This window comes from Kogia breviceps, chromosome 10 (genome assembly GCF_026419965.1).
Source record: "Kogia breviceps isolate mKogBre1 chromosome 10, mKogBre1 haplotype 1, whole genome shotgun sequence".
In the NCBI taxonomy this organism is placed as follows: Eukaryota; Metazoa; Chordata; class Mammalia; order Artiodactyla; family Physeteridae; genus Kogia; species Kogia breviceps.
In genome coordinates, this window is record NC_081319.1 from 82,158,900 (window position 1) to 82,229,820 (window position 70,921).

At 38.9% G+C, this 70,921-nt stretch overlaps 1 pseudogene; it reads right to left on the reverse strand.

Moving 5' to 3' along the window:
* Positions 1-41,474: 41,474 nt before the first annotated feature.
* On the reverse strand, positions 41,475-59,884 carry LOC131764198 (patatin-like phospholipase domain-containing protein 4 pseudogene; annotated as a pseudogene).
* Between the last annotated feature and the right edge of the window lie 11,037 nt (positions 59,885-70,921).

Here is a 70,921-nt window from a genome sequence, read left to right on the forward strand (position 1 = left end):
ATATGCTTGAGATACCATATGGGCAGGCCAGAGCTGACATTCCATTATAAAAATTTAAAGCATATCTTATCCTTGTCCCGATGGAAGGCTGTCCTCTATCTGTAGGAAGGTTCACCCAAAACTTCTTTTTTTCTTAAACAATGAGCTTAGACTGATCTATGGTAGAAAGCAGGCAACTATTCACACGAAAACCGCATTTCTTGGTCATAAAGTATAGAAGACATAACAGGTCCCTTCCCTACCACTGTAATGTAGTAATCTCAACACGATTCCTAACACTGCTTCTAAAGGATAGGTAAAGAATGTTGTAAAGTGTTTAAATCACGAAAGAATCATTATGCACTTGACTATAAATTACTTTTATTTTCGTAATCTTACTGCTTATATAAAAGGTCAAGCACAAATATTTTTAGACCCGTGTCACAATTAAGTGGTCACTTTCAATGTAGTCTAGATGTTGATGTCAAGAAAGGGAAAAAAGGCCAAAACAGTCATTCTAATTCTTGATTAGAGGCACAAGTGAAATTGTCCCGTACTTATTTCATAGGTTGATCTTTACCCTTATTTGATTCTGCTATGGAAGAGACCACTAAAAGTTGCTTTCTTCACTGGATCATTCAGAGATTTGGGGAAGCAATAATCCAATTCAGATTTTCTATGGAAGAAACTCTACTATATTTATTCTTAATCCTGGCTCTTACATATTTTATAAAACTGTTAGCTCATGAATGCCTAGTGTTGACAAATTAGTTCTAACATCTAAAGGAGTCAGAGACTGAAAGCTAGACCAGAATAAAAGTATATATGAGTTTGTATAGGTGACAGGTATCTTAGAAACTGACCTACTGGGTTTAGTGCAGGCTAGTCCGCCCTGATTTCTTTCAAGTTTGTTTTGCCAGGCGATTGGTTGGGAAAGGATTTAAAATTAGGACAAAATGAGGTATCTTGAAAACAGATACTCTTAAAGTTAAGAATACTAGGGCACCACTCTCCTTTGTTCTGTTATATTCTCAGCAGAGGGTCTTACAGTGTAGGCGGGGATTCTTTGTTTCTGTCATTCAGAAATGTTCAAAAAGTCCTTATGATCATAAAAAATGTAGTAACTTGCCTTTCTAGAACTATTTTGTGTTTAATCTATTTCAGGAATATGTAGCTACATCTAGGTAAGCCAGACTCCAAAATGGATTTTTACTTTACATCCATTTTGCCTGTTTATATCAATGAAACGAAACACTTAAGTGCTATATATCTCCTTCACATGATACTGAATATAAGCATTTCAAAAAATAATTTTGGACTAGACTGTATCTTACATTCTCTCTAAGCCCAGAGATATAAGAGCACACACACACACACACACACACACACGCACAAATGCATGCACACATGCACATACGCACTCACAGATACATACTTGGTAGTTTTGTTTTAGCTTCATCATAGAAAAATAGCTGGGTATGCAAAGACATGCGCCCAGTTAGCATGCCATTAAGACAGGCAAATAGAAATAGAAATGGGCAATGGAGATTAAATCACACGAATAACTTCTTGGAAGTTGTTTTTCCTTGCAATTAGCAGCACACACCTCATGACTTCTTGAGGGGTCATGGTAGGCCTGAAGAGTAAATATTCCTTGGCAGTCGCTTTATATTTTCCCCCAGATGAGTTGTTTTTAATGGTAAAAGCAGTAGGGTGCAGCCGATATATAGAAAAAGTGACAGGTGCCAGTTTTGTTATTAAATCCCAGCCTTGGAGCCTCTGAATTTCAAATGAGGCCTCTTATTGGCTGCGTGTGTGAGGGGTCAGGGATGGGAAAGCGTGACCGGCGCAGAATGGGTTTCACTTCACTGAGCCACTCCAAAGTCTTCATTAAAGATGAACATAACATTTGCACTTGTTTTGTTTGTTCTAGACAGTTTGGATAATTACCCTCTGAAATGGTGTGCACCCATGTAGATTTGTGTATTTATCAAGGGGAGGGGGTATTGGGGCATGGGGAGAGGAGGACGAAGGTTCATTGCACTATTTATTTTAATCCTTCAGTGATGATTGCATTTCTCAACCTCCATACTGAACCTTATCAGTTGCCCCTTAAAACTGCTAGTTCAGGTCATTCAATTGAAATTGTATTTTATTCTAAGGGTGGCTTTTCACAGTTCTCATTTCTTTTTCTCCTCCCCCTCCTGGAGGGTCTGAGGACCCCCATTGACTTGGGAAAGAACTCTGCCCTCTACCAGAAAAGACTAAAGGAGAGAACTCAACCTTAAAAAGAAAAGACAACCAGCCTATGAACTGCCTCCCCTCAAAATAAAAGAGGTCAGACAGAGATGGGAGGCAGGGAGCAGGGTCCTTTGTCATTACCTTGTCATTCTCCTTAGAATAGTGTATTGAGAAGGTCAGCAATTCCGAGAAAGCCATTGTTTAGTGGTCTGTACACAGGATTCATGATCAAGCACATCTAGGCAATACGTCTTCGCCTTTCTTCATGAATTTTGCAGGGAATTTAGTTTTTTGTTAGTTAGTTGTTGGTTAACTGTATCTTTCAGTTGATTAGCAGGCCATTTGCTCCCTCCTTACCTGAAAAAGTAGATAATCTCAATATTTCTTTGTAGTGAGGGGAGAAAACGGAGGCAGCCAGTCCTTTAATGCCACCTAACAAAAACCCTAGTCACCATAACTGAGGATGGGAGACATTATTTCTGCAGACAACTATGGCATAAGAGAACATCCAATCATAGCATCTTACTTTTCATTCTCTCATGTACATCATCAGAGGTAGGTATAGGCAACATTATTAAGAGCTTATTATGTGGAAGACACCATCCTGAGTGTTTAATTCTCATAACAACCTATTTAATTCTCATAACAACCTCATGAGGAAAGTATTATTTTTGTTGTTATTATTGTAATTATTTTTTAAATGATGATTCTTTTTTTTTTTTGACCACACCGCACAGCATGCGGGATCTTAGTTCCCTGAACAGAGATAGATCCCGTGCCCCCTGCAGTGGACGTGCGGAGTCTTAACCACTGGACCTCCAGGGAAGTCCTGATCATTCTAAGGCGTTGAGAAATTGAATAACTTGCCTAAGCCAGAAAGGTACTAATAAGTACCTGAGCTGGGATTTGAGCTCACATAGCATTTGGCCCCAGAGTGTGTGATCTTAACCACCATGCCTCTCATGAACGGGAGGCAGAGCAGGCATTAGATACAGTGAGAGACCAAGAACATAGAGACACTTTGAGACACTCTTTATAGTCCAAAGTATTAGAGCTGGACAAAGAGCCAAGTGTCCCTACATCTTTGTCTAGATTTCCCCTACTGACGCCATCTAAGGAGTGTATATCTCTAGAAATGGCACCCGAAGAGCCAGTCCTCCTAGGTTACGGGGTACAGAGAAAAAAATCTCTTTCATGGAGTTGCCATCCTTGGGATGTGAAGGGTGGAAGGCACCAGAGCCTATGTGTACCTCATGCTCTACTAGATACTGTGTGCAATTAAACCAAAAAACAGTTTTGAACTTAGGAATCTCACAGTCTAGTAGGAAGCCAAGACATGGAACTAATGGGACCCGGAAGTTAATAGAGTTTTCCTTATTTCAGGATGTGCCTACCCGATGACTGAAAAATAAAAAAGATCAATCAACTGATTATTTCGTCTAACAATTTGTTGCCACTTTTCATCCTTAAAAAAGGAATGAACGAACCTCACTGTTGAAAATTTCAGAGTGAAGGGGAGTCCATGTGGATCAACAGTAGTTTTTGAGAACATGCTTGCAGCTCAGCCGTGACGGACACTTTCAGATACGGACTCTTGGAGGCAGAATAGTTAGCAGGCGGTGAGCACACACGGTCCCTCAGAGTGTGCATTGAGCCTGTGCCCTCAGCGTCCAGTTGCATGAGAGTATTGTTCAAAGGAGGTGACAGACTCCATCCACAAATAAATATGGGCACAACTAGTAGTAAAAAAAAATACCATATACGAAAGTTTCATAGACATTAGAAGAGAGAGACAAAGCTATTATTTACAAGGACCTTGTACTTGCATTGGAAATAATATGATGTAAACTTATTTTTAAAAACCTAGAGAAAAATATAAGACCATACACCCAGGTACCATGGGAGTATACTTGTGTAGGAGTGAAACTAATAAAAGGAAAAGCTAAATAGTTTTAATGTTAGTTTATGTCAGCATTTGTATTGTCTTCTCTTAAGATTTTTTTTTAAAGCCTATTTAGAGTGAGAGTGATGAACGTATAATTTGTTAGTTTATGGCTTCAGATGTGATCTTCTCTACAATAAGCTTGCCTGACGTGCTCAGTTTTAGGTGTGTTAGGTAGGAATGGGCATATTTACTTGCACAGTGTGTGCTGGAAACCCCAGCTGGTCTGCCCACCTTTCTTCTGGGACCTTGATTTTCCAAGTATGTTGAACACTTGGGACCATTTGCTGCCTGGTGCTTCCCACAATGCCTTAGGGTATGTGAGACCAGGAACTGTGGCCGACCTTTAGCAGCATGGGGGAGCCTTGCTGTTCAGGGAGTCTTGGATGATTAGCGCCTGCAGGAAAATACAGGTAGTGGTGAGGCTACCCAGGTTACTTTTGCATACGACTGTGTATGCAAAAAACTATATACTGCTGAAAAAAGAGGTTACGTACCTGATTTCAATACAAGGAAATGTTCTGGGTTTTAGCACTACAAGAACCTTGGAAGACATCAGATTCAAATCTTTTCCAGGACAGAGATTCCTTCCCACAACATTCTAAACCCTTATCTGCTTAAAATTGCAGTAATGAGAAATTTACCAACTTTCGAGGCACCGTATTCCTTAAGTTGAAGCATGCCTTTCGGCATCTTTCCCTGGCTCTTCTTTATAAAGCTGCACAAAATAAATTGTTCTTTCTAAATCTTCAATAAACCAAAGTAAACCCAGACCACTGACCAGACCTCATATGGGCAATCTTTAATCTTCTGAGTTACTCTGCTTTTGAAGTTTTCTGTTTCATTTGCACATCTTAAAATGTGCAACTCAAAATTAAACATCACAGGTGTCCTCAGACAAGAGCTCAGGTGGTAAGACGCATCTCCATTGAGCAGGACACCATGTCTTTTTAAATAAAACCCAAGATGATGTTAACTTGTTAGAAGCTCTGTATCCCCTTGACTGGTGGTGGTCAACTGGGTGATTTTGCCCCCAGAGGACATTTGGCATTGTCTGGAGACATTTTTGGTTGTCATACCTGGTAGGGTACTAGAAGCATCTAGTGTAGTGGGTAAAGACAGGGAATGCTGCTAAAAATCCTCCAAAGCACACCCACAACAAAGAATGATCTGGTCCTGAATGTCAATAGATCTGTGGTTGAGAAATCCCCATCTTGATTACAAACATCCTGAAGACAAGCTTCACATGAACGCCAAAGCTAGAACTGAAAGGAATAAGGGAGTCAGAAATGCACTGAATTTACGGTAAGGAGGAAGTCTAAGTGTGCAGAAGGGTGTGAGCCTCAGACTGATACCCCTCCTGCAGCATTAGCCAGAAGGAAAGCTTTGGACATTATTAGGAGGAAGAGACTGGAGGAAAGCTCAGTTTATCACAAGGGCATCAGATTGGTATGGCAAGTCTCCCCAGAAGGCAAGCCAGAATGTAAAACTGCCTGTACACCAGAAAGGAAGCAATAGTAATCATGTTTGCAAATTAAACGCTTAGCAGAAAACAAAGGTCTTGGTATAATTAGCAGTTTAAACATTCTTTGGTGGGAGGATCATCCTTGGGAACTGATTCAAATCTAAAGTCTCTAGGACTGAGGAGAGTGAGGTGACATCAGAAGAGGTCACCTTTGTTATGAATCATTTAGTAAGCAGTAAGAGAGTTAAACACAGGAGATTTATTGATTTTCTTTAATAATTCAGAAAATGCAATTTAAAATGACATAACCCTGACAAAAATGAAAATAATACCCATTTTGCCTAGAATGTGGATAAATAGGCATTTCCATAGTGGTTATGGGAGTAGAAATTGATATACTTTTCTAAAAAATAAGTTAGAAAATCAGTAAGGAAAGCCCTAAAAATGCACAACCCCATGACTTGTCTCTCGGAGATTGTCGTAAAGGATAATTACATTTAAGGAAAAATAGTTAACAATAAGAAATGCTTATTTCTATACTGTTTTAGGGACCAGACTAAATATTTTTAAATGGGGATAGGTTAAATAAATCATGACATATCACAGAATAGAATATTATGCCATCATTAAAATTATATGAGAATATATTTATTGACATGAAAATATGGCATGCCCATAAAATTGTATTAAATGAAAAAAGAAAATGCACATATTTTTGTATGTAGACATTAAGTGGGCATTGCGGGGAAAGACCTGGATTAAAAATTTTGGTCTGCATGTTTGTACTTTCTCATTTTTGATACTAAGTGCTGCTTTTATAAAACAAAAAATAGAAGTAATTTTTAAATATAAGAGTAATCTTAGAAAAAAGAAAGCCCATAAAACTGCCAAAAGAAATTTATACCGCTTTAATAAGTAATTAACAAGAGGTATGTATAATAGACTGATGAAAAAAGCATTTTAAAAGTCTGAGGAAACAGTAAAATTAGGCCAGGTAATAATAATGAATGTCTTTGATTGCCCAGACTTAGGCAGGATATTATGAGTTGGAGATGAGATTTTCACAAAGAACAAAGGATTGTTTCCTAGAACAGGCAGTTCACAAGCAAAAGAAATGCACTCCTATGACTGTTGCATTGAAGAGCTGATTCAGAAGATAATGGTAAATGAGTCCGAAACCAATTAGAAAGAATCTTTACTGAAAGGGAAGGAGCAAATCTGATCATTGTTAGGACTTCTAAGTATGTAAATAGTACTGAGATGAGAATTTAAAACAGGGATTAAAAAAACGAACAGCAATATAGGACCCACTGAAGGATCCTCTGTCTAGAATCCTACAGTGAATTGCATACACATCTCTCTATAGCAAAGTGGGCCATCCAAAGGTTGGCAGCCAAAAGGAACAGTTCAAACAAAATGTGAAACATCCTTTTCCCTTTGCCTAACTGTATAAGGAGGTCTCTGCATCTGGGACTTCCTGTGCGGTCCAGGTGTCAGAGCCTCCAGAGAGGCCTGTTGAAGTTAGAGAAAATCCAAAGAAAGGCTGCAAAGTAGACTTTGCAAGGAGTAAGCAGTAAGGAGAGGTAGGGAAGGAGAAAAAAAGAGGCAAATTGGATGTAATGAATGTTAGTTTTCCTTCCAGGTAACAGAAACTGTGCTGGGCCTTTGCACAAGATACCTTATTTATTCCTCGAAGTTCACTTAACTGGCAAGACAAACTTGATATACCAATCCAATTTTTATTATTCTCAATTCATTTCAAGAACATGGTGTATCTCAGCCCCTCACTTTCTGGCTGTGTGACTTCAGGGAGTGATTTAACTTCCCTGTGTCTAGTTTGTATAATAAGTCTGAAAATCAGCATTCAAGAAGTGGTTGAACTCTGTGGTCTTGTTCACTCAAATCTGGGCGCTCTAGAATGAGGTGCTCTTGAAGTTTGAGTTCTGGCCAAGCTGTTCTCCCTCCCTTAACTTCACGTGGCGGGTAATGAGCTTAGGATGGCCTTCAGGTGGATGTGACATGCGTGAGGCTGCTACGTACAGCTGGCCTGACTTAGTCATATCCCTGTGTTTCTACATGTGAGACAATCTGCTAGACTCATGGAAAAAAAAAGCATTCCTCCCTTTGAGCCCCGAGCTGACACAAAGGCAAAGACTGAGCTAAATTGCTCCCATCAGCATTTGTTTTTAAATTAAAGGAACGAGGATTTGAAGGGAGTGGCTAACCCAGAGACCCCTTGGCTGAGGGCACTTAGAGGCTTATCTTTGCAGGCTCAAAAATGTAATTTTATTAAGGGAGAATAGCAGCCTAATGTCTCCAAATGTTTTAATTATTTATCCACCGCTGTTTCAACTTGTCCTCTGATGTTGGCTGTGAGTCAGATGCAGATTTAAGCAGTGTTTTAGCAATTATTATACCAGCATTAACTTTTCTTCTGTATTAGAAATCAAATCAAAGGACTTTTTCCCCTTGTTGTTAATTCATATTTTTACAACAGGGATGAAAAAATTAACATCTCAGGAGGGAAAATAAAATTGTAAAATAGTTCAGAAGGTCATAAGCATCCCTGTCAACAGAGTTCCAGGAAAAAAAAAAAAAAACACAACAAAACCAACAACAACATATATATGCACCTCCAAAACATAAGCTTCCTGGACCAAATGTATTTTGGAAAGAAGCAAAAGCCTCAACAGCCAAAGGGGGTGAGTCCCTGCCTCCAAGACCGACCCTACCTGAGTTACTAAAGCTACTCTGTGTGTTAGTTTTCTTATGAGAAATAAGGTATGTGAAAATCCTGCTGCACCTTACATCATCTATTTAATTTGATTTAGGTGACTATGTTTTGAGGCATCAAGGTATGGTTGGCACTTTGATGGAGCTGCACTAATCTATAATAATGTTTTAAAGTACCAGACAAAATTACCTGCCGAATAGGAGCAAATTAAATCTTTTGCCTTCCTGAGTGTGAAGTATTAAATAGGGACACATCCTCTTCTGTCTTTAATTCCATACCTTGCTTGAGAAAGCAAAGAGAGGAAAAGTGGCTGTCTTACTCCATATGCGGAACAGGAGGCTCTAGCTTTTGGGAGAGAGAATTGTAGACTCTGAAGGTTGGAAGAGGCGTTAGAGGCGAGGCAGTGCACCCATGAGGTCCTCCGTTTAAATGAAGTGAAACTGACCACAGTTCTAGGGAGGAGGGCCAAGTTGGCCTACCCTGCATCTTTCACAATCTTCAGATCAAATAGTCTTCAAAAGCTGTTTTTAAAAGAGCCCTTATTTAAATGATCATCTACTGTTGCATAAGTTGTAGCCTTTTAGCCATAAACTCATTTATAAGCTAAATTAGGTCAATGGTGACAAAAACCACGGGGAAAAGTTTTGTTGTACTTTAAATTTCACTTAATCTAGATGTAGAGAAATATACTAAGAAATAAGTAATTCAAGATAGAAAGGGATGAAAGACACTCACCATGGTGCTAAATCAATAAAATGTATATTAAATGCCTGCTGGGTCAAGGCATGGTGTAGTCAGCCCTCTGTATTGATTGGTTCCACATCCTGGGATTCATTTGGAAAAAAATTGAAAAAAAATTTCTAGAAAGTTCCAGAAAAGCAAAACTTGAATTTGCAGTGCACTGACAACTATTTACATAGCATTTACATTGTATTAGGTATTATAGGTAATCTAGAGGTGATTTTAAGTATCTGGGAAGATGTGCATAGGTTATATGTAAATACTACGTCATTGCCTATGAGACTTGAGCATCGGCAGATCTTGGTATCTGTAGGTGTGCTGGAGCCAATTCCCTCATGGATGCCAAGGGATGACTATACTGGTGCTTCAGAGAAACAGACAAAGTACGATGTATGCTTTGACTCCAGGAAGACTTTCCCAGTCATGTTTCAGTGTTTTCGGAGACCAAGGCCTTTTTGCAGAATATGGAGGAGTCACCACTGGGGCCAAGGGAAGTTCAAGAAAGCACTGCAAGTCCAGGACCCCTGTTAACTGCTTCACTCCAAGCAACTTTTGGGGGGAGAGCGCTTCCTCTCACTATTTCATTTGAAAAAGATTCTACTACTTTAAATTAAACTTTGAAGATCAGCTAATGCCTTTATTTTGGAGATGATAAAATATATAAGCAAATAGTATTATCCTATATACACATTTTTTGTACTTCCTTTCATTGTTCCCCTTTTCTGTAAGGTCATCATAAATTCCTCAGAAGGAAAAAATTTTGTTTGCTTAACAGAATTTTTAAAAGCCACAAGTTATGGCCATTGTTTTCCCTGTGGGTTGCTTGATGAAGAAATCATATACGTTTCTGTTGCTGCCTCTATTTTTGGATTTATTTTGCATTGCAAGTCCAATAAATTTTAAGTTCTCTTTGCTAATTAAAATTCGATTTTTTTCAACTGAAAAGAATTGACTAAATCCCTAATATAGATTAAGAAGAGAAGTTCATACCAAGAGCAGGTAAGGGAAGGTGTTGATATAAAATAAGTTTAAAACATGACCCTGCCCGTGAGGATGTTATAGTCTTGCTGGATAGACAAGAGGAAAACCCAAAAAGTCACAATAAATAAGAGGAAGTTTCTTTATGGAAAAATTTCCTTTCTCCAGCTAACCTTCATGAGGTGAAGAGGATCAAATAGAAAGAGTAGACTGGGTAAGCAATGGGAGGAAGAGGTCATGTGAAAGAGAAATAAAAATGCCATCTCTTAAGAGTTTTTCCAACATCACAAAATATTAACTAAGGAGAAAAACTAGTACCTTTGGAAGACGTTGCTGCCAAGGGGCTTGGCATTTCCATAATGGTGGGGAAGGAGAGACATCTCTGATTTCCATAGTATTTTGTAATTAATTTGGTGCTCTTATGGAAAATTAATTGGTTTTTGGATAATGAAATAGAAAGAAATATTCAGACTCTGGCATATTAAAAGAAATTCTCTTTAATAGACGCAATGTCAGCCTGATAATGTGGTTTTGCTCCCCCAGGTGCTCAGATGCAGTTTCAGAGTAGCCCGAGAGAGCCTCAGCGGCTCAACAGTTAAGCAAGCTTCTCCCTTGCAACTAAAGCTAAGCAGATTAATTAAAACTTAAAAGCATTATGATTTAGTTATGAATAACAGTTTGCAGGTGACAGAGCTCCCTGTCTATAATTCACCATAACAAAATGACACTTGGGCTCGCTGCTGCTATAATTAGCTTTTGATATACTATTTCTTGGAAATTTCTCGCCAGCCACAGCCTGTGTGTTTCCAGATGTCCTGCACATACTTAAAAACGGTAAACATTAATTTGTAGGGATGACAGCTGTGGGTCAAGTTTGAGGTTGATTGATAATTCCTTATTCAAACGTGTGCCTATGCGCCTTCATTTGTCATCTGCTAGCGAAACAGAAAGCCATTCTACCACATTCCTAGTTAATATTTCATTTTTTTCATAAATTATCTGTAAAAGCAAAAGCAATAGAACTTAGACCTTTCTTCACCATATGGCATGACATATTAATGGAGTGGAGGGTTTTAAACAATTATTTTGCAGCCAGAAGTGTTGTGATTTGTTAGCCCGATACTTTGGTATTTGCGCAGTGATAAGCACACAGTGGGCACACAATAAATGTGGCCTAGTGACCGCAAGGGAGCTCAGAACGCTTTCTCGAAGACAGGCCGTAATTTCTCCGAGCTGCCGTCCCATTTTATAAATTAAGGAATAGCAGAGCTGTGAAGTTTTCCTAAGAGGTGATAAAGTGATTCGTCTCTAGGTCAAGTTCAACTTGAGGGTAGAGAAAATGACCCGTGCTCACAGAAAAGGTCTTCTCTCTGAATTATTTATTGGGTTAGATTCAAAATGCACACCTGACCGAGCCTTCTTTCTCTTTGACTCCTTGCATGAAGGCAAAAGAGATCCCTGAAACATAAAGAAAAATTCAGTCATTTGGCTAATTGTCTTATCTATAAGGCACCAGGTTGGTTGACTGAACTTTCCACCAAACTGGCAGACTTGTTTTTCAGTTTTGAAATGACAGTTTTTTCAGGATTTTGGTACTTTGGTACATAGTCAGAATGTACCGAACGGCATAGTCAGAATTCAGATTCAGGCATAGTCAGAATGCCTGAATCCCCACTATGAAATTATAGGCTGCAATTACATGACAACAAAAGATCTCATCAGTGCAATAAAGTATGCAGTGGAACAAGTTTTAGCGCTGTATATCCAGCTACCTTATTACCATAACCTTATTCATACAAACAACGGACTAGATACTCTTATTGAGGCACTAGAAACAAATTGAGATTCAGAAAGATACTAGGCTTCCTGGAAACAGGGCAGATTTGTCATCTATGTTTCATAGTCACTGAATAATCATGAACAGATTATTCTACAAAGTATCCCTGTAAACCAGAAAATGTTATTTCAGTTTAAAGTTATTATAAAATATTGCCTATATTTTCCTGTGCTGTACAATATATCCTTGTTGCTTACTTATTTTATAAGTAGCAGTTTGTCCCTCTTAATCCCCGACTCCTATCTTGCCCCTCCCCACTTCCCTCTCCTCACAGGTAACCACTAGTTTGTTCTCTATATCTGTGAGACTGTTTCTGTTTTGTTATATTCATTCCTTTGTTTTATTTTTTAGTTTCCACATATAAATGATAACATATAATATTTGTCTTTCTCTGTCTTACTTATTTCACTAAGCATAATACCCTCTAGGTCTATCCATACTGTTGCAAACGGCAGAATTTCATTTTTTTATGACTAATATTACACTGTATATATATATATATTAATTCCATATCTTGGCTATTGTAAGTAATGCTGCTATGAACATTGGGGTGCATATATCTTTTTGAATTAGGTTTTCAGCTTTTTTGGATACATACCCAGGAGTGGATTGCTGGATCATATGGTAGTTCTATTTTCAGTCTTCTGAGAATCCTCCATACTGTTTCACATAGTGGCTGTACCAATTTTACATTTCCACCAACAGAGTACTAGGGTTCCCTTTTCTACATTCCTCCCCAACATTTGTTATTTATAGATTCTTTGATGATAGCCATTCTGACAGGAGTGAGATGATATCTTATTGTACTTTTGATTTACATTTTCCTGATGATTGATGACGTTGAGCATATTTTCATGGACCTGTTGGCCATCTGTATGTCTTCCTTGGAATAATGTCTGTTCATACCTTCTGCCCATTTTTAAATTGGAATGTTTGGGTTTTTGCTATTGAGTTGTATGAGTTCTTTATATATTTTGGATATTAGCTTCTTATCAAATATATCATTTGCAATTATTTTCTCCCATTCAGTAGAATATCTTTTCATTTTGTTGATGGTATCCTCTGCTGTGCAGAAGCCTTTTAGTTTGTTTATTTTCGCTTTTGTTTCTTTTGCTTTTGGTGTCAGATTCAAAAAATCATCTCCAAGTCTGATGCCGAAGAACTAATGCTTATGTTTTCTTCTAGGAGTTTAATGGTTTCAGGTGTCACATTCAAATCTTTAATCCCTTTTGAATTAATTTTTGTGTTCGGTGTAAGATAGTGGCCCAGTTTCATTCTTTTGCATCTGGCTGTGCAGTTTTCCCAAGACCATTTATTGAAGAGACTGTTCTTTCCCATTGTATATTCCTGGTTCCCTTGTTGTAAATTAATTGACCATATATGCATTTATTTCTGGGGTCTCTATTCTGGTCCATTGGTCTATGTGTCTATTTTTATGCTGATACCAAGCTACTTGCATACTATAGCTTTGTAATATAGTTTGAAATCAGGGAGTGTGATGCCTCCAGCTTTTTTCTTTCTCAAAATTTCCTTGGCTATATGGGGTATTTTGTGATTACATACAAATTTTAGGATTGTTTGTTTTATTTTTGTGAAAAATACCATTGGAATTTTGATAGGAATTGCACTGAATCTGTATATTGCTTTGGGGGTATGGACATTTTAAAAATATTAATTCAATATACAGGACAGGACTTTCATCTCTTTAGTTAAATCTATTCCTAGGTATTGATATTTTATTCTTTTTGATGTGATTGTAAATAGGATTGATTTCTTAATTTCTCTTTCTGATAGTCTGTTATTACTATAAAGAAACACCACAGATTTTTTTTTTTTCTTTTTTTTTTTTTTTTTTTTTTGCGGTATGCGGGCCTCTCACTGTTGTGGTCTCTCCCGTTGCGGAGCACAGGCTCCAGACGCGCAGGCCTAGCGGCCATGGCTCACGGGCTTAGTTGCTCCGCGGCATGTGGGATCTTCCCGGACCAGGGCACGAACCCGTGTCTTCTGCATCGGCAGGCGGATTCTCAACCACTGCGCCACCAGGGAAGCCCAACACCACAGATTTTTATGGATTGGTTTTCATATCAAGCAGCTTTACTGAATTTGTTTATTATTTCAGAAAAATTTCTGATAGAGTTTTTAGGATTTTCTATATATAATATCATGTCATCTGCAAATAGTGACAGTTTTACTTCTTCCTTTCCAATTTAGACACATTATATTTCTTTTTCTTACCTAATTGCTCTGGCTAGAACTTCCAATACTATGTTGAATAAAGGTGGCAAGAGTGGGCATCCTTGTCTTGCTCTTGATCTTAAAGGAAAAGCCTTAAGCTTTTCACCATTGAGTATGTTAACTGTGGGTTTGTCATATATGCCTTTATTATGTTGAGGTACATTCCCTCTCTACCTGCTTTGTTGAGATTTTTTATTGTAAGTGGATTATTTATTTGTTTATTTATTTATGACTGTGTCGGGTCTCAGTTTCTGTGCGCGGGCTTTCTCCAGTTGCGGCAAGTGGGGGCCACTCTTCATTGCGGTGCGTGGGCCTCTCACTATCATGGCCCCTCCCGTTGCGGAGCACAGGCTCCAGACGCACAGGCTCAGCAATTGTGGCTCACGGACCCAGTTGCTCTGCGGCATGTGGGATCCTCCCAGACCAGGGCTCAAACCCACGTCCCCTGCATTGGCAGGCAGATTCCCAACTGCTGCGCCACCAGAGAAGCCCGGAGTTTTTATTATAAACATTTATCAAATGCTTTTTATGCATATATTGAAATGATCATGTGATTTTTATCCTTCATTTTGTTAATCTGGTGTAGCACATTTGTGAATGTTGAACCATGCTTGCATTCCTGGAATAAATTTCACTTGATCATGATATATGATCCTTTTAATGTATTACTGAATTCAGTTTGCTAATATTCTGTTGAGGATTTTTGCATCTTTGTTCATCCAGGATATTGACCTGTAATTTTCTTCTTTGCATGTCATCCTTGTCTGGTTTTAATATCAAGGTAATACTGGCCTTATAAAGTGTGTTTGGAAGAGTCCCCCCCACTTCTGTTTTATTGGAAGAGTTTTGAGAAAATTTGGTATTAATTCTTCTTTGAATGTTTGATGTAATTCACCAGTGAAGCCTCCTGGCCTTGGACTTTTGTATATTGGGAGGTTTTTGATTACTGATTCACTCTACTTGCTAGTAATTGAACTGTTCAGATTTTTAAAATTTCATCATGATTCAGTCTTGGTTGGTTGCGTGTTCCTAGGAATTTTCCTAATTCTTCTAGGTTGTCCAATTTGTTGGCATATAATTGTTCATAGTGATCTCTTATGATTCTTTGTGTTTCTGCAGTATCAGTTGTAATATCTCCTCTTTCATTCCTAATTTTATTTATTTGAGTTCCCTCTCTTTTTGTCTTGGTGAGCCTAGCTAAAAGTTTGTCAATTTTGTTTATCTTTTCAGAGAACCAGCTCTCAGTTTTTTTGATCTTTCTTATTGTCTTTTTTGTCTCTAGTTCATTTATTTCTGCTTTAATCTTTGCTATTTTCTTCCTTCTGCTAACTTTGGACTTAATTTGGACTTCTTTTTCTAGTTCCTGAGGTGTAAAGTTAGGTTGTTAATTTGACACTTTTGTTTCCTAAGGTAGGCATTCATTGCTGTGACCTTCCCTTTAGAACTGTTTTTGCTGCATCCCATAAATTTTGGTGTGTTACATTTCCATTTTTGTTTGTGTCAAGGTATTTATTGATTTCTCTTTTGATTTCTTCTTTGACCTGTTGGTTGTTCAGTAGCATGTTGTTTAATCTCCACATACTTGTGAATTTTCCAGTTTCTTTGTGTAATTAATTGCTAGTTGCATACCATTGTGGTCAAAAAAGAAATTTTATACAATTTCAGTCCTCTTAAATTTATTAAGACTTGTTTTGTGGCCTAACATATGATCTGTCTTGGAAAATGTTCCATGTGCATGTGGGAAAAATGTGTATTCTGTTGCTTTTGGTTGGAATGTTCTGTAAGTATCTGTTAAGTTCATCTGTTCTAACATGTTGTTTAAGGCTGATGTTTCCTTATTGATTTTCTATCTGGATGATCTATTCATTGATGTAAGTGGTGCATTAAAGTCCTTTCCTATTATTGTATTTCTGTCTATTTCTTCTTTTAGGTCTGTCAATATTTGCTTTGTATATTTAGGTGCTCCTATGTTGGGTGTATAAATATTTACAAATGTTATATCCTCTTGTTGGATTGACCCCTTTATCATTATGTAACACCCTTCTTTGACTCTTTCTACAGTCTTTGTTTTAAAGTTTATTTTATCTGGTATGAGTATAGCTACTCCAGCTTTCTTCTGGTTTCCATTTGTATGGAATATCTTTTTCATCCCTTCACTTTCAATCTGTGTGTGTCCTTACATCTAAAGTATGTCTCTGTAAGCAGCACATAAATGATTATTGTCTTTTTATCTGTTTAGCCACTGTATGTCTTGACTGGAGACTTTAGTCCATTTACAGTTAAAGTAATTATTGATAGATATGTGCTTATTGCCATATTGTTAAATTTTTCTAGCTGTTTTTATACTTCTTTGTTCCTTTCTTCTTCTCTTGCTCTCTTCCTTTGTGGTTTGATGACTTTCTTTAGTTATATGCTTAAATTCCTTTCTCTTTATGTTTTGTGTATTTACTATAGGTTTTTACTTTGTGGCTACCATGAGGCTTACATGTTATACACACACATGCACATACACACACACACACACACACACAGACACACACATACACAGAAAGGGAGAGAGAGAGAGAGAGAATGAGAGAGAGAAATCTTACCAGGTACATGATTCAGATTTCAGAGTTTTCAGTACCTGTTTAACCATATTACATTAACAAAACCTCTGGCATTGCACACAAAATGCACTCTGGCAGGTGATTGGATATTGTGGAGAATACTGTCTACTACTCCACACAACATCCACTTCTTGTGATCTCAAGAAGAATGTTCTCTCCAACTTAACATTTGGAGAAGTTGAGCTGCTTCTTAGTAATTGCTGAAATGTTGCCAATATTTTGGAAACTTTGAGTTGTGCTTCTTTTGTCTTTGGACACTAGGGAACTCAGGAACCATTTGCCATCCATACTTATATACGGAAGTTTGTGTACACTTAGTATACTAATTTTATCCCATTTCAATTTACTCGTCTACCCTAAATTTCTCTTTATTTTTGGCATTTTCTCCTATGATACTATGTGCACTTTTTAGAGGTCACAATTTTTTTTGAAAAACAAAGCAAAAATAGGGTAAAAGATGATAAAGAACTAAAGGGCAGAAGGAGGAAAATTAGGAGAAGAAGAGGGAAGAAAGAAAAAAAAGAAAATCTAAAATGGGTTGAAAAATTGTACAGTTAATTTGGGCCACATAAATAGCTAAGGGAATGATTTACACACCACCACTACATTCTTAGCAAATCAAATCTTGGAATGCTTTTTCAATGTTCTTTTCTGCCAAACTTCTTTTTTTTGTTGATGTTGTTCTTTGTTTGTTTGTTTGTTTTTGGAGTTGCTTAACTTCCTGTGAACTTACTCTGGTAAGAGTTCCCATTGAGTAAGTACCACATCTCATTCATCTTAGCATTTCCCCAGCCTAGCACTTTGTCTAGAACATAATAGAAGCTTAGTAAGTAGGCACTAATTGAAAAACATCATACAGTACTCAGATTTTTAGGATGGTATGAAATATTTTGGTACTTATTTAATGTTGGTTCTTTTAATTATTTCACCAGAAGCACAATAATAAGGTGAAAAAGAAACAGCTAGTGCTTATGGTGGGGGTGGAAGAGGGTTCTGTCAGTGATTTTTCTTCTTCATGAAAAGGACACAGCTCTTTCAAATTCAGCAGCTGAGTGGATCCATATGCCTTCCAGGCAGAGTGTAGCCAGGGTAATGCTACAGATAATGTAATTAATTAACCCTTTTGTAGTCTCAGAATTTCAAACTTCTAGGTAATGGCATTTGTATAGTAATTTTCCTTGGTTCTATGTAAGATCTTTAACAGAATCACAAGATTTGCATTTAAATGTAAATGGTGGAAGGAAGGCAATGGAAGTTATTAAAATGAACACTTGATAAATTTGGATAAAAGTGGCTTAGTACGATAAACTGTATCTTACATGGTTATTTGTATTCAGGAAATCATTGGTGAATGCCCACAGTTGTGAGCCCCCCATATTTGAAAAATAAAACAAAAAATTCATGTGTTCAATTTCCCTAATTTTCTAATTTTCTCTGCTTCTCTCCCCATCTCCTCCTGCTCCTCCTTCTTTCCCGTTCATTCATGTCTTGAAATTTGAGCAGAACATTATCTAAACAATGAACAATTCTTCTGCTTTATGATTATAATTGTACACATTCTGAAGAAGTTTTTTTCTCCTATCCCTTACAAAAGGATGTTTTACCCCAACTCTTCTCTTTCCAGTTGTGGAAATCAGTAGTATTAATGTGTCCAGTATTCATTTGTATTGATGAAGGTATAAATATAGCTATTGAATTGTGAGTTTTCAAACAGACATACTTAAAAAATCTTCAATATAATCTTACCCAAATGTTATTTCAATGCCAATTAAATCCAAAGACTGAAGATGATAGTAAAAATATAACCCTCTTATTTCTCTTCTGGGACTGTACTCTCTGGCCAGCCTGCAGTCTTTTGCAGAAAATGATATTGGTTGCCACAGTTTAGTTTTAGAAAATAATTTATAACAAAAGTAGCTTATGATAGTCATATTAGTAAATAAGGATAGAGAGGATTTAATGAGTGGGAGTGCCTGGAAAACACTAAAATGGCACAAAGGCAGAGGGTGTGTAGGCAGAAGAGGAGGGATGTTCTGTCAAAAGATACAGTAAATGTTTCATTCTAGGGAAATTTAATATATGAAGCAAGTAGACTTAATTTTAGGTGAGTATCAAACATATTCTCAGATGTAAGTTAATTTTCCTATATCAATGAGGCTTCAAGTTTGGCAATAGAATATGATTGTGAGTTTCTGAATTGACAGAAACTATTGTCAGGGAATTGACAATTGAAGGCACGATTGTTAAGATATCCAGAATTTGGAAATTGAGGACTTGTTAAAATATGGCCCAAATCCAGACCTTGTGAGATAATTGTCTACCTGAGCTGGCATTTGTAATCAGTTGTGACTGTGTGCCATCCTTACATCCTGTAAGTTTAAGGTTTTGGATAGCTAGGGGTAAGCTGTTTATAAACAGAAAAGAAAATAGTTTTATAACATAAAGTTTCCCATGGATTTATTTGCCTTGGGTCACATTCTGTCATTCGTGATGTAACGCATATGCTATTTATATTATAATCATATCATTAAAGCTATAGATATCTCTGCAGATATGGATAGAAATGAAACATTTCTATTCCTTTTGTTTTGTTCTTTCCATTGGGTATCCTGTTGTACTTCGGTCTCTGTCAGATTGGAAACTCTGAAAGCACGTGTTTCAAGTAGGAGGTGTCTCTTTGCTCTCCTCTGCAGGTGTCTGGTATCAAGCCACAAGCCCAGGGGACCTCCAATAAATAGACATTTACCGCTACAACTGCAACTACCAGATATAAAGATCAATAGAATAAAAAACTGAGTCCTACTCCAGGCTCCATGGTAATTTTGTTTTGACGAAACCCCAGGGCCAGTAAGGAGGGACCTATGGGAGGGAAAGATTGGAGAAGAAGGAAATTTTACCTGGTTTCTTATAATGACAAAACACATAAACTTGTTGAACACAGAAACGCTCTTCTGAGCATCTTCTGTGGACTAAGCGGGAAGGAAAGAGAAAGAGATAGATTGCATTTCTCTTCAAATACACAGGTTTGTCAAACTCCTTCCTCCCATAATATCTAAGAAAATGAATGCAGTGTACTGCTTTACCCTGAACGTGGTCCATTCCATCATCGTCATTTCAGTAGAAATGCATTTCCACCCAGAGGATGATTTAAATAAAAGATTCCCCACTTGTAATCCAAGCTCCTTGGCCTCTGTGTTCCATTTCCTTTTCCTTTACCTTTTCTTAATTTTTAAAAATTTTATCTTTGAACTATTTAGTTCAATTTGTGTTTAGAAAAAAGAGGCCTCTTTTATCAAAGGGAATAGAGATATGGTGGTTGGCTATTTCATTCACAATCTCCATCTAAATGTAATTTCAACACCTTTTTGTTTTGCATTTTAACAAATATAGATATTTGTACAGAGGAATTTAGCTAATTTACATCAGTATCAGAAAAAAATACTCTTTGGGGTTTTTAAACTACTAATTCTGCAAGGAAAGCTTAATAGTGGTTTTAGGGTAGGATTTTAAAAAAAGAAGAAAAGTGGGGTCATCAATGAAAGATCTGCCCTGCTCTTCTGACTTTAAGGCCATGCCTAGTTTTCAGGTCTATAAACTTCTAATATTCTCTAGACCCTCCTTCAATATGTACAGAATTCCAGCATTTGAGCTACTGATATGGTAGCTTGCAGATCTGTCCTAAGGAATTTTTTCTTAATACATAAAAGGTTCTGTGAGACATCAGACTTTCTCTAGTCAATACTTTTTTATATATTTAAAATAGATAATCAACAAAGACCTACTGTATACCACAGGGGAACTCTGCTCAATATTCTGTAATAACCTAAACAGGAAAAGAATTTGATAAAGAATAGGATACATGTATATGTATAACTGATTCACTTTGCTGTACACCTGAAAATAACATATTGTTAATCAACTATACTCCAGTATAAAATTTAAAAAAAATTTTAAATACTTTTTTAAATGACAAATTTCTCAAACTCTAGGGCCTTGAAAAGGAGGCCTCCATGCTGCATTTTTCTAAAGTTTCCATTTCCTTCATTCTTCACTGTAACAATATTGTGTTTTCCTTTGACTTTCTTTCCTTGCTGCTGGGTAAATTGATCCTTCTTCATATTTGTTTCCCCAAACTTCCTCAACTTCATGTATCTCTTGGCACAGGGCTACCTATAAGCACCTTAGAAAATAGAGAAAAACAAAATATTCAGCTATGTGGCTAATGAGGTAGTATAGTATTCATAATAGCAACATCATAATTTAATTAAACAATTGCATTATACCCCAAAATGCTATTTTACTGCTATTAAAATTATGATTGTAAATAATTTACAATGATATAAGAAAATATTTATTATATAAGTTATTATAGCAACTACAAAACTATGGATAATATAATCTCAACTGCATTCAAAAGTGTATACATAGAAAAAAGGCTGGAGTGTAGTACACCAAAATATACAATGATTATCTTTGATTGTTCGGCTCATTTTACAAATATTCTGCCTTGAGCATGTATTTCCAGCACAAAGTACTGACAACCAATTTACTCAGAACCTACTGGATGTTTGGTACTGCGCTAGGTGCGTGCAGCTATTATCATATTTAATGCTTGGCACACACTGTAAAGTAGTTATGAATTTCATTTTGCATAGAAGATACCCTTATCTCAGAAATGTTGTATAAGTCATATTAGGTCACACAGCTAGTAATAATAATTATCATCCCCATTTTACAGGTGAAAACACCAAGGCTCAAAGAGGTTAATTAACTTGCTTAAGGTCATCTTGCAAATAAGTAGCAGTATGGATTTGAACCCAGATCTTTCCAAGTGCAAGTGTTGAAGTATTTCCAACATATCTCACTGTCTCTCTAAAAACAAATAAACAATGACAATGGCAACAAAAAAAGTACATTAAAAAGTGTGATAAAGAAAGAAGGATATCCAGTAGGAAACAGAGGAATATTTTGTCTCTGCATCATTATCTCAGCTGGTTAGCTGTTCTTGCTAAGCCCCCTGATCATTGTCCTTGTTTGTAGATCTGTGTATTATGTATGAAACACACAACACCTTTTTCATAGTGTCTGTCTTCTGAGAATTTCAGAATTCACATAATAAATATTTCCTGGTGTCTTAGTAAATGTTTTTTGTTGTTTTATCTAGTAATAATCCTTGTTTAACACAAATTAAACTTCAGAGAGTTGAAAAGTTTGTATCCATTCCTAGTCTGCAAATGATGCATGCTCTGAGATTATATTCATAGTGTTTTTTCTTGACTGATGGTTTCTTGTTATTGGGCTCAGAAAATGCATATAAAAAGTACAAACATTACCGGCATAAATATGGTATGTCACCAAAAACTGCTGTGGAAACTCAAAGATAGATAAGAAATAATGAGGTTTATAGATTCATTAGCATTTGAATGATGAAACATGTATATGTGTTACTTCTTTGATCAATACTGCCCTGGAGGGAAAGTACTGTATTTAATTGTCTTGCACAGACCTTCCACTGTGGACATCTGGTTGTTATGCAGTCCTGAAGCAGGACATTTCATTGCCTCAGTGTTGTAGAATTCAAGTTCCTATTTTATTACCAGCGATGGTATATGTTATGAGAAAAACGTATGAAAAGCCTGGTCAAAATGCTAGAAACACAGCCAGGAGGGTGCCTCTATTCTCTCTGCATTGCCTGGACTTGACTAGGAGGTATGCTATAGGTAAACATGTCATATCATTCTAGGTAGTTTTCAAATTTGAGTGATTTTATTATATATGTTGTTTTAGTTATCTACATCTGTGAGCTATTTCATTAGATGAGTTCCATTGCATTATGAATGCTTCCTTTTTGTAGACGCCTTTCATTTTGAAATCTCACAAATTTGTGAACTTTGCATATGCATAAAAGGCCAAGACAATGTCTAATTGTGGGGAAAAAATCAAGTGCATTAGAGGCAGAGAGACCTGGCATCACGTGGTGACATCACTGTTTTCCAGCTATGTGATTTTTCAGGAAATTATTCAATCCATGAGTGCATTAGTTTCCTAATCTGTGAAATGGGGACATTAGTACCTATCTCATGGAATCTTGAACAAGTAGCACAAATAAAAAAGCCTGACTCATTGAGTAAATTATTTTCTTTCTCCCTTTTACCTCTTCTCAGTTATCTGTACTGACAAAGTATTCAGAGTGAGCTAGTGTACGTAGTTATAATCTAAAACAAAATTTAGTAAAAGTTTATTTTTTTTAACTAGAAATGTATTAGATGATGTTTATGGGGGAGGGACAGAGGTTTGCCTAGCTGAAGCTTGTATTAAAATTAGGGACCTCGGTGCTGGCCAGTTAACATGGAGGAATGTGCTGCAGAAGCAAATACACGGCTGATGGGAGCTAGCAGCCAGTGTGAAATGTCAAATATACCCTGAATAATCTGTAAGTGGATAACAGAGAATTTCTTATATTTAGTTTCTATGCTTATGACCTGGTGGCACACATGAGGGGTGGGGTAATCCAGGAGTTAATGGAGGGCAAATTCTAAAATGCCCTGAAACTTATCTTGCTATAGAGAAGGATGCAGGTGCCTACCAGGTTTCTGCTTGTTAATTTCTGTGGTTGATGCTACTGGGGAAATTGTCCTCATTTGCATTGTCTTTCAGTGACCTACCTGGAGGCAAACACCTGCAGACACTTTATGTTCACAGAAGTATCACTTGGGACAGAGACCCACATCCATTCAGTGCAAACAACTATGTTAAAATAACATTATGGGCAAATATTTCAAAGCTTAACATTTCAAATGGTCGCTTCACATACTATTTTACCCTCTCTTATTGCTCTTGAGTAATATATATCGCTGCCAACATAACTTCTTGGCCACTCCTTTGCCCTGTGTTTTTAACTTTTCAGATGGAATTCTTACAGAGTTTTAATTGTAGGAGTTCAGTAACTGCATTCACTTTTTTTAAGAGAAAAGGAAAAGACCCTGGTGAAAGAATGACTTGATTTCAGTGGGAAAAAAAAAGAATAAAAAAATAAAGCGGAAATACATTTGGAAATGCGATATGTTACTTACAAATTATGCATGTGTGCGTGATTACATATTAAAGAGAATCTGTTATAAAAATGATCATTTGCATATTGTACCATATATAAATTTGTTTATTCTAAATATAAGTATATATGTATGTATAATGAAAAATATATACTGTCCACATAATTATAATTTATAAATTATACATTTTAAGAAAAATGGTCTGTACAGGAAAATTCTGAATGTGTATTAGCATTTTTTAAGAAATATAACTTTTTTTAAAAAAAATTATGTCCTTTGACATAGAATTCAGAATTCTCCAAAACAATGGTTTGGAATTGAAATGTTTCCTTTATTGAATTAATGTTCAAAGTCTCGTTTTATTTAATTAATTTATTTTTATTTGTATGTATGTGTGTATGTGTTTAATAGTTATAGCAAAATAGATTCAGCTGGTTTGGGGTTACATGAGTTTTTTTTTTTTAAGTACTTCTTCCTTCTGTAATGTCAAGATACTGTTTACACTGAAGCTATAAACTTTATGTTGGCTTAGTTACAGAGCTCACTGAAGGAGGAAACGAGTCATATTTAAAGAAAAATAGGTTAACAATTTTCAAAGTGATCATGACAAATTAATATGTTTAGCACAAATGCATTTTAATTTTTTTGCGGTACGCGAGCCTCTCACTGTTGTGGCCTCTCCCGTTGCGGAGCACAGGCTCCGGAGGCGCAGGCTCAGCGGCCATGGCTCATGGGCCCAGCCGCTCCGCGGCATGTGGGATCTTCCCGGACCGGGGCACGAACCCGCGTCCTCTGTATCGGCAGGCGGACTCTCAACCACTGTGCCACCCGGGAAGCCCGCATTTTAATTTTAATACAAGCTTCAAGTAGACAAACCTCTGCCCCTCCCCCATAAACATCATCTAATACATTTCTAGTTAAAAAAGATAAACTTTTACTAAATTTTGTTTTAGATTATTACGGCATACACTAGCTCACTCTGAATACTTTGTCAGTTATTATTTTTTTTAATGGCTGAAATAACTAAAAAGTCTGCCTTAAAGGCTTCTTTCCCTTAGGCAGCCATACTTAAAGTTCTGGTGTTTAGGTTTTAGCTTTTCATTTAGCGCCTTCTTAACCAAGGAAATAAAGAATAAAATTTGGAGTATTTTATATACGTGACATTCACCAATTAATCTTTTTACTGGTATCGAGAAGCATCAGGTAAATCCTCTAACGACTACTGGTGGTAGATTGGGTTCATGTGTATTTTGAAGACGAGGAAACTGAGAGGCAGGAAGGAAATATTATGTTGCATACACATGCAGAGACGGGATGTGGCCATAAATATATTCTACTTAGTGATCCTAGGACTCACATTATGAGAGCAAACAGTAGATGAACTCCCATTTCCAGTAAGGCTACAAAGCCCCTGGCCAACACACCTTCATGCCTTCATTGCCATGCAATAGTATCATCCTGCTAGCACCTGTGACTTTTCTCCTCAACTAGACTGCAGCTTATGAGGATTTATACTTTCTTATTACCGTCCTAGTCCACTCTGTCCAACATTCTACTTTCCGTAGGGGTCAAGTTTTATTAGATATTTGGTTGAAAAAAATTCCTGTAAGTACTGTAGTGCACATAGAATGATTTACTTTATAGAGTTAAAATATTTAAAGAAATGAAAGGAATACAGTGGATGCTAAAATAAGTGAGGCTTTTTAGAAATTACTATTATTTTTTAAACCCTTTTTATTTTATATTGGAGTATAGCCAATTAACAATGTTGTGATAGTTTCAGGTGCATAGCAATGATATCTATTGATGTGATCCATACATCTCAGAACTAAGTTCAGTATCACCTATTATTGCTTTTAATAATGGTTACTTTCTATTTTCTTCTAGGAAACCATCAGGTGTCTCCTGGGTCCATAACAGAATCTTCCTGCTCTTCCTGGGCTATAGCCCCTACGTGGGGAAGCTGAGGCATTTCTACTCCTCAGATCAGGTAAAATAAATCCTAGCTTCAAGAGAAGAGGAGCTTGATTTTGTTTGGATCTGAATTCTCCATAACGGAGAATTGTAATAATCACATGTTGAATATATTTGCTGCTATTTTCATTTCCCTTGTATAGAATAATCCAGCCAGGGAGAGTTTGGGGGAAGAAACTGGAAATGTATAGAACTGCTAGGAAGAGATGCTCCAGCCCCTCGTTAGAATTTGAGACCAGCTCAGCTGATTAGTGGATAGACATGATCCCTCCCTCTGATGGAATTCATGTTAATTTTGAAAATCTAAAACCAAAGACTCATTACCCCCAAGAGGATGTGTTCTAAGTCAGGGTGCAGAAGAGGCCAATGGATGTGCCCGGCATATCCCTCCCACAGCCCATGGGTGTATAGTAGAATCAGAAGTTGCCAGGATAAATTTCTCCCCAAGCAATCTCTTTTCCTAGTTTTTCCATGAAGAAACCTGACACCGATCTGAAAATACTAATTTCTAATTACCAGCGTCTTCATTTGCAAGTCCTGTTCGTTTTTCCTTCTCCTGCTCCCAGCCCACCTGCTCTTACCCCTGGTACATTTCAGCGAGGGGAAGAGAATCCAGGAGGGGAGACTGTGAACTTAGCCACAAAATAAGTCAAGGGAGAAATGAAGTACTAATTAAGAAAGCCGGGGTGTTATGCAAATGCTCCTGCACCAAAGGCAGCCTAATGAATGTGCCCGGAGTGGCTGGGCGTCTTTGCCGCGCCGACAGCTGGCTCCCAGGAAGGTCAGGCGCAGGCGGGCGCGAGGGAGCATAATCCTTCAGATTGGCAGCTCTGCCCCCTGGTCACCGTTTGATTATCTCCCAAATTGCTGTATTTCACAGAGATAATGATTTTTTATGGTCACAGATTTGAAGACAACTGCTGTATCCTCAGGGTTGTCGTTCTGCAAGGAGCCGTGGCTGCTTCCTTCAGAGGACAGAGAGGGGAGAGAGAGTTTCTTCTCCTTTTCTCTCCCTTGCAACTTCCTGGAATGTTTTCTTATCATCATGGAAGCAATATCTATTATTAAGGGAACCACCCCAGTTCTGTTTAGTCCCAACCCTTTTCCTGTTCCTTATCCAGTGCTTGGGTCTGGAAGTCTCTTACTCTGCTCTTCCAAGTGTTCCAGAACTTTCTCATACTCAGGAGAAGGATGCTGTTCTCTCTGCAAACCTCATATTGTCTGTACGTAAAATGAGAAGAGGAAGGTTCACCTGGTGCCTCTTACGGATCATGTGTATGAGTGTAAGAGTGAATGTGGATGTGTGTGTGGGGGGGTAATTCATCTGCACCATTACTTGGGGCCCATCTGGGAGCTCAGGACAGAGCAGGTCACCTCTGCTGAACCCAAGTGGAGCTTGCCCAAGGTGGGGAATGAGGCTGTGAGTTCTTTTTTAAAAATGTTCATTGAAATGCAGTTGATTTACAATGCTGTGTAAGTTTCAGATGTACATCAAAGTGATTCAATTATATATATATATATATGTATGTAAGTATACATATATATATTCTTTTTTAGATTGTTTTCCATTATAGGTCATTACAAGATATTGAGTATAGTATGCTGTGCTATACAGTAGGTCCTTGTTGGTCGACCAATATCATTTGAGTTCTTTTAAAAATCCTTCAAGGTGGAAACTTTTTGGGCTGGGGTTCCCAAGTAGGATTTTCATTTAATCCTGATGTAAAAGCAATCAGGAAAAAAAAATGTTTAACCATATGACTACTCCCCTTGAAGACTGGTTTATTTAACATTAGTTAAATGATTACTTGTAAGCTCAGGACTAACAAGAGCATACTTATTTTTCTTTAAGAGAGTGACCACCGAAGTTGCGAAGTTCCAGTATGAACTTGATTGTCTATTGATACTGGGACGTGACTGAACCCAATTTCTGCAAGGATGCTCTTCTGACCTGGTAAGGGAACATCAGGGTTTTACCACTGGAAGTGCTGCAACTTGGAAACCATCATGTTTCAGTTCAGCCTTAATTATTTCAACATTGCTGACATTTTAATATTTATGAAGAAAAGGATTGCCTGGAATTCATATTTTAAATCAATTCTCTCATCTTAATTGAAGGAAAGGTAAACAGTTGTAAATGAAACCCACTTGGCTTGAGGTCTTGCTGATGTGAACCTAGAAAACACAAATTCAAAGGTGGCTTGATTTTATCGTGTTTCCTATCAAATATTAATTTCCTAATATTTTTTACTATTTCTATTGTATTTAGTTAATATGCATTTATTTTATTTTAAAGTATGAAAGTTATTTATATGTGGGGGTCTATGTGTTGATCGACAGAGCTGTCTTCAGAATTTAAAAAAGGGAATATACTATCATTTATCTTCCCATATCTGCAACTAAAAAAAATGCAAAACTGAGTGCATCAGCAGGTCTAGCCATTTTTTTTTTTTTAACCTGAAAGGCCTGTCTCTACTCCCAGGTAAGTTTACACTGAGAAATATGTCACCAGTCTCACTAGAGAGATAAGATGCTTCCTTGGCATTTTGGTGCACATTCATATTATGAGTAACAAAGCCTGATTTTTTTTTTAGACATTATAATCGACCCTCTGTATTCTCAGAGGATTGATTTCAGGATCCTTGCAGATACCAAAATCCATGGATACCTTTTACAAAACGTTGTAGTACAGTTGGCCCTCGGTGTACATGGGTTCCAGATCCGTGGTTGGTTGAATCCAACCACGGAACCTGCGACGGAACCTGGACGGAACCTGCGTATAGTGAGGGCTGCCTATAAATTATTTTTCAACAGTTTCAATGATTCTTACCAGGTATTTCTCTAGAAGTAAAGGAAAAAAAAAATTAGCATGGTTAGGAGGGCAAGGTGAAGGGATTGGGATTGCTGTTCTAGATGGGCTCTTGAGCAGCTGGTATTGAGCTGAGACTTGGAAAGCCATGTGCATATCAAGGAGAAGAGTGTCCAGACAGAAGAAACAGGGGAGGTCATGCATGGCTTGTTTGAGAAATAGCAAGGAGAGCATTGTGTCTGGAATGGAGTATATACAAGGGAAAGGGTGGGAGACGAGAATTGGACATGGCTTGGAACCAGGTCATAGATGTTTTATAGATGATGGGGGAGCGTGGATTCTGTTCTAAGTGTAATGGACAGCTTTAAACAGCCTTCTGCAGATGGATGTTGAGGATTTCCACTGTTCACAATGATGAAAACACTGAAGTGGACATCCTTGCGTATAAACCTTTGTATGTGTACATTCATTCATCCATTAAATAAATGTTATTGAGGGCCACTCTGTGCCGCTGCTGTGCTAGGCACTGGGGATCCAGTTGTGAAGAGAGCAGACATAGTCTTTCCAACACAGAGCTCATAGTATATGAGGTATATGAGCTCCTATATTTATCTTCAGTGTATATTTTAATTCTTTTTAAGGGACCAGTCTTAGAAATAAAATTACTCCATCAAAATGGATGCTCGGGCTTCCCTGGTGGCACAGTGGTTGGGAGTCCGCCTGCCGATGCAGGGGACACGGGTTCGTGCCCCGGTCCGGGAGGATCCCACATGCCGCGGAGCAGCTGGGCCCGTGAGCCATGGCCGCTGAGCCTGAGCGTCTGGAGCCTGTGCTCCGCAATGGGAGAGGCTGCAACAATGAGAGGCCCGCGTACCAACCCCTCCAAAAAAAAGGATGCTTATTTCAAATCATACATACATGGATTATATATTTAAAAGTAAATATCCATGCTGTTCCCAAGAAGAGTTGTACCACTGCATATACAGCCATATAGTGTCATTTCTAAATATTTAAAATATGCAAATGTTATAATGTTATAAGGACTAACTTTCCATGTTGATCACCGTGGAAATATTAAGTGTATCTGCAGCATAAATTTCTGAGTGGAATTGCTGGGTCACATGGTATGTTCATTTAGAACTTTGGGATAGTGCCAAACTTAGGTCCACAGAAGTTGTACTAAGCAGTGTATGCAAGTGTTGTTTCACATAAACTACCTGCCTCCTTGATAGGTGCAAAATGGTATCTGCAGTTTCAATTTGTATTTCCCTGATTACGAATGAGTTTGAGCATAGTTTAATATGTTTTGGAGCCATTTATTTGTATTTCTATTGTTGGTGAGTTTTCTGTTAATGCATTTTGCCCATTTTTTTTTGTTGGTATATTTATTATTTATTTATATAAGCTCCTTGTGTTTTAAAGAAGTATTTGTTACACATATGTTCCCCAGTTAGTAATCTTTTTTGTTTTGGTTTTACTTATGGAAGTTTTTGCCACACACAGATTTTTTTTTTTATATATAGAATTGAATTATTTTATCTTTTTTTTTTTTTTTTGGCGGTACGCGGGCCTCTCACTGTTGTGGCCTCTCCCATTGCGGAGCACAGGCTCCAGATGCGCAGGCTCAGCAGCCATGGCTCACGGGCCCAGCCGCTCCGCGACCTGTGGGATCTTCCTGGACAGGGGCACGAACCCGTGTCCGCTGCATCGGCAGGTGGACTCTCAACCACTGCGCCACCCTATTTTATCTTTTCTTTTAGGGGTTTAATGTTTTATCTTCTAGGGGAAGGTTTAAATGAGTTGTAAATTCTATAAATTCATAAGATTCTGGTTTGAGTTTATAATTATGTCTGCCTTTCTCTCTTCTTTTGAATTTAAGTTGTTTGAGGGCAGAATTTGTGTGGATTAACCTGTATAAGTGGCTTTATATGAACGAATCCATTTAATCCCCATAATATCCCAAAGAACTTGGTATAATTATTATTGTCATTTTACGAGGAGTAACCTGAGGCTCAGAGAGGTTGAGTCACTTGCTTAGTATCACGCAGCTACCAAGTTAAGGTGTCAGGATTCCAGATCATGTATTAGGATGCGTGGGAGGCATAGTCAGTGAAACTTAATGGATTTTTTCTGTAGAACAGAATCAACTGTTGCAATCTGTGACCATAGGATACCAAGTGTCACCATAATCACCCTCTCCCAGAACCCGACTCCCCACCAACATAGATGAACCCATCCTGAGACAGCTGTGCAAAAAGTATATTTTTCCAAAATCATATGTAAAAGAGTCTAAAGCTGAACTTATTGAACAATGTTTCTCTTTCTCATATAGAGACATTTAAAAATGGGAATTCCTTCCCTGCCCCTCCTTATACCAAGAGAGGTTTACATACCAAGATTTCTAGACTTATCTGTGGGGTTGAGCTTAAGCCATCAGCCAAGCAGAAACCTAATGATGACCTAGAACTGGACAGCAGTGGATTTAGGCATGGGCAACACCTAGAGGTATCCGTCATGTAAGTGTTTAAGCTCTAATGTGCTACCCATTTGGAATTGCACAACACCTGGGTGCTGCATTTGATTTGCAGCATCTGTATGGGCAGGGAAACTTACAAGGAGTCTTCAAAGAGACAACATGCTGGAATTGCCCTCTTGAATGGGGTTTCTGGTTAACAAATTGATCAACTGGACAATGTCATTCCATCCGAATACCCATACTAAACAAAACTAAAAAGGCTACCTTTGCACATTTTCAGGCAATAAATATATCTTAGAAGTTTGTCTTTGTGGCAACCTCTGGGTTCCTATTGAAGGAACATCATTAATCACTTCATTCAATGTTGGTAATGTGTATCAATTTTTCACCCCAGAAGCATTTTTCATTATTTTTAAGTGAGTAATGCTAACTATAAGCATTAAAATAAAATCACTTTGCCTCCTTTTAACTCTAGACTTGACTTTTCTGTATCTAAGTATCCAGTCTCCTATGCACAGCACCACTGATAAAAATGTAGGAAATTGACCCCAGTTTATTCAATGTATGTTTAGTGTGAACCTGCTACTTGCCAGGAAATCTGAACCCCTGAATTCCAGGACTCAGAGAGCTTTGGCAGGGCATCATGCAGAACTATTATAGCTTATTATCATTATGACATGTTAGGAAGATATAGAAGAGCAACTGAAAAGTGTAAGGTAGATATTGGAATTATGCTTAATATAATCATGCTGGAGACTTAAAATGTAGAGTTGCACTGAAGATTGATCTTTCACATAGAAATACAATTTTATTATTCTAAGTGCTTATGATGAGTCAGCTGATATGCTTTTAAAAATAGCTTTATTGAGAAATGATTCACATGCATACAATTCATCCATGTAAAGTATAAAATTCAGTGGATTTTAGTGTATTCACAGATATGTGCAACCATTACCATTGAATTTTAGAGCATTTTAACACTCTCAAAGTAAATCTCATACACTTTTAGCTCTCACGCCCTATTCTCCCAACCACCTCCTCCTAGCTGTAGGCAACTACTACCTACTTTCTGTCAACATAGCTTTCCCCATTCTGGACATTTCATATGAGTGGAATATATTTGTTATCTTTTGTGACTAGCTTCTTTCACTTACCCTTGTGTTTTCAAGGTTCATCCATGTTGTAGCATGTATCAGTACTTCCTTTCTTTTATACGGCCAAGTAATATTCCACTGTATGGATATACCATAATTGTTTCTCTTTTCATCAGTAATTGACACCTGGGTTGTTTCCACCTTTGGGGTATTGTGAATAAGGGAGCTATAAACATTTGTGTTTAAGTTTCTGTGTGGACATATGTCTTAATTTCTCTTACATATATATCCAGGAGTAGAATTCTGAATCATATGGTGACTCTGTGTTTAATCTTTGAGGAACTGCCAGACTTTTACAAACTTGCTTCACCATTTTATATTGTCTCCAGCAGTGTATGAGGATTCCAACTTTTCTATATCCTCACAAATAGTTGATATTAGTTGTTAGTAATTTTGATTATACCAAATTAGTGGCCATGAAGTGGCACGTCTTTATAGTTTTAGTTTGTTATTCCCTGATGGCTAATGATTTCCAGCATCATTTTGGGTGCTTAGTGGCCATTTGTATATCTTCCTTGGAGAAATGTCTATTCATATCCTTTGCGTACTTTGTAAATGGGTTGCCTTTTTACTATTGAGTTGTAAGGGTTCTTTATGTATTATGGATAAAAGTACCTTATCACATATATGACTTGCAAATATTTTCTTCCATTCTGTGGATTGTTTTTTCACTTTCTTTATGGTATCCTTTGAAAAATGAAAGTTTTTAATTTTGATGAAGTCAAATTTACCTATTATTTTTCTTTTGATGCTTGTGCTTTTGGTGTCATGTCTAAGAATATTTTGCCCAAACCAAGGTCATGAAGGTTTACCCCTCTATTTTTTTTCTAAGGGTATGTAGTTTTAACTCTTAAGTCTTTGATATATTTTGAATTTGTTTTTAAATATGGTATGAGGTAAGGCTCCAAATTAATTCTTCTGCATGGGGCTACCCAGTTGTCCCAGCACCATTTGTTGAAAGGCTACTGTGTCCCCATTGCATCATCTTGGAAATTTTGTCTAAAAACAGTTGACCATAGATGTTTGGATTTATTTATAGACTTTCAGTTCCATTCCATTGATCTGAATGTCTGTCCTTGTTCTGGTACCACACTGTCTTGATTACAGTTGCTTTGTAGTGAGTTTTGAAATAAGGAAATATGAACCCTCCTACTTTGTTCTTTCTCAAGATTGCTTTAGCTACTCTGGGTCCCTTACAAATTCAGATGAATAGTAAAATCAGCTTGTCAATTTATATGTAGAAATCAGATGGGATTCTGATAGGGATTTTGTTGAGACTGCAGATCAGCCAGGGAATATTACCATTTTAACAATGTTAAGTCTTCTGATTCATGAGCAATGTATGTGGGATCTACATGTCAGGTCTGCTTCTACTCAGAGTCTTTGCATTTTTTTCTTTTGATGCTCGGCCCTGAATGTTCCCTGACCTTCAGATGTTTCCTCAAATGCACCTTCTCAGTGAGGCCCTCTAGGCCAACACTTTATCCCTCACATGCACCTCTTTTCTACATTATCTTATTTCTTAACAATTATCATTATTTATTATATTTTATATTTTTCTAAGCCCTAAGAATACAACAATGAACAAAATGAACAAAAATCCTTGCTGTCGTGGGGTTTACATTCTAGCAGGAATACAGATAATTTTAAAAAAGAAAAATATGTAAAATGTGCAGAATGATAATAATACATCCTGTGTGAAAACTAAAGTTGAGAGAAAGAAAAACCATGCTGGGATTGCAATGATGAATAAATACAGTCTTAGACAAGGTGGCCAGAGGCCAAGGACAAGCCAGGGAGGCAGGTGGGTATCTAGGGAAAGAGTATATGGCAGAGGGAACTGTATGTGCAAAGGCCTAGAGGTGGGAACAGACTTGGACTTTCAGAGAGCAGTTGGGAAACCAGAGTGGCTACAGCACAGTCAGACTGAACTAGGGAAGTGGTAAGAGGTAAGGGGTGAGCCAGCCATTTAGGGCCTTGTAGGTCATTTTGAATAGAATTCAATGTTCAAGGAGATTAGGGATTTTGTCTAAAGGGACATACTCTGTATGCGGATTGTGCTCCCAAGTGTTTATGATAAGAATAAAGGAGGAGAAAGCAGAAGTGAAGTAATAACATTGTCTGATCTCTAACACCATAGCAGTGTTTTATAAACTATCTGGATATTTTAATTAACTGCATGATTGCCTCAGCTATCAACTGTGCCGAAATGGATACTAGTTATCTCATTTATTAACATAGAATATTTTAACATGCTAGCTTCCTTCCTCCTTCTTTGGGCCTGGAGTACTTTAGTTGGTTTACCTCTCAGGTCTGCTGTAAAACCCACTGTTGGTATGTTTAGTGAAGAATACTTCAGATATCTTTGGGCCATAATAATATAATTTAATGCTAGCAATTTTGATCACTGGGTTGTGCGTGGAGAACTCAATGAGAGAGGCACGTTTTTTGAGTATAGTAGATAGATAGATAGATAGATAGATAGATAGATAGATAGATAGATAGAATCACTAATAGAAGCATGTGCATTTTTGATTGATTAGTATCCCTGTTTAGCCTGAAGTTCCTCTGATCTGGTGATTAGTGTTTGTTTTGAATAATTCCATGGCACTTTTTACAAATTTAAATGTCCCTAGGACAAGGACAATTCAAACAATTGTGTATAAACAGTAAAGAATGGCAGGGCCTGTGGCTAAACTGGAGAATATATGCCCTGCCTACAGGCAATCAAATTCAAATTTAAAAAGAATTCAACTCCGTCTAAACAAAAATTGTCAGCTCTTGATTACTACACAAGGCTGGCACTCTGCTAAAATCATTATGTGAATTACCTCATTAAGTCCTCCTAATAAATTATATGAGGCTGGTGCCCCCATTACCCCCATTTTCCTGCTGTGAAAACTAAGATTCAGCAAAGATAAGTAGGTAACTATGAAGATGTAGAGTCAGAATGTAGAGACAAGCACTCTGGTTTCATAATCTATGTTCTTAATCACTGTAATAGGCAAACTATAACTGGCAGATAATCAACCAGTTATTTCCCCCCCCCCATGGATTATGAAGAAGGTAGGATTTGGAAATATGTACAGGAACATTATCCTATAGATATAAATGCAAGCCACATATGTAATTTAAAATTTTCTTGTAGCCTCATTTAAAAGAATAAAAAAACCATGAAATTAATCTCAATAATATGTATTTTTAATCCAATGTATTCAAAATATTACTATAATATATAATCAATGTAAAAAGTATTGATGAGTTAGTTTGTATTCTTTCTAATATGAAGTCTTGGGAATTGGTGTCTGTTTTACACAGCTCAAATAAGAGTAGCCACATTCCCAGGGCTCTGTAGCTATAGTGGGATTATGGCTACCATAGTGGATAGTAAAGATTCAGATGATTGGCTACATTTTTCACATTTAATTTTTCCTTCTAGATGATTTAATTAATCATCTAGAGCTGTAATTTAATTAAACTCCATTTTCTTAGAGGTAAAGTGGGAACTCCACCAGTATAATAATTACAGGGGAGGAGGTGCCAGCAGGTGCTGTCTTCTGATCTCATTAATAAGTTTGTATGAACTCTCAGCACAAAGAGTTTGAGATCCTGTAAATTTATGGCCTAAGTTATATGGGGTTTACACATTTGTACTGATGTTACCTAAACTATCCCTTCCTATAACATTCTTTTTATGAACCAGTTCAGTGGATGGAATATTTATATGCTTTTACTATGAAGATAGCATTATAAAGTAACTATGCTAGTGCAGAGAGTGCAGAGAGGATCTGAATGCATTTTAACTGCCAAGCGAGTTACAAGTATGAAGCACAAAGACCCTGCTGGACACTGTCCAGAAGGGCTCAGGACCTCCATCCTACGGGACCCACTGTGAGCCAAGCTTAGTGCCCTAATGGAGTGAAGCTTTGGCTCCTGGTCATGTCGAGAATTACCTCAATACAGTTTTATTTGTGTCTCAAGATTTTATCTTTAAAAGAAAATAACAATGAGACGTTTGTCTTTTACTGAATGAGATGCTTCCAAGAGAAAGTATTGAAGTACTCAGAGGTGTGTATGAGTTTACCAGGTGACTGAAGTTTAGGAGAGAGAAACAGAGAAGGGAGAAAGTAGGAGGAAATGGAGAAAAACTCAATTTATATGGATAGCTTTGTTTTTCCACTAGCAAATATTATATATCATCTCACCACCTTTAAGATGGTTTCCTGTGAATAACTTTAATATTTCTTTTATTCTTTGGTAATTATGATAATGTAAACTTTAATAATTTATTCTTTTTATTTAAACTCATGCTAGATCCAGAAACCCCTCCATCTACTGGTTGCTCTAACTCTTATAAATCATCTTGAATTGGCATAAGTTAATTGAAGTCTCATGGGAAAAGCCTATTATATGAAAGTAATGGAGTCCAGTACCTTCTCTTTCTGATAACCTACCTTTGCAGTCTTCATTTTCATCCTGTGAACTTTTTGTGCTATTCTCCTGTCGCCTTGTACTATAAGTTCTCCCCTCTCATATATTCACATGCTTAACACTTTCCTCCTTCTTCCCTTTGTTTATCTGTTCTTTTACCTCCCTCCCTGCCTTTGAGTGTTCTCATTTACCTTTGGGTTCTTGCTGGACAAAAGCTCTTTATCCTCCAGGCAAGCTTAGCATTTAGTGGTAGTGAGAACAGGCATTGGTCCTTGCCAAGGCATGTTCAACTTTTAAGATACTTAATGGTTTCTGCATTATTTTATACTTAATTGTATTTTTTGCTTCTCCCAGCTCTCATTAGATTGTGCATGTGTGGATGATTCATCTTTGCATCTGCCAGAATTCCTAGACTATATTTCATGCTCCGTTATTGTCTGGTGGATGAATATAGGAATGAATGAATGCACAAATAATGAATGTATGAATTTTACTTGTTTCCAAGGGACCCACCCTGACATATCCCTGGAGATATTGTCCATGGATGCCAGGCCAGCTTTTCAGCCCTCCCATAAAGAAGCCAAGGGGCATCACAGCCCTTTTCAGTTTGGTTGGTTTTAGAACTGCTTTAAAAAGTAATCCACTTTCATTTTTCATGAAATCCAGGGAAATCCTGTATCATTGAAACAATCCAAATGAAAGTAAATCAAATTGAATTTAAAGTATTATTGCAGATATAAACTCACAAAAAAGTTATTTGTCATTTTCCCACAAATTGGTCTAGAACCTAGATAGCATCTTGTATTTTCTGAGAGCTGACATTGACTAAGGTTTCTTTGATCAATGCATATAAGAAAGGAACTAGAAAAACCACACTTGGTGAAGACAAAGGTCTATATGGGCATTGTTTATTTCACAGTAGAACACAGCACAACTGCCAAACAGTGAAGCAGGTAACTAGTAGTTCTACCAACTCATCTTTAGGTAACTCTGCCTTATATATTACATAAAAACATAAATTTGTGTTCTCTCATTAATTACATTTTATCATAACTATGTCATCATGCATATAAGCCTGTAAAATTATTGTATTCCGAAAGTGATTTTTTAAAATTAATTTATTTTTTATTTATTTACTTTTAGCTTCGTTGGGTCTTCATTGCTGCACATAGGTGTTCTCTAGTTGTGGCGAGCAGGGGCTACTCTTCGTTGCAGCGTGCGGGCTTCTCATTGCAGTGGCTTCTCTTGTTGCAGAGCACAGGCTCTAGGTGCGCGGGCTTCAGTAGTTGTGGCACATGGGCTCAGTAGTTGTGGCTCACGGGCTCTAGAGCACAGGCTCAATAGTTGTGGCACATGGGCTTAGTTGCTCCACGGCATGTGGGATCTTTCCAGACTAGGGATCGAACCTGTGTCCCCTGCATTGGCAGGAGGATTCTTAACCACTGCGCCACCGGGGAAGTCCCTCCAAAAGTGATTTAATAGCACATTTCATGCCACTTATAAGCACAGACTCTTAATCATCTCAGTAAAAGAGATGTTAACATTTCCTCTTATTATGGATTTCCTACTCTCTCATAGCAGACTGCCATCTCTTTGACTCCAATGTTCCATGCACCTCAAAATCTATTCATGGAATAGAAGGTAGACTTTGGGAGAAACTGTGGAATGTATAGATTGCTATGGATTTTCCTTAACCCATAATAGACTTTACTTTTTCAATCTCAATTTTAAGTTGTAAATATATAAAATATTCTGCTATTAAAGTACCAAAATTAGTACTTGTCCTTAGAAGATATCGCAAACATAGAGCAATTCAATGTTCTGCAAAATATTAGGCTTTCTTTTTCATGTAAATGCCACAGGCAGCACAGGATTCTGTGCCTGCTCCTACCTCTGTGTATTTCCTGAATAAACATCTAGAGTTTGATAATCTATCACCCGCGTGCAGCTCATCACCTTAAAGGCATGATTAAACTAGGGAATCACAAAAACCATTGGTACAAAACAGGTATATAAGCACAACAAAGGGAAATTTTCTGTCAAAGTAGTGCCACATTAATTTGCCCCTCCATATTTAATCATGCACGATAGGTTTTATTGCTGCTTCTGTAATCTTACTTTTATTAAGACTGCTATCAACCTCAGAATTCAAGGATTTTATTACCTCAGGTGCCTAACAAATAAAGAACAAAACAGGTTTTTGCATAGGAATTTAAAGTCGTAGCTAATGAATTCATTTTTATTTTTACCTTCAAAGTTAGTCTATGTATGTAGAAAATTCTTATGGTGAATATCTTAATTTCTTTACAATGGAAATATAATTAATATTGGTAGGTATGTTCATACTCCTTCTCTTTAAAGAAGGATGCCCCCAAACCCCATTTGGCATAATTTCCTGAGAACTACCTGTGTGAAGACACAAAGACACATGGTACATACACCTGAAATGACAATAATTAGAAAGTTTAAATGACTATAACTGAAGCTAAACAGCAGATACTCAAAACAGAATACTTCTTAATTTTCTCCTGATGTTTATAAATACCTATATATTTAGTGTTTGCCTCTTTTGCTAAGAGTGTAAGTTCCAGAAAGGGAGAGATTTTGTCTTACATATTTATGTATCCTCAGTGTCTAGAACATTGTCTGGCATAGACAGTGTTCAATAAATATTGACTGAATGAATAATATCCAAAGTCACTCTGTAGCTAAGTGTAGAATGAGCAGTGCTAACCCACACATAGTCCCTGTGTACTTGGAATTGCCAGAGATGACCTCAAGAAAGAAGTTATACTTAAAGTTGGGTGGGAAGGATGGGCAGGTAACCTTTCACTTCTCGATTTACTTCTGCCAACAGATTAATACGCTGAAGTCATCAGTCATTACTGGGATGATAAATCCTTGGGCATATCAAAGATTCCTCTTTTATTTATTTATTTTTGCGATACGCGGGCGTCTCACTGTTGTGGCCTCTCCCGTTGCGGAGCACAGGCTCCGGACGCGCAGGCGCAGCGGCCACGGCTCACGGGGCCAGCCGCTCCGCGGCATGTGGGATCTTCCCAGACCGGGGCACGAACCCGTGTCCCCTGCATCGGCAGGCGGACTCTCAACCACTGCGCCACCAGGGAAGCCCCCAAAGATTCCTCTTTTAAAGAGTTTTACGTTTTAACATCTATTTTGATCAGTTCAGGCCAAAACACCATAGTAAACAAAGCAAAATAAAATGAATACTCAGGAACGCATCATGCCTTAAATACATGCCTTAAATTATTTACTGGCTGGAACCACTGATGGTTACACTTGCACATGAGGATCCTGGCAGCACATAGACCTCACTTGAAATGTTTCCTGGGACAGGTCCTGACAAAACAAAGCCCGTGGCAAGGCAAGTGTAGTTTCTTTGAATAACAAGTTTAGAGGGAACTTGGATTACTTTTTAAAGCAGTTCTAATACCAACCAAACTGGAAAGGGCCCATGATGCCCCTTGGCTTCTTTATGGGAGCGCTGAAAAGCTGGCCTGGCATCTATGGACAATGTCTCCAAGGACATGTCAGAGTGGGTCCCTTGGAACTCATGCTACAGTGAAGTATGTTTGTATTCTAGACTTTACATTCACTCTAATTGTAGAAAGCAAGGTTTCAGTTCTGCTAAAGCCATAGCAGAGTTATGTGCCTTTATTATGATTAGATACCCTTATTGAGAACACAAACATTTGGAGAAATGTGCATTGAATTTGGGAGAAATAGTGACATGATGGAAAGTACACAGATGCCAGGGTCAAACTGTCTTGTCTTTATGACTCGACTTAAATGTAACAGCAGTGTGATCTTGGGAAAGTTAATTAACTTTTGGTAGCTCCACATTTTTTTCATTAAAAGAGAGACGATTTTAAGGATAAAATATCTAGAGTAGTACTTGGCCTATGGTAGGGATTCATTAAGTGTAGTAGTGAAAGTAATAATAGCTATTATTTATTAAACATTTACTGTGAACCAGAAACTGAAAAGTATTTCATATTTATTATCCCAATTGCTCCTCACAAAAATGCTATGAAATGAGTATAATTATTATCTTTACTCAACAGGCTTAACAGGCCTGGGAACTGTGATTCAAAAAATGTTAAATAACTTTTCCAAGCTCACAAAGCAAGAAAGCAGTAAAGGTGGGATTAAATCCAAGAAAAATGACTGAGCTTGAATCCAAGATTTCAATCACTTTATCGAGCTTCCTCTCCAAATAATAGGAAATTTGTATTAAATAATAATAATTAATGTGGTATGTTATTATTCTTAAGCACATTGGCTTGACAACATAGCAAAATGGAAGGAAAATAATTAACTAAACAACCAGAATTTATTGAGTTACTCCTATGCTCCAGGTGCTGTGCTTTATACATTTTCTCACTTAATCTTCAGAGGTGGATATTATTATTCTGCATTTTATAAATGTTGAAACTGAGGCCTAGAGAGGTTAAAGCACTTGCTTTAGTCATTTACAACTGAGAGCCAGGATTGGAACGAAGGCTCATGTAAAGCAGTGAATGGAGCCACAAGGAAGAGAAGAGTTCAGAAGTGAAGAGGGGAGGGTGGCAATGTCTGGAGTGTGGCGGGAGAGGTAGTCAGGGCCAGACGTCCAGGGCTGTGGATGATGCCTTGCTATGGACCTTAGTCTTTATCCTGAGTAATAGTTCTAAAACAGAGAATTAATATGATCAGCTAAGACATTTCTTTTAGGCTTTGAAAAAAAAAAGATTTCATTAGAAACTTCCATCAAAAACAGTCTGAAATGCGTTTTGCATTATAAAGTTTTAAACATTCTATTCAAACCAACTTTCTTTAAGTAAAAACTTGATGGCATCATCAAAGCCATGTTGATACAATAATTCCTTTATCCTCTTGCTTGATGGGGAAAGGGCTTGGTTAAGTCTCACCCAGTTTGCCCTGAACAGTATGTCCTGGTTGGCGCTATTAACATAGAGATCCAGCTGCCTTCTGTCCTGCAGGGAGATGTCCAATCATCCACTGAATGGTGGGATGGTCACCGTCTGGCCTGTAGGCAGGATGGGAAGGCAGATGGTAAAGCCTCCATCCACCCACTTCTTAACGAGGTCCCCCCGGAGGGAAAACTGGAGACTAAGTAGTTTTCTCTGGTCTTGGTGTTGGTGACGGAGACGTTCGGTCAGTGGTTGGGCCAGCTCATGCGCGTTGCAGGGGAGAATCAACTCCATTCCACTCCTTGGATGGCAGATGACAAGCAGGACGTGGCAGCAATCTTCCCTCAGCTAAGACGTATTTTAAAAAGATATCTCCGGGCTTCCCTGGTGGCGCAGTGGTTGAGAGTCTGGCTGCCGATGCAGAGAACACGGGTTCGTGCCCCGGTCCAGGAAGATCCCACATGCCGCGGAGCGGCTGGGCCCGTGAGCCATGGCCACTGAGCCTGCGCGTGCGGAGCCTGTGCTCCGCAACAGGAGAGGCCACAACAGTGAGAGGCCCGCGTACCGCTAAAAAAAAAAAAAAAAAAAGAAAGAAAAAGATGTCTCCAATATCAAGGTAGCAGTTCCCCTTAGGTAGCTCAGTGTGGCACAGAAATATCAGTGGGCTGCCTAGATTTCCACTAATCATATTTCCTCCTCCTGGGCACTGAGAAGGACTATATTCCCCAACTTTCCTTGCAGTCATGTTGGGTCCACGCAACTGAGCTCCAGTAAAAATGACGTTCACTCCTTTCAAGTCTGACTATAAATCACCCTGGGCAGTACTTCCGCACTCTTGTTTCCCTTTCCCCAATGGCAATGGTGGTTGTGGACAGAAAACGGATCCCTGATTTATCACTTAGGAGACTCCCAGGAGGACCACTGACCTTCATTGCTCTATGCAATATTAATTAAAAGGAAAAAACGTTTTTGATTGTATTAAGCCACTGAAATCTGGAGTTTTATTTGCTACAGTCGATCAATCCTTTTCCTTTCTAGCCTGTCTTGACTAATTAATATTCTGTATTCTCATGGGAGGGAAAGTACTTCCTATGGTGTGCCTGAAAGCTAAGGTTGACAAGGCATGTGATCTTGATCATTCTATTTTTGCAGAGCAGATAGTATTGTTGGTTCTGGGACTTGTTAAGATGTTTCCTGAGAGCAGAGTGCTTTGATTCTGTCAATGTGACAGCCAGCCTCCAAAATCATCCCTAATAACCTTTGCTTCCTGGTAGTCACACCTTTGCGCAGTCCTCTTTTACATTGAATTAGGGCTGACTTATGTGACCAATGGAACACTGTGGAAATGATGGTATGTGCCTTCAGGTAATAAGTGCTTTGCAGCTTCTGCTTTGGTCTCTTGGATCATTCACTGTAGAAGAAGCCAGATGCCATCCCATGAAGACACTAAGCAACCCCACGGAGAGGCCCACGTGGAGAGAACTGAGGCCTTCTGCCAATGTCCAGCATGGCCTTGCTAGCTGCATGAGTGAGCCACATTAGAAACAGATCCTCCAGCCCCAGTCAAGCCTCCAGATGACTGCAGCCCTCAGCCTCCTGAATTCTGCAGCTGATGTCCCAGATGATGTGGAGCAGAAACAAGCCATCCCCACCGTGTCCTTTCTGATTCATGGCCTATGAAACCATGAGAAATGCCAACTGATTATGGTTGTTTTAATTCAGGAAGTTTTAGGGCTATATGTTCTGCTGCAGTATACTACGACAGCTGCTAATGTCGGATGGAATCAAAGAAGACCCAAATAGGATTCCTGAGCACAAAGTGACCTGGAGGCCTGATTCTGGGCTAGTGGGCCCGTCTGCCTCTGGAGTGGACCTCTGGCTTCCATGGTAGCTCTTCAGCAGAGCTGTGGCTGCTTTCCCTCTACTTATTCTAACTGGTTCTAGGAGCAACCACAGTAGATAATGCTTGTGCTCTCTCTGACTTGACAAAGAACCTGAGGCAACGTTTCTCATTGAATGATGAGCTTTCTAAGTAGAATGGCAAGACATTTCTTTTAAGGTGTGCTGTTGTTATTTAATCCCTAATTTGAATTATCTTGAAAGTCAAATGGAATTAGAAAGAGAGTGTTAGCCTGTTTTAGAGACACGTTCCTTGTCACAGATTGAACTAAAATGAAGGTTCTATTGGCCAATCCATTTTCTTTCTTTTAGAAACTGCAATTGGGTAATCATGTAGTGAGAAGATCACTGGATTGAAAGTCAAATGACTTTGTCTCAAGCCCTGACCATACCTTTTGACAGCTAGATAATGTTGAAGAAATTACTAAATATTTCCCTCACTATAAAATTCAGGGGCTTCCCTGGTGACGCAGTGGTTGGGAGTCCACCTGCCGATGCAGGGGACGCGGGTTCGTGCCCTGGTCCGGGGGGTTCCTGCGTGCCACGGAGTGGCTGGGCCCGTGCGCCATGGCCGCTGGGCCTGCGCGTCCGGAGCCTGTGCTCCGCAACAGGAGAGGCCACAACAGTGAGAGGCCCGTGTACTGCAAAAAAAAATTTAAATAAATAAAAAAAATAAAATTCAGGAGATGCTGATGATACCTAAATAAAAGGAATTAGATTGTTGTGAGAGTGAGGGTAGATAATATACTGGGACTGTTTTGGTAAAATAGAAAAGGTTGCATTAATATTTTATTCCAAGGACAGGTACTAAGTGTGTACTATGGTTCGACCACCATTCTCGGGTTTGCAAAGGGGCAGCAAATGGATTAAAAGTCATGTCTTCATAGAGATAACATTATATGCAGGCAGAGTCATGTATTAGTTTTCTACTGCAATCATAATACATTACCACAAAATTAGTTACTTAACACATTACAAATGTATTATCTTACAGTTCTGTATCTTTGAAGTCCAACATGGGTCTCAGTTGGATAAAATCAGGGTGGAGGTGGAGCTGCTTTACTTGCTGGATGCTCTATGGGAGAATCATTTTCCTTGTCTTTCCTGCCTTCAAAGAGACTGCCTGTATTCCTTGATTCATGGCCTCCTTTCTCCATCTTCAAAGGTCGCACTGTAGCACCTTTCTGACCAGTCTTCTGTAGTTGCATCCCTCTTTGATTCACATCATTCTTCCGTGTCCCTCTTCCACCTCTTGTAACTACACAGAGCCCACCTGGATAACCCAGGATATCTTAAGGTCCTTCAATTCATTATGTCTGCAAATTCACAGGTTCTGGGGATTAAGTTATAGATATCTTTGGGGGCCATTATTCTGCTTACCACGTAAAGTACACTTTAGTTGAGTTGAAATGCTCTAAATGACTACTTGCTCTTCAGTTTATATCAATATAACCAAAATCATACAGTACAGCTTACAATTTTATTGTTTTGTTTTGTACCCTAAGCTTATGCCTGACTTACAAGAATTAGGCTTTTGTTTTCTGTTAGTTGGTTTTTTTTGGCGGTACGTGGGCTTCTCACTGTTGTGGCCTCTCCCGTTGCGGAGCACAGGCTCTGGACGTGCAGGCTCAGCTGCCATGGCTCACGGGCCCAGCCGCTCTGCGGCATGTGGGATCTTCCCGAACCAGGGCAAGAACCCGTGTCCCCTGAATTGGCAGGCAGACTCTCAACCACTGCGCCACCAGGGAAGCCCAAGAAATAGGTTTTGATTAAGAAATTATTTCTTCCCAATTCTATCTAGAGTTCTGTAGTTGTTTTTCCCTTAAACTATTGGGAGGTAGAGGTGGAAAAGAACCTGATAGGCAAAGGAGAAAACCCAATTCATTTATTATTTCTATGTTAAGCCTGGGTGCATGACATCTTATTCATTGACCTGCATCAGAACCAGTGTTGAAATCTCATTGCTGAGATGTAATGTTATGACCCTGAGGAATGAATTTAGTTCAGAACAAACAAGACCATCAGTGACAGTCACTGTCTATTTCTGGTACATTAAATCAAGATTTTTTGGAGTGTCAGAATCTGTTATAACTTGGATTGAAATATGACAACCTGTCAAAAAATTTCCACAACTGATAACATCCCCTTGAGCTTAATAGACAAAATTATAAGATGGAATAATTTGTGTAATATAATTCATAAATTCCTTGTCATAAAATCTCAGGGGTGGGATTTTATAAATATGTAGTCAGTTTTACTGCACCACTATGTAATACTTGATCCCTTATGCTTGAAATATATTTACAAAATAGAGTAAGATGCATTTCAAGTCAATTCAGTTTGATAAGAGTTTGTAGGTAATTGATGATACATGATGTACACTCCTAGGTGCTGTGGGAGGTACATTAGAGGAATAAAAGATGGCTCTCACTGAAAAGCTTGTTGCTGTAAACTATGTAAACACAGATAATAACTGAAGAACATTACAAATCAATATACTCAAGCCCACCATAGACCAATGAACTATGAAAGCTCGGTGGGTTCTGGTGACATGATAAAGGCTGAAGGGTTATTTAGGGACTTCTAGGTAGAAAGAACTTTATGAGCAAAGTCTCCAAGATCAAAACGAGAATTTGGGCTTCCCTGCTGGCTCAGTGGTTGAGAGTCCGCCTGTCGATGCAGGGGACACGGGTTCGTGCCCCGGTCCGGGAATTTCCCACATGCCGCGGAGAGGCTGGGCCCGTGAGCCGTGGCTGCTGAGCCTGCGCGTCCGGAGCCTGAGCTCCGCAACGGGAGAGGCCACAACAGTGAGAGGCCCGCGTACTGCAAAAAAAACACACAAAAAAACGAGTATTTGATGTACATACTCTACTAGTTTATCACTTAGCTACTCACTGTAGGCTAGCCTGTTGGTTTGATCATTATAAGGTTCTAGGTTGTTTTTATAGTTTATATATTGCTCCGTTTATGCTTACAGTGGATTGTTGGCTCACAGACAAGATGCATAAAGAAGACTGCTGTGAAATATGTCAGTAAAGGTGATAAGAATGATAACAATTAAAAAAATTGTCTTTCATGAGCTGAATTGTGCTTCTCCCAAATAAATAAATAAATAAATTAAGGAAACCGAGTATGTACTTAGTATCATAAATTGACAAATTACTTAATATACATACAGCACAATATTGTTCCTTGAGCAAATACTGTGTCTAGCCACACATCTCATCTAGGGCTCACAAAGTTCTTGGAAAATACATATTATTAGGTCTCCTTTGCTATTTGAATGCACACTCTCCTCATACCCATGTACCCTGTAGATGAATAAACCAACGACTGGAAGGTCAAATAACTTGCCCAAGTTCACATAGAGAGTAAATTGAATTGGCAAGATTTATTCTCAAAATTTCCAACTTAGACTTAATTTCAAGACTAGGATTCTTTTGAGAAGGAGTTAAAATGCCACCCCAACAATCTTGAGGTTTGGATTTACATACACCCTTCATTCATATCATGGCTTCAACTGAATATTAGTTGATTTATTCAAACACTCTACTGAATTCATGAATTTGTCAGATCAGTCCAAACAAATAAGCTGATTTTTCCCCAAGACACACCATCAACCTCTATGTTGAATTATTTACTGCATTTGGAATCCATTGTTCAGCAAGGAACGGACCAAGGGTAAAATATATAATGAAACTAGGAAGAATTAAGGGTAGTAAAAACCCAAATAGCAGAGGATCACAGATTGGCAAATATAGCCCTAGCCCCTAATCTTTCAAACCAAGAGGAGGAATGAACCCTTGGAGGAAGATGGCCCCAGTATTAACCTAGCAATTTCATGGATCAACCTTGCTAGGCACTTCCATCACATATATATGTGATACACACACACATACACACATATATAAAAGAAGATACAAATGTAGTATTTGCTGTTTATCTATGATACACATTGTAAATAAACTGGATGTCATTACAATCAGGGAGCCAACCTAGTTGGCATATGGCAGAATAACAATTGTTTCCTTATATTCAGAAATTTCTGGATCATCTAGAATCTTCTTGGTTTTATCTGAAGTTCTGTCTTTTGGAAATTCAGATGAAAAAGAGAGAATATTCTTGCTTATTTATCCCTCAATTGAAATAAGAGATAAAGGGAGGGAAAAAAATCAGGGAGGTTTCCCTTCCTTACCCTATGTGCAGGTTTACTGAAAAATTTATCTCCAACCATAAGCCAGTGCTACAGATTCCCATATGGGAGATGCCTTCAACTCATTTAAATTTGTCAGGCTGAAGAATCTTGGCGCTTTTATAGCTGGGGAGGAAAAACATTGGATCTTCATTTTTCTGTTGCTCTAAGTAGGGTTATATATGGAGGGAAATAGATTTGGGGAAAAAATGTCCAAAGAGAGTGACTTTTACTTACTTAGTTATTTAAAACAGAGTATATATGGTTTAAGATAAAATAGAATATCAACTTTAGAAGGTGTGTGTACATAAATAATTCTTAACTTTGTGGATGAAAATTAGGATTTTACTTGAAGGGCTGTTAGAAATTATTCATCAGTGCTCTGCTTAGCATATTTTCTTGGAAAATCCACTTAGAAGAAACAATAGGATTTCATATCTTCAAATAAGATGCTTAAAAATAGGAGACTTTATTTAATTGCTTTTATACACCTCTTGCCTGTGGAAGGTTGTCCTCATCCTTGTTTCGTCCTTCGTAGTTTTTGGTCTAGTTTTAAGCACTCCTGGCTTTTTCCTGCTACTTTCCATTAGAACTACTTCCACAGCCCAATAGGCTGTTAAGAAAGTTTGAGGGTTTTTATATAATGATTTTGTTTTCTCTGAAATTCTTCTTCATTTTTTTAAAACAATGTTTCTCCATCCAGTTATATCTCTCTTTAATTATGCTTTAGCTATACCTAAATAATTCTTCCTCCACATTAGTTTTCATACCCTTAGGTTATTTTAAGCAATCATCATGTCTCTCATCAGCTATGCTTTTAAGCTTGAAATGGCAGCCTTATTGACCGATGATGCTATTTGAAATCTAGTGTTTGTAAATATAAGTTTGTGATTGTAGGACTTAAAGCATTGGATAGCAGTAAAATATTTTATTTATTTACTTTCATTTACTTCTTTGTGCTGCCAAAGGAAAAAGGACAGAAAAAAGTATTTGCTCTGAAAACTGTAGAAGAAAGTGTTTGACTTAGTTCATTCTTTCTGTGATTCTATGAACATTTTCTCAGAGGGGGAGAATTTAGCTCCATAGTATTTCTTTATGAAAAATTACCCTATGTGTTTTCTATAAGAAGTAAAGAGACTTTTCAGAAAGGTGAGAGCTAATTTATAAACAGATCTTAATGCATCTGAGAGGTATAGGAGTTAAGAAAAAAGAAAAAACTGCTATATGTACTTATGTATATATATTTCTGAAAATTTGTTTCAAACTGTATTTAGTTAATTGCTTCACTATGATACCAGTATTTTAGTTCCTTATGTGTTAAACACTGGAGTAAGAAAGAATAAGAAAGTCCTGGATCTCGCCCTTCAGAAGGACATTCCACAGTAAGGAATAAAAACAGGTGAGCAGATAATAAAAATGCAAATGCAGTAAAGTGCCAAAAGAAATGAGTAAGAACAATTTGGAATTTAAAAAAAAAATCGATTTTCCTATAGGTAAAGTGAAAAATTCTAAAGAAATATAACCATTACCAGCTCCCCCAGTTACTTTCTAAATTTGGATATTTGCATATTAGTTTTTTTTTAATTGGGAGGGTAATTAAATTGTTGGCAAGGTATTCGGTTTCGTGTTTTTTACTAGAATTGCAGCTTTTATATGTCAGAGTTAATGTATAATTATATAAAATGGGAAGAAACATCTTAAAAAGACTACTTAAAAATTTGGTTCACAATTCAAAGAAAGTTTTAAAATGTTATTTAAAATGCATCATAGCATCACACTAAAGAGAACTAGCCTCATTTACAATCTCATATTGCACTAAATTAAGAATTTGGTGTGATGGCAGCCAACTAATGGATATGCAGACACAACCCATTGGGAACATAGGACAATAGTTAGTATTATGTTCACCATATTTCATCTATATAATCCTGCTTTAAAAAGCTAGATATTTTAGATACTTTTTCCAATTCTTTCAATGTCCTAACCAAAATCAGGTTTTTGCCTCTGGCTTGAGCTGACCATTTATAGGTAAATTATTAATTGATTGACTGGATTATCACAAGATGAATAGGGCCCAGCATTAAGTTCATTAAAATAATAGGAAGGAAAAACAGGTGGTCCAGTTATTTTGACATCTAAGCATCTAAATCAAAATAATATTTTATAGTTTTCTGCATAAAGGTCTTTTGTCTTCTTAGGTAGGTTTATTCCTAGGTATTTGGCTCTTCTTGTTGCAGTGGTGAATGGGAGTGTTTCCTTAATTTCTCTTTCAGATTTTTCATCATTAGTGTATAAGAATGCAAGAGATTTCTGTGCATTAATTTTGTATCCTGCTACTTTACCAAATTCATTGATTACCGTTAGTAGTTTTCTGGTAGCATCTTTAGCATTCTCTATAGTATCATGTCATCTGCAAACAGTGACAGCTTTACTTCTTTTTTTCCAATTTGGATTCCTTTTATTTCATTTTCTTCTCTGATTGCTGTGGCTAAAACTTCCAAAACTATGTTGAATAATGTGGTGAGAGTGGACAACCTTGTCTTGTTCCTGATCTTAGAGGAAATGGTTTCAGTTTTTCACCATTGAGAACGATGTTGGCTGTGGGTTTGTCATATATGGCCTTCATTATGTTGATGTAAGTTCCCTCTATGCCTACTTTCTAGAGGGTTTTTATCATAAATGGGTGTTGAATTTTGTCAGAAGCTTTTTCTGCATTGATTGAGATGATCATATGGTTTTTCTCCTTCAATTTGTTAATATGGTGTATGACATTGATTGATTTGCATATACTGAAGAATCCTTGCATTCCTGGGAAAAAACCCACTTGATCATGGTGTGTGATACTTTTAATGTGCTGTTGGATTCTTTTTGCTAGTATTTTGTTGATGATTTTTGCATCTATGTTCATCAGTGATATTGGCCTGTAGTTTTCTTTATTTGTGACACTGATGAAAGGAATTAAAGATGATACAAACAGATGGAGAGTTATACCATGTTCTTGGATTGGAAGAATCAACATTGTGAAAATGACTATACTACCCAAAGCACTCTACAGATTCATTGCAATCCCTATCAAACTACCAATGGCATTTTTCACAGAACTAGAACAAAAAAATTCACAATGTGTATGGAAACACAAAAGATCCTGAATAGCCAAAGCAATCTTGAGAAAGAAAAACAGAGCTGGAGGAATAAGGTGCCCAGACTTCAGACTATACTACAAATCTACAGTAATCAACACAGTATTGTACTGGCACAAAAACAGAAATATAGATCAATGGAATAGGATAGAAAGCCCAGAGATAAACCCACACACATATGGTCACCTTATTTTTGAGAAAGGAGGCAAGAATATACAATGGAGAAAAGACAGACTCTTCAATAAGTGGTGCTGGGAAAACTGGACAGCTACATGTAAAAGAATGAAATTAGAACACTCCCTAATACCATACACAAAAATAAACTCAAAATCTATTAAAGACCTAAATGTAAGGCCAGACACTATCAAACTCTTGGGGAAAACATAGGCAGAACACTCTATGACATAAATCACAGCAAGATCCTTTTTGACCCACCTCCTAGAAAAATGGACATAAAAACAATTATAAACAAATAGGAGCTAATGAAACTTAAAAGCTTTTGCAGAGCAAAGGAAACCATAAACAAGACCAAAAGACCACCCTCAGAATGGGAGAGAATATTTGCAAATGAAGCAACTGACAAAGGATTAATCTCCAAAATTTACAAGCAGCTCATGCAGCTCAATAACAAAAAAAACAAACAACCCAATCCAAAAATGGGCAGAAGACCTAAATAGACATTTCTCCAAACAAGATACACAGATTGCCCACAAACACATGAAAGGATGCTCAACATCACTAATCATCAGAGAAATGCAAATCAAAACCACAAGGAGGTATCACATCACATGGGTCAGAATGGCCATCATCAAAAAATCTAGAAACAATAAATATTGGAGAGGGTGTGGAGAAAAGGGAACCCTCTTGCATTGTTGGTAGGAATGTAAATTGATACAGCCACTATGGAGAACAGTATGGAGGTTCCTTAAAAAACTAAAAATAGAACTACCATACGACCCAGCAATCCCACTACTGGGCATATACCCTGAGAAAACCATAATTCAAAAAGAGTCATGTACCACAATGTTCATTGCAGCTCTGTTTACTATAGCCAGGATATGGAAGCAACCTATGTGTCCATCGACAGATGAATGGATAAAGAAGATGTGGCACATATATACAATGGAATGTTACTCAGCCATAAAAAGAAACGAAAGTGAGTTTTTTGTAGAGAGGTGGATGGACCTAGAGTCTGTCATACAGAGCCAAGTAAGTCAGAAAGAGGAAAACAAATACTATATGCTAACACATATATATGGAATCTAAAAAAAAGAAAATGGTTCTGAAGAACCTAGGGGGAGGTCAGGAATAAAGACGCAGGCATAGAGAATGGACTTAAGGACAGAGGGAGGAGGAAGGGTAAGCTGGGACGGAGTGAGAGAGCAGCATGGACATATATACACTACCAAATGTAAAACAGATAGCTAGTGGGAAGCAGCCGCATAGCACAGGGAGATCAGCTCGGTGCTTTGTGACCATGTAGAGGGGTGGGATAGGGAGGATGGGAGGGAGATGCAAGAGGGAAGAGACATGGGGATATATGTATATGTATAACTGATTCACTTTGGTATAAGGCGGAAACTAACACACCATTGTAAAGGAATTATACTGCAATAAAGATATTAAAAAATAATATTTTAATGAACAGTACTTGGTCACTATGCCAGTGACTACATTGAAAAAGTTGCATTTTGTTTAATAGAATAAAACTGTAATTTCATCTCAGTACAAATCAGAATAGTAGCAAAGTAATTGCCAGCTTTAAATACATTTATTAAGACATAATAGTTGATATTTTCACAGGTTCAGAACACTATGCAGTAATACTTCTATGGACAAGCTAAATTTGCATTAGTCTGCCTTGCCAAAATAAGTTAAATTTTAGGTCAAATTAATTAGGGGTCTTTGAGCATTTGGTGTACATAAAGGTAAAAAAATGAACTAGAAGCTTTGGAAGATGATATTTAAGATTAAATGAGGAGTACTGTTATTTTTGGACTGGTTAGTACTGTTATCTGTATATTCTTTACCGTATAGTAAGCACATATTCTAAGGATAGTTTGGGGAATAGTTTAAAGCATAGTTTAAGTAGATTTTAGGGTCTCAACTTTCTCATCTTAAAAACTGAGAGTAATAATATGTGCCTTGCAGTGTTGCTTCAAGGATATGATGGCTAGTGTACATACAGAACCTAGCACATAATAAACGTTCAACAAACGGAAGCTGTAGTTGTCAGAAATGGCTTTCTCACATGCACGTTTTTCCAAGGTGCAGATTATTGCCCCAAGTCATAAAACTCACCATTATATAGAAAGCACTTTAAATTCATAAAAGTGGGCAAATCTATAGGGAAACCGCTGAGAGGGAGACTCTCCTACTTTCAAAGTTGGCACTCACCCTAATCCTCCTCAAAAACCCAGACAGACAGCACCAAGGATGGCCAGAAAAGAACTGAGGAAGGCAGACCCCAGCCAGCCTGTGGCGCTGGTCCCCTCAGGGCCAGCTCGCCTGCCTCCCCTTTCTAACCTTTATGGGGCCTGACACTCACCTCCCCTCCCATCACCCAAGCTCCATGTGAGGACAGAAGTGTCCCATGGTAGCCAGACCATCGCTCAGTTACTGCCACAATTATTCACCTACAGCAGATTCCAGAATTCTCTGCTCCTGGATTCAGGGGATGCGCTGTAAGACTCTTGGAGCCTGGAGGCAGTTAGCGGGAGACCAGAAAAAATAAAGATGATGGCAGTCAAATTGTAAAAGCTGAAACCAACTAGCAATGTGAGAGTGAACTTGGAATAGTCTAAGAGAGGGAAATATCTGTCACTTGTCTCTGTTTTCTTAACAAATGTGAATAAGTATTCAATAAAAATATTAGTTTTCACTTAGCTCTCCAAACTGTAGCCCCATAGCACAGTTGTTTGAGGTTCCCATCACTGGATTTCTGGGTTTAAAAGTGGAACTTTTAAACAAAAAGGGTTAGTAATCAACTAGTCCTAAAGTTAGATCTCTAGAAAAATTATAAGTTCTTTTGGTATTGATAGTTTAAATTTTACTTACTTGAATTTCTTGGATAAAAAGAAAGACAAGGGCTTCCCTGGTGGCGCAGTGGTTGAGAATCCGCCTGCCAATGAAGGGGACACGGGTTCGTGCCCCGGTCCGGGAAGATCCCACATGCCGCAGAGCGGCTGGGCCCGTGAGCCATGGCCACTGAGCCTGCGCATCCGGAGTCTGTGCTCTGCAATGGGAGAGGCCACAGCGGTGAGAGGCCCGCGTACTGCAAAAAAAAAAAAGACAATAAGAGAAAAATACTGTAAAGAGAAAATACCCTATTTTATTTCATTAACATGTATGATTTTTAGTAAGAATTTCATATGAATCCTCCTCCACACCTAATCCCGCTTAACTATTTACTTTCTATAGCAAAAAAAAAAAGAAGTTATAAATATAGCTGAAAGGTATGCTAATTATCTCACATGAAAGACAAGTGACGGTAAACATGAGCTCAGAACAACACATAACGATACATGCATGCACACAGAAACCATTGCAATACCTGATTCTTTTGAAACAGTACCCATCTGGGAAAGAATATATAGCATAGGGCAGGTTTTGCCCTTTGTGCCTATGATTAGAGTCCTAATGCTATGTTGCCTTAAACCATGCCAATTTCATTTCTACAGTGAAATACACTTTAGAGGATGGGAAGAAAACTGATTATTTAATCAAAGGGAGGGAGAAAGCCAAAATAATCCACTGTATCTCAGGAAGGAGTAGAGGTTGAGGGTAGGAAAAACCTCCAAAAGCATTATAATAATGGTACGTCTTTATTTTAAGTAACAAATAAAATAGCAAAACATTTTTTTCCCATCATGAAACTGACTTTGATCCCCAGTACAGCCACTGAGTGGAAAATTGAACCACAGTATAATTGCTTTCCCTGTGACCGATAAAGTGGTGTAACAAATTTTGCGTTTGAATGATAAAATCAGCAATTGGCCCCTAGCATTTCCCTCTGCCATATTCCTCCAAGGACACTCAAGTCCCATCAGGCTCCAGGGCAAGAGAAAGGGTGGAAGAACTAACTGTAAATCTACTCCAAGTTATTGTTGGATTTCTCTTGCTTGCTTGCTTGCTTGCTTAAGGAAAAAAAAAAAAAAAAGTCCATGTTTGTCTTTAATGCCTAATATAAATCACTTCTGAATGTGGGAGAAAAAAACCCAGACTTCGTTGAAAACTGATTACAGATGTAAAAAAAAAAAAAAAAAAAAATCTAAAACCATAGTAAGAAAAATTATTTTACTCAAGAGCAAAATCTTGTTAGAATGGGGACATTGTCTTCAGAGTCCCAGGGACAAATGCCACAGCTGTTTGAGGCAGAGGCACAGCCAGAAAGATGCAGGAAGGAAACCATTTGTGAGCTCATTATGACAGCAGTTAACTGTGGAAAGACACACTTCCACTCTCCAGGTGGAAGCTCAGCAGAGCTCACCTGCCTATCACCACAGCTGAGTTTCCCAGCTTATTTGGGGTAACGATCCCAAATGGCTGTGCCGGTTGTGAAATTCTGTGGATTCCTCTAATTTTTTAATTTAGCTGGTATATTTTCCAGAAGAGGGTAAATTCCAAGCCCCTAGAAGAGACAGTGATGGTATTGGTGTATCTGGTAGAAGGGGAGGGGGGAAGAAGTTCCCAGTGAAGCAAGGGCCCTACAATGAAAGCCTGAAAGCTTCAATCCGGGTGTCTTTGTGGAAGCTCCTCTTGCACTGAAACGCTTGGTTTGCACACCTGGACCCAGATTTGGTCGTCTGCAGGTACCTACTGAAATTCAGCTTTACACAAAGAAAATGTGTTTCCTGAGTAGTGCTTCTGTTTTGACCTGGAGATATGGCAACATGCAGAGACCCAAGGAAAAATGTTTTCAAAGATCAACTTCTTCAAACTTCACAGAAGCTCTTCATTTCATTTGGTGCACTCAGATTAAAGCATAGTCCTGTAGTAGGAGGGGTTGGGAGAGGGATGGAGTTGGGGGAAGGCTGCGGTTAGCAGACGTAAGCCATTATGTATAGAAAGCATAAACAACAAGGTCCTGCTATACAGCACAGGGAGCTATAGTCAATGTCCTATGATAAACCATAATGAAAAAAAGACTGTATATGTATGTATAACTGATTCACTTTGCTGTCCTGCAGAAATTAACACAACATTGTAAATCAATTATACTTCAATTAAAAAAAAAAAAGTCCCTAAAAGCAGTCAGCCAGCCTCTCCAGCACTTGGTACTTGATACATTGGACAACCCTAACGGCCAGCCTTATGAGCAATTTTGTAAAATTATTCTAATACTTTGTGTTTTCCAGATTCCTGTAGTGAGCATAAATAGCATTTGTTTCATAGTTTATAAATACTTTGGACCTCTTGAGTTGTTTTACTTTTTTTTTTTTTTTTTTTTTTTTTGGCGGTACGCGGGCCTCTCACTGTTGTGGCCTCTCCCGTTGCGGAGCACAGGCTCCGGACGCGCAGGCTCAGCGGCCATGGCTCACGGGCCCAGCCGCTCCGCGGCATGTGGGATCTTCCCGGACCGGGGCACGAACCCGTGTCCCCTGCATCGGCAGGCGGATTCTCAACCACTGCGCCACCAGGGAAGCCCCATTGAGTTGTTTTTCTAATTTTGATGTTGGAAATTTTCAACAAGTGTAAAAACAGAAGTGTCAGTATCCTGACAGACCCATCCCTCATGTCCACAGTTGTTCAATGGAAAGCAGTGGAATCCATGGGAAACTGTGTCATCTCCATGCTTTCACCCTTGCTGCTGCCAGAATACTCTACGTGGCAGACAGAGTGATCCTTTAAAACATAGTAGGTCAGGTAGAGTCCCTGTTCAAATCCTCCGCTGGCTCCCTGCGGTGGGTTGAATAGCGCTTCCTGTCCCCACTCCATAGATAATATCTGCCCCGACTGCCGGAACCTGTGAATATGACTTTATCTGGGAAAAGGGTCTTTGTGGAGGTAATTAAATTAAGACTCTCGAGATGAGATCATCTTGGGTTTAGGGTGAGCCTCAAATCCAATGACAGGTGTCCTTATAAAGAGAAAGGCAGAGGAAAATTTGGGGTGTACAGACATAGAGCAGGAGGTGATGGGACGACAAGGGCAGAGGTTGGTGTGATGCATCTACAAGCCAAGGGAGGCCAAGGGCTGCAGCAGCCACCGGAAGCCAAGAGGAAGGCACAGAACAGATTCTCCGTCAGAGCTCGCAGAGGGAACCGGTCCTGATGACACCTCGATCTCAGATTTCTGGCCTCCAGAACCGTGAGAGAAAAATGTGCTGTTGTTTGAAGCCACCCAACTTGTGGTAATTTATGATGACAGCCATGGGAAACTAACCTCCACCCCTTTCACAGTTCTTTCCACGAGGCTCTACGTGATCCGGCCTCCGTCCATGTCTCTCCGCCCTTGTTGCCGTCTTGCTCAGCTCCTGTTGTACTGACGCTCCTGCTGTTCTTTGGCCGTGATAGGTTCATTGCTGTCTCAAGCCTCTGAACGTCACCTCTAGAAGGCATTTCCCCCAGATCTTCACTGGACTCGCTTCTCCTTTTCATTCAGATCCCTATTGAATGCTGCTCCTTAGGGAGGCCTTCCCTCATCATCCTGCTTAAAATAGCCACTTCATTCCCCACACATTGTTCTCACTTCTTGCATGGCTTTATTTGTCTTTATGTAGTACCACCTGACAACCCACCAGCATTTTCTTGTTTATTAGTCTATTTTGTCCCACTTTAATTTCAGGCTCCTTGGAAGCAGGAAATTTTCCTCTTGTTCACTCAATCTTCAACACCTAGAATAGTATCTGGGTCTGGAATTAATACTTGTTGAATGACTGATTTAACCTGAAATCTAGAAAAATTGCCTTGGATATCTATGGCAGCGTTCTATTTTGCAGGAAATGCATCAGCGGTCCACCTCTCAAGGCATGCATCCTCAGCGATCTTGGAACTTCATTGGAATAATTGTCATCTTAAAATAAACCGCTTCTCTGAAGCTGGATTCCAGGCAACCAGTTTTCAAAAACAAAAGGGGGAATCTTGACTAGTTTGCCTCCAGGGTAAGAGTGGCTTGGTGAGGCTCCCTGTGAAGCACACCTTGGTTTATCCCATCAGGTGTCCTCTTGGGCAGCCCCAGGGGGCGCTAGATGGCCATGGTGCACCTGCTTCGGATGTATGTCAGGGATTCTCTAAGAAAGGAGAGAAGACAAGGATTGGAGTTGGTGTTTGACCCCCAAGGTGGAAGAAAGCGAATGGGATTAGGAATATAGTTCATTTTTCTCCCATGAGCCAAAGAGTCACTTTCCTTGATGTCAAAAGAAGAACCAAAGAGGATGCATTAACAATTTAACCATCTCTGGCTTAAGTTTTTTAAGAGGATGGTATTTGAAGATTCACCCTAGAGACCACTTGAAACTTACTTAGAATGTTGAGGGAGAGAACACTGCATGTTTCGGTCACCAAGAAAAGACAATGGAAGTATTTAGAAATATAGTTAATTTTAAAGATGATGACAGCCACTAACAGAAACTACATTACCTTTGAAGTAATGAAGGACTTCAGCCAAGAAACTGAAGGCAAAGTCAAGATAAATGACAGTGTACCCAGTTGGGCAAATGCCACAGGGAACAGGCCGAGCCAGGATCAGTGCTGTTTAACATTTTTATTTATGATCCGGTTGAGAGAACGAGGAACACAGTCATGAAATGTGCAGATGCTACCAAATTCAGAGGCATTGCAGATTCAAGGGAGAAGAGAGAAAGACAAATGAGCGGGCAGAGAGAAAACGAATTTCCACTTGGAAGATCTACCAGAGGAAACAGATGAAACACTGAAAGCAGTAATGCTGAAAAGAATGTCTGTTATTCCAAAAAGAGGACTCAAATTTAAAGTAAAGCTCTAAAAAGGTTAATTTGGGCTACCAGGAGCTCTAAGATCTTAAGACACCACAGGATGTGGGATCTTAAAAAACAAGACAGGGGAAAAAATGGAAAACTTTCTGAATCTCATTCCAGCCCCTTTACTCCTTCCAAGGGTGAGACTAGGGAGAGGTCAACTGGCTATTTACAGGTTTCTCATTCTAAATATAAGGATCCTAGAAGATAGATCTGTCTGAGGTCCGGCTAACCCAACTCCAAAGGGTTTGACAAACTCATGTATCAAATTGTCCCACTGATCAACTCAGAGCTGGCTAACATTTTTATGAGGGTGAAATGAGACAAACCTATTTATTATGACAGGTGCATGGAAATTTACACTCTCAAGATTGAATAAAAATAAAAATAATTTAATTTTTATACTTATAGATAGAAAAATGGGGAACAAGAAAAATAGTAAAATACAGGAAAGGATGAGTGCAGAATAGTCCAGGAATATGAGCCCTAGAACATGATCTTAGGATAGTGAATGAGATGTTTTGAGAGGCTTTTCCCATATCTGATAGCCAGAGTACCCTAAATTTAACTAGTGTTGGTTTCTCAGCCTCACCACAATGGACATTTTGAGGCAAATGATTCCTTGTTTTGGAAAGGGGATGATATATGACCTGAGCATTACAGGATGTTTAGTGACATTAGGGAACCCCACCCTAGTTGTGACAACAACAGTTATCACCAGACATCGCTAAATGTCCTCCTCCAATGGAGAACTACTCAGCTGGATCAATGGAATTGGAGAAACATCCCCCAAACTGGGCAATGTTTCTGTGCATTGCCGATAGAAAGATGCTTTTTTTCTGTATCTCTATAGACTCCCTATGGCCTGGTGGTTTAGGTAGCCTTTGAAGTTTCAGAAAGGATGTAAAGATATTTGGCCAAGTCACTGGGTTTGAGATGCATTTTTTCATTTGACTCCAAACAGGGCACGGAAATCTGGAAAACTCTCCCATTTCCTTTTAGGACTTCAGGATACACTTACGGCTTTAAAGCTTCCAACTTGCTGGCCCTGGGCTGGCCTATCTTGGGTGGGCGGCGGGGGGAGGTGACCTACAGAGATGACGCATGGTGACTTCCCTTGGGCCATCCTTCCCAGAGCAGAGCGTTGCCCTGTCCACTGAGACTTGCTTCCAGTGAGCTAGTGTTTGATTTTGAAAAGAAGGGTGACTGAGCTGCGGCCTGACCAGCTTTATGCAAACCCAGCTGATAGCCGAGGCAGGAACTGTAGTGTACCAGCACCACATTCCCATGGTCTGGACGCCCCCGACCTGCACTGTTTGCAAACACAATCAGGTGGAATCGGAATCACGGCAGGTCCTAACTTTCTGGAGCAACCTTGAGAGAGTATATTGGAGGGTTTTATATATTGATTTAGTGCAGTAATATAAATATGACTTTTACCTCTAGTCAACTTCTTTCTTCAGAACACTCACAGAGGGGACTGAGAAAGTTTCTCTGATTCCGCTGATTACTAACGTGGTAAACTTCACGGTGACTGTTTGACCTGGGCCTTTCCTCCCTTTCTCTCGTCTGCACCTCCCCCCTCCTCCTCTGTTCCTCTGGAGGAAAGAGCTTTCCCAGTTTCACGGTGGGGCTCACGTGTCTCCACAGCTCACCGCTGATGCAGTGACTGATGGTTGGCAGTGCTGCCTCTTTGACCTGGTCAACGTCAGAAGCTGCTCTCAAATCTCAGTCATCTTTGACAGCCTTTGAGCAGAGAAATGAGACAGCCTCCCTGACACAAAGGCTTCTGGCCTGGGGTAAAAAATTCCTTTTGAAAAAAAAAAAATTTGAACACTCTACCGACCACACTGCTTTCCATTCATCTTGTGGTCTGTTCCATCCATCCCCGACTCCACATTAGCTTTCAGACATTATAGCCTTTTCTATTTCTTGGCGGGCTAGCCACGGTAGCTCAGATGTTTGCACATTGTAATGGCTTTTTCCTGGTATGGCCTTCAGAGCAAAGAAGAAAACCAGGCAGTTTATACTGCAGCAGTGAATTTTGACTTTTGATTAGCAAAATGAGAGTTCATCTTATTTCTTACTATATTGCCCAGGTGTCAATCCAAATAATACGAGGAGAGTTACAAGGATATTTTGTACAACACAGGGAATATAGCCAATATCTTATAATAACTATACGTGGAGTTTTTAACTTTTAAAAATTGTGAATTACTATAATGTACACCTGTAACATATAATATTGTACATCAACTACACTTCAAAAAATAATAATATTATGGGGGAAATAAAGGAACGATAGGACCCCAGGATTAATATAGAGAACAATCAGTTTCACTGAATCAAAATGACATTCTGGAGTCTTTTGAATGATAATATAGTGTGTAAATAGAGGCAATGTATGTGATTTAACATTTAATTTAGTTTAACTTAGGCAAATGAAAAAAAAAAAAAAAAAAGACCTATTGATCCTGATTTCTTTCTCTATTTGGTAAGTAAACTTTCCTGATAAAGTAAAGCTCCATTTCCTCGATCTCAGAATGGGATAAAATTCCTATTTCTCTCAATTTTAGCCTCAGTCCATTTATGTGTAAAAATGTCAAGTCTTTGAGATTATTAGAGAAAAATACCTTAAAATACTATTTATTTTCCCTTTGAGTCAGCCAGGTTGATAGTAATACTTTGCAGTGGCGTAAGTGGGTTAGTATGCTCTAGAGCAACATAAAAAACAGTAGGTGTCGATTTTTGCTGAGAAGAAGCTGCCCAGCTGGGGCTACACTTCCCAGCATCCCTTGTATCGAGGTAGGGTCATGTGACAGAGTTCTGATGAATGGAAGGCTAGTGGCAGTGATGAGCACTAGTTTAAGGCTTGGCACGTAAAAACTTCCCAGCAGAGTTGTCAGAGTTAGCGAATAAAAACAGAATACCCAATAAATGTGAATTTTCAAATAATTACATGACACATACTAAAAATTATTTACTGTTCATCTGGGCATCCTGTATTTTATCTGGCAACTCTATTTTCATGGAGGACCCCCTCTCTCTCCTCTCCTGATGTCTGTGCCCAGGGAGATTTTGGAAGTCACACTGAATCTGGAAGAGTCTCGACCTGTCTGTGCCCTTGACTGGCTGTGTGGAGCAAAGCCCAGCTCCTGCCACAGATTAGATTATACACAAACCCGAAATTTACTCCTACTGTGTTAAGTCACTGAGATTTAAGTACGTATCTCTTTTAGTGTATGTTAACTAATAAACATGCAATCCTAAAACAGGAAAAGTTTCTTTGCCTCTTGCACACTTACCAGTAGACCTCCGAGTAGCATTTAGAGGGACCCAGAGGCCATCTTGTCCAAGCCAAGGCTTTTATAGAAAAGGAAGCTGAGTTCTAAACAAAGGAATGACCTGGCCACAGTCTATCAACTACCACAGAGCAAGGATTAGAGTCCCCCTTTTTTATCTCTCCACCTGATCCCCTTCCTACCTTGCCACAGGAGCTTTCCTCGTATTCTCTGTTCACCACCAAACAATGGACGCCTACCAAACCCCAAACTGCCAGTGATACTATACAATTTCAGACGGTTCTTTGTTCCTCACATGGCTTGTCATTTATGTGAAAAGAAGGATGTCTGTGATGACAATGACATGAGACACATGTTATAGGAAACATGGCAGATGCCGACGACATCTAGAGCAAATGTTGCTGGAATTCAGAAGACAAAGGTATTTCGGAGAGGGATGTTGGGTGGCAGTTGTCGAAGCCGAACAAGACCGGACAAAAAGGACAGAACTTGGACCAGCAGAGAGGTCTGGGTACAGGGGACATTCCATGCAGAGGGAAAGTGAAGAGCTTAGGAACAGATATTCACAAAACAAGATTTGAGCAACTACTGTCGCAGTGTCTTGTGGCTCATATGGCAAGTGGTCAAGTAAGGGAGTCCAAATTAATATGATCTCCTTGGATTCAGTGGGACAGACATCTGCACTGGAAAACCAGGGGCGCTCCTGCAATCTGAGGCTCACAGCATCTTGACCATAACCCCCTTAAGAAATCATAAGCTGACAGGTTGCTCTAGACTTTAGGGATGCACCATAATTAAGATACATTGTGATAAGATTTTCTTCTTTAGAGTGGAGACAACACGTACACTCAGTATTCTTCCTGAGGTTCAGGGAAACCAGTGCCAATATTGTACTATGGGTTCTCCCACTTGTTAATGGGAAGTTAAAAAACCGTGAATCTCAGTGGGCTGGGAAACTGAAGGAGGTGAGGAAGCTTTTTATTTCCTCTTCAGACTGTGGGACTGTGGTGTTACTTGCTGCTGGATCCTCTCCAGGAGGGAGGATCATTCTCACTGTCAGCATCCTCAATAATAATGTTGTCTCCTGTGAGTACGGGGCTTACTCCTTAACCCACGACCATTTTATGTGGTTGGTTGGCTTGTACTATGATGTTCCATACTACAGTGTATGATAGGGTAAGGATTATAGGATATTTTTAAAAAGGAGAGATTTTTGCTGAATTTTCTTTGAGAAGAAAGGCCACTCGTTATCTGAGAAAAGTCCGGATTTGGGTTTCAACACTGGACTGACCTTGGCACGCTAATCTGTAAACCCTTTTGTCCATCTAGATGTGGCTGTATTGTGCAGAGTGCATGCATTTTATCACTGTTTCGAGTTTCTAAAAGCATAATTATTACCTATGAGGTGTTATCTGAGAATAGCTGTAGTAATTCTTTTTGGTTGATTTGTGTAAAGAAAAATGATTGACTCATTTATAATTTAAATATTTGTACGTTTACAAAAATCAATAAAAATTTGTGTTGTAATTAATAGTAACTGTTAGTAACCAGAGCTCTTTTTCACCCATTCCGTGGACATCCACGGACACAACGAATCTAGTGAAGCAGAAGAGCCTGTGATTAAGAGTGTGAGTGCCGGGGTCACATGCTGGGGAATCCTGGCTTCTCAAGCTATGAGTCTCATGGCCCTAGGCCTACACCTCTCTTTGCTTTCTGTCTCAGTTACTCTTGCTGTATAAGAAATTACCCCCAAACGTCATGGCTTTAAACAACTGCTTTCCTCGGCTCATGGGTTCTGAGAGTCAGGAATTCAGATAAGGGCACAGCAGGGGTGGCTGTTTCTGTTTCATGATAGCTGTGGTCTCAGAGGAGAAGACTTGGAGCCTGAGGATGCCTTGAAGGCTGAAGACTCTCAAAGTCCTCTGAAAGCTGGAACTGCCAGGGCCGGGCTGGGCTGGACTGACCAGAACTGCTCACCAGAGCACCTCCCTGTGGCCTCTCCCTGTGGCTGGACCTTGTCCCACAGTGGCAGCTTCAAGGTGGTCATACTCATATAGCTACCCAGGCTTTGTGTAGGAATGCGCCAGAAGACAAGCTAGAAGCTGCATTGCTTTTCATGACCCAACCTGGGGTTGGGGATATAACCCTGACTTCTGCCTTATTCTATTGGTTGAAACAGGACCAGGTCCTTCCAGACCCAAGAGCAGGGACCTAGATCCCTTCTCTTGCAGCTGGTTGACAACTTGTACAGTTTCCTTCAATGAGGATAGTAATGGTACCTTCCTCATATGTTTTTTTTTTCAGGTTTATAATGAGACATTGTTCATTGACTGCTAAGAATAGGGCATGGTCCACAAGACAGCATTCAAGCAAGGACAGCTCTTATTGTTCTAGGCATCAGGCTAATGCTGAGGCTTCAGAGATGAAGGGGACTTTCGGCTTGGCCTCTTTGAGAGCTTCAAGTCAGGCGCACTGAATTTGCTGGGGTCCTTTGTAGGCAACCTCACCCTTCCCCAGAAATCTAGGAGCAAAGTATTATCCAATCCCATTACTCAGCTCATTTCATCCTCAAATGGTCCTGTGAGGGGAGCAGGGATAAACTTTGCTCTTATCCTTATTTAACCAAGGAGAAGACTGAGGCCCGGAGAGGTTAAATGATTCGCCTGAGGTCACAGAGAAATAGTGGCAGAAGGCAGGACTGGAGGACAGTTCACAGGCCTGGGTCTTTGGTTTCTGTAGGTCACCTATGGGAGCTGGGAACTGGTCCTCTGCATATTCCTTTTCTGCAGGGGAGCGGTGGGGACTTAACTGCCACCACAAGGAAGGAGCAGGACAGGCGCTGTAGGCACGGGAGCCCAAAGCCTTCATCTTGCACATTGGCCTCTAATGAAGCTGTTGTCACGTTTCTATCCTCTCCGCCCTGTAGGGAAACCCTGCGACACTGGGGGACCTTGTTAAAAGAGGTGCTGTGGCAGGAGGTGCAGTGCAGGGCGCTCTCCGCACCCCCTGTGCCTGCTCTGTGGTCACTCCCTCCAGCGGGTCCCTCCTCCGCTGTCCTCCCCACAGCGCCCCCACTTCCACTTTCACTAAAACTAAATCTCCCACTAGCTCCACCGCGGTCTTCTGAACGGGCACAGCGATAAATTGAATTTCCAGCATAAATTAGAGCTTGGCAAGCGGAGAAGGAATTTTACAAGGGCTGTTCATCTGTGCCTCTCAAACTGTAGCGATTGTTCCCAGCAACAGAGAAGAGGGGCGCCTGCTCCCCTGATTCCTTGTATTTTCTTCCTGGTGGAGTCAGATTTGCATTCTCTTCTAATCCAGTCAGACTGCCAGGGCCAGGCCCCGAGGGCATGGATTCTGAGTTCTGTAGGGTCTGTGCCTGGGAGAGCTGCTGGTATAAAACGCACAGGGGGCCTAGGAGGCTGGCTTTTAATCCCCAGCTGGGCCTTGGTATCTTTTTCTCCTTAAGGGCAGCAGGGTTATGGGAGCTGAGAGAAGGGTGACAGATAAGTTCCATAATTCATTTCACCCTACTTTGCACAAACTATGAATGTCTTTGTCACTTATTTTTGCTCCTGAGAGCAAACTGATTATTTTGACAATCATCACCTACCACCTGGAATTTAGCATCCCAGATGAACTTGGATGAGGCTCCAGAATAGAACTGCTACCAGTAACAATGGCAGGAGGTGGTATGCTCGTATATTTAAGAGCTTCACTGGAAGATCTATCAAGTGTGTTACCAGATAAAAATCCAGTTGATTCTTATGCATATGTACTTAGAAAATCACTGGTGAGGACCTACAGAATGAAAATACCCATTTTACAGATGATAATAGAACTAGTAGGCAGTTGATGTGAGGTTTGGAAGATGGATAGGGGTATTGGTCAGAATAAGCTGCTATAATAACCCCATGATCTTGGTGGCTTAACATAGTGAAGTGTTAATTCTTGATTAAGTTGATTCATCACGGGTCAACAGAGAGATTTTACTATTGCATTCAGCAGGCAAGCAAGCTCCTTCCATCTCCTTCTGTGGTCTTGGGACTCCTCTAGTGAATTTCATTCAAGTATAAGAAAAGAGAGTATAGAGAGACATGTGTATCCCAAAACACCTCACATATGGCTTCTGATCATGTACCTGTCTTCTGTCTTACTTCTGTTCATGTTTCATTGGTGAGACTGAGTCGTGCACCGTAGCCCCCACGTGGGCATCTAGGACATGGAGGCCAGCGTGTGCTAAGAAAGTAGAGGAGAACACGGATATTATTGAGCACTAAGCTTGTCTCTTAGAGAAAGTACTGGGTAGTCATTTTAGGAGAAGAGAATAATGAGTACAAAAGAATCAGCAGGAACTTTCAGAGGTCAAATGAAGAAGAATCATTAGTTAACTGAAAAATAGTATGGGAAGGCAAGTTATAGGGTATGTGGAGAAGTATCTTGCATAGCTTTCAATGATATTTTCAGTGGTGATGGATGATTGTTGGACACTTTTGACCTATTAAAGTCTTCTCAAAACTTGAATTATTCAGTGACAGTTTCCTGATTATAAAATAGTGAGTGTAGAGTGGAAATTTTAGACAATGTGGAAACTACAAAGACCAAATTTCAAATCCCCTGTACTTTTAGGAAAAACTATCAATATCTTAATAAGTAAGAACAAGACCTGTGGACTCAAACCATTTGGGTTTTTGTTATTTCTTCATCACTTACCAGCTGGGTAATCCTGGGCAAGTTACTTTGACTCCATGGGCACATTTATTCATCTGGCAATTATTGTGAGGATGAAATGAGAAAACACACATAAAGGAATAGAACAGTGCTTCTGCATGATAAGAACTCAATAAATGTTAAATATTATTATACTGTGAGCATTTTTCCTATGTTATTACACATTTTTTTCAACTAGGCACGAATCCCATAGATGTGCTTATTATAATGTACTTAACCAACATCTTCTCATTAGGGATTTAGTTTGTTTCTTTTCATATTGTGAGTGTGTATATGTGTGTGTGTGTATATGAGTTTCAAAGTTGCTTGAATAAATATATTAAGTTCTTGTTTATCCTTGTTTATTTCTATAAGATAAATTATAAGATTACCAGATCAACAGCATATTTTTAAGCCCCTTAACATATAATACTTAAATTGCCCTCCAGAATTGCTATGCCATTAATACTTTCACTAGCATGGTATGAGAAATTCAGTTTTCTGTCCTCTCGCTTACCTGTATTAATACTCAAATACTTGGAAGGTGAAGGTGGCATCTTATTTCATAGAATTTTTGGATTCTGGTAAACCAAAATATGTGATGATATTAACCATGCCTGTTTGCTAACATGTTAGTTAGACTTTTCAACTGTATGTGCATTTGAAAAGAGGACTCCCTAGACTAAGTGGGTTTTATGAATGTAAAGTAAAGTAAAGTAAAAGTTTTAGCTGGACATTTGGGGATATACTTTGGGCCCTTCAATCATGTTAGATGGAAAACATCTGAAATTCATTTCTTCAATCCAATTCCTTATTTCATGTGCCAGACTCTACTAGAACACTACCTTTAGAGAATTACATGCTTAGAGCTGAATAGAGCTTTACAAGAAATTGTGGGCCGGATAAGTCTTCCCACTACAAATCACGCCAGCTATAATAGTTTCCGGAGGAGCAAACAATTTAAGGTGAGCAGCTGTTTAAGACGTCTCTAGGCATTACTTCCCACTAATCTATGGCCATCACACTACTTTTCAGGACTATTTGAAAACAAAATGACAAAGATGCCATTGCCTTCAATTCCAAACCACCTGTAGGGGTTCATATCCTCTTCCAGGATTTGAGGAGACACTGATGGTAGGAATGTTGATTTCTGAGTGTTACAACTACCTCTTATCAAAGCATCAAGTGGTTTTGTTTACTTCCTGAGTATGATTCAATAATGCAATTCAGGCAAGTTGCAAATTCCTTGTGGCAGTTCCTATGAGTACTTCCAAAACCAAAAACCAGGTGTTACCCATAAATGCCTGTAAATTACTCAAACATTAAATTCCCCCCATCAGAGAAAAAAGAGGGATCCAGTAACAGAGGATTTTACCCATGTTATCTTCAAATAATAAAACAGGACCACACACTCTCCTAAAACCAATATAATAAGAGTATGTCTCTGTGAAACCTAAATAATCATTTAGATAGAGAATCACTCAATCTGTTTGCAAAATTGTTTGGAGTACTTTTTACTGAATTGACTTAAAAAAAAAGACCCTGCATTTTCTGAAACAATGGCTATTTGGCGTTAGAGGATTATAGCATATGCCAAAGATCAGCAAACTTTGTCAAAAGATAACATATAAAAAGTACCGTGCCCAGTGCCATAACTTTTAGTTAGTATTATTATTTCTCATTAATTGTACTGTGTTTTACTCCAGACATAAGGCACACTTTGGATGAAGTTGAAAAAGAAAATAATAAAAGAAGAGGAAGTGAAGTATAGAAATGGGAGACTGGCAATCATGGGGAGGAGGGAGAGGAGGAGAAAAGCAAAGGAAGGAAGGAAGAAGGGATGAAGGAAGGAAAGAAGAATGAAAGGAAGGGAAGAGAAAAATCATACCATTCCCTTTAGATCCCGACTTTTGAATAAGGAATGGAATGACTTTGTATATCCCCCCTTCCCTTCATAAACCCTCTGCAACACACACACACACGCAACCCTCCCCCACACTGAAAAGACATACGAGCCTTCAGTAATAATGAGTGGACAGAGCAGTGGAAGGAGTTATCTACCTTCACTGCAGGAGTTCTCAGGAAAAGTCATTTGTCTTTTCTCAAATGGTCATAAATAACACCATGCTCCAGGTGTTTAAAGACTCTGAAACAATTACCTTCTATTCTCTCCCAACCCCAAATCATAGAGAATTATCAACTTGGAATGACTTTCTGCTTGGCGTGTCCATTTTTATCTACTCCCATTTTTAATTAATGATGGGTGTTACAAGAATGGTTCTTATGACGTTATGGGCAGAAAAATAAAATCTGGCACCTTCTTTCTTAAAGAAAAGGGGAATTCATGGAGAGGTATTAATTAAGTGGGACCAGTTAAGTTAGCACATCCTGTTCAAGATTTTGCAAGCTCTATTAAGGAAAAAATAATTAAGGAGATTTCAAAATAACTGAGTTCCTTATGTTTTCTGAAGGCAATCACCTCGACTGCACTGTTAAATTTCCCAATAGATTACTTATAAATAATGCCCACTCATGACAAGCAAACAGAAACAAAAATATCTCAGTAAATGGCCTAATCAATTAAATTGCCTGAATCAGAATGCTGGGAGTTAACACCTGATAGATCTTTCTTTCATAGGCTCTCTCATGAAGTCCAGTCCATTTTCCTGCTAGAGTAGATCTCCTATCTGTCCATTACACCAGACCCTCTTCAAACTAACACCATCCCTCACCTATTGCACTGTTACAACCTTCTTGGTCCCTGTACCCTCCCATCTGTTTTGCAGCCAGAATGATCCTTTGAATATATTAAAAGGAAGCTTATATTTAAGGTGATACTTAAAGTTACTTAAATTTGAAGCAACTTTCCAGTGTTTTAGAATAAAGACCTACGTCTTTAAGATGACTATGCACTACCAAATGTAAAATAGATAGCTCATGGGCAGCAGCCGCATAGCACAGGGAGATCAGCTCCGTGATTTGTAACCACCTATAGGGGTGGGATAGGGAGGGTGGGAGGGAGATTCAAGAGGAAGGAGATATGGGGATATATGTATATGTATAGCTGATTCACTTTGTTATACAGCAGAAACTAACACACCATTGTAAAGCAATTATACTCCAATAAAGATGTTAAAAAAAAAATTAGGTTAGGGGCTTCCCTGGTGGCGCAGTGGTTGAGAATCCGCCTGCCGATGCAGGAGACGCGGGTTCGTGCCCTGGTCCGGGAAGATCCCACATGCCGCAGAGCAACTAAGCCCGTGAGCCATGGCCGCTAGGCCTGCGCGTCCGGAGCCTGTGCTCCGCAACGGGAGAGGCCACAACAGTGAGAGGCCCGCATTCCGCAAAAAAAAACAAAAACAAACAAACAAACAAAACCAAAAAAAACCACTTAGGTTAAAATAGTAAAAAAACTAATAGAAAAAAAAAAAAAGATGACCATGAAGTCCTGCCTTCTCAAATCTCTGTCTCTCCCTCCAGCCCATTTTACACCACTCTACACCTTAAAGTTTCACTTCTCAGAGAGTTTATTTCTTTCTACATACTGTTCGCTTCTTTTATGGTACATATCTCATGAGGTCATTATATATGTATTTATTTGTTTATTTATCAGTTGCCTTCTTTTCCAGTTTTGGGCAATGGTGAATAATGCTGCTATACCCGTGTATAGGTTTTGTTTTGTTTTTTGTTTTTTTTTTGTTTTTGGTGGTACGCGAGCCTCTCACTGCTGTGGCCTCTCCCGTTGAGGAGCACAGGCTCCGGACGCACAGGCCCAGCGGCCATGGCTCACGGGCCCAGCCGCTCTGCGGCATGTGGGATCTTCCCGGACCGGGGCACGAACCCGTGTCCCCTGCATCCGCAGGCGGACTCTCAACCACTGCGCCACCAGGGAAGCCCCGTGTACAGGTTTTTTTTTGAGTGTGAGTTTTCCTTTTCTAAGGTAAATACCCAGGGGTGTGATTGCTGGATCATATGATGAATATATGATCCATTTTATAAGAAACTGACAAACTATTTTCCTGAGTCGTTATACATTTTTGTATTCCCACCAGGGATGTGTGAGAGAGCTAGTTGCTGGCCATCTTCTTCAGCACTTGGTTCTGTATATTTTATTTTAACCATTCTACTAGGTGTGCTACTATGGATAC